The sequence below is a fragment of the Furipterus horrens genome, unplaced genomic scaffold (assembly GCF_987537825.1).
Source record: "Furipterus horrens unplaced genomic scaffold, mFurHor1.1.pri manual_scaffold_10, whole genome shotgun sequence".
NCBI lineage: Eukaryota > Metazoa > Chordata > Mammalia > Chiroptera > Furipteridae > Furipterus > Furipterus horrens.
The window spans coordinates 60,827,659-60,899,747 of NW_028327180.1; the positions used below are offsets into that span (position 1 = coordinate 60,827,659).

General features: G+C 41.7%; 1 protein-coding gene across 1 annotated transcript; it reads right to left on the reverse strand.

Moving 5' to 3' along the window:
- Nucleotides 1-438: 438 nt before the first annotated feature.
- On the reverse strand, nucleotides 439-18,569 carry LOC150000413 (uncharacterized). Its single transcript, XM_090287879.1, has 5 exons — nucleotides 18,403-18,569; nucleotides 17,855-17,938; nucleotides 12,825-12,951; nucleotides 11,551-11,646; nucleotides 439-2,125 (listed from the first exon to the last, which is right to left on the reverse strand). The coding sequence occupies exons 1-5, from the start codon at nucleotides 18,469-18,471 to the stop codon at nucleotides 564-566; spliced, it is 1,938 nt and encodes a 645-aa protein (XP_090144005.1). The 5' UTR covers nucleotides 18,472-18,569; the 3' UTR covers nucleotides 439-563.
- Between the last annotated feature and the right edge of the window lie 53,520 nt (nucleotides 18,570-72,089).

Consider the following 72,089-nt stretch of genomic DNA (forward strand, 5'->3'; position numbering starts at 1 on the left):
AGAAAATGCCCAACTCCCAGCAATTACTATAACAAAGGGAGAAAATGCTTTTATTTCTATTTTTAAATGAAATCCATGCACAAAGCTTGACATCAGGTCAGGAAAAAGGACAAACCCCATAAACTGAGACATAGTTTACAGTTATTTTTACCTTTTATTTGGTCCTTCTCTAGAAATGTATAATTTCTTAGATCACATCTTTTATATGCTATTAAAGTGATATTTTCAGAAGTGTTACCAGTTTTTTTCATGAGAATCCAGCATACACAGGCCCAGATGTTACTGACAATCACATGATACCTAGTGTACATTGCTGTAGAGATAAAACAATTCTTTTATCTTACAACTGCCCAGTCAATGCTCCTGTTGTGAATTCATTTCAAGTTACTTAAAAAGTGACAAATGTGAACACTTTCCACTTTCCTCATTACCTAGCCTTGGAATTTTAATATCTGATGACTGAAATATAGAAAGGTTTTTATGCACCCATTACATTTACTCCATCACTCTCATATATTCTGATAAGCTTTGGTTTAAGGCTTTCACACATGTACATCTACTTTCTAGGAGCGTTCTTCAATATGAATTTTATAATGATTAGTAAGAGATGACCTGTGGTTGAAAAGTTTTCCACATGTACTACATTCATAAGGTTTCTCTCCAGTATGAATTCTCTGATGGGCAATACGTGATGAACTTTGTCTAAAAGTCTTCCCACATGTATTACATTTAAAGGGTTTCTCTCCTGTGTGAATCCTCCGATGCTGAATAAGAGCTGAACTTTGGCCAAAAGATATCCCACATTCCTCACATCGATATGGTTTCTCTCCAGTATGAATCCTCTGATGATTACTAAGGGATGAATTACACCTGAATGTTTTCCCACACTCATTACATTTATAGGGTCGTTCTCCGGTATGCATTCTCTGATGTTGAATGAGAGCTGAACTTTGTCTGAAGGCTTTCCCACACACTTTACATTTACATGGTTTCTCTCCAGTATGAATTCTTTCATGAATAATAAGTGTTGAGTGGGAACTTAGGGCTTTACCACATTCATTACAATTATAAAACTTCTCACCAGTATGAATAATTCGGTGTCTATTAAGTCGTGAAATAGAAGTGAAGCCTTTTCCACATTCACTACATCTATAGGGCTTTTCTCCAGTGTGAATTCTTTCATGTTGAATGAGAGATGCACTCTGACTAAAGGCTCTCCCACATTCACTGCATTTAAAAGGCTTCTCTCCTGTGTGAATTCTCTGATGATAACGAAGGGACGAGCTAGACTTAAAAGTGTTGCCACATTCGTTACATAAATAGGACTTCTTTCTGGAATGAATTCTCTGACACCCAGGAAGAGATGTGCTACAACTAGATGATTTCCTACCTGGATTATATTTATAGGGGTTTTCTCTAGCATGGATTTTTTGATGTATGAAAAGGCCTGACCTTCGACTGAAAGATTTACCACATTCTTTACATCTGTATGATTTCTCCACAGTATGTATTCTTAGATGTTTATAAAGGGATGTACTAAGAGTAAAGGCTTTTCCGCATTCTTTACAAACATAGGGTTTCTCTCCAGTATGGGTTATTTGATGTTGAATAAGAGCTGAACTTTGGTTAAAAGCTTTGGAACATTCTTTACATTTAAATAATTTCTCTCCACTATGGTTTTTCTCATGTTTACGAAGTGATGAGGTGTTTATAAAGGTTTTCTCACAGATACTACATTTATAGCGTTTCTCTGCTGTGTTGCTTTTTGGTTGATTAAGTAAATTTAAATTCTTTTTGAAGCTGTCTCCTTGTATTTCACATTTTGGTGATGTTTTTCCACTGGGAACCATCTGCTGCCTAATAAGGACTGACTTTCGGATGACATCTTGGCCAAAATCAGTATTTTTATGCCTTCTTTCTACAATAAAAATATTTTTCTGGGTGACTGAAAGTATCTGAACATTCTCTTTTTTCTTCTGCTTCCTCTCTAATCTGTTTCCATATATGCAGGGGTTTTCTGATTTGAAGTCCCAGGGTCCATTTCTTTTGGATCTTTTCATTATCAGTTCCTGAAATGAATCTTGCGTTTGAGTTGACTTTGTGGTTTTATGACTGCTCTTCCATCCTGGACGAGGGAAAAAATAACAAGATGTTTCATGTGATACAGCATTGGAAACAGACAAAATGTATAGAATAAGTGAATAAATTATATTTAAATAAGATCTTGGTATCTGTTCAAAAAGTAAGTTTTTAGAAAATTTAAGCAGTATAGAGAAATAATCAATGAGAGTGGAAGTACTAGGGTAGGAAAAAATAATGTAACAATTCCATTTTTTAAAAGGGTGAGTGTAAGTAACCAAGAGAACTGGTCAATACAGAAAAGGAGAGCATGAATTGGGAAAGGCAGTCTGGGATCAGAGTCCAAAGCCCATGACAGACTCCTAAATTATCTTCATGATATCTCTCTTCTTTATGTAATCATTCCGAACCTGCAAAATCTTCTTCCCTTTCCCTCATGCCAAATTCCTTTATATCCTTTAGATTCAGTTTAAAAATTAACTGAGTCTTTTCTTGACTCTGAGTTTCCATAGTTCATTCCACTTACTATAGCACTTATCAGTGTTTTAAAACATTATATTATCTAAATATATCTTATTTTCCTTTTCTCCCATAAGGGTTCTTCACAAGAAATTAGCATGCCCTGTTTACCTCTAGATTTTCCTGGTGGCATCCAAAATACATACAAAATGTTTTGTTGATCTTCTTTAATTACTTATATATTCTTAATTTGAAAAATGTCAAAGAGTCTCAATTATTAATATATTAATTTCACACACACATACACACACACACACACACACACACACACACACACGATTCAAACACTTATATAAACTGCCTTATAGATCAGTGCATTACCCAGTGGTAGGAGGGTTTCAGGGACAGTTCAAACAGGAAGGCATTATTGAATTAATCATGTCACAGGCTGACATGAAACCAAAAGGTATGAGATAGGAAAGCAGACTTGCTCATGCATCAACCATGACAGACTGTGCAAGCAAAGTAGGAAAAAGTCAAAAATCAAGAATAAGGTAGGCATAGCCCCAGCCAGTTTTGCTCAGTTGGTTGTATATTGTCCCACAAACCAAAAGGTAGTTGGTTTGAATCACAGTCAGGGCACATGCCTGGGCTGCAGGTTCAACCCTGAGCTGGGTACCTAGAGAAGGCAGCCAATCAATGTTTCTCTCTTTCTCTTTCTCCCTGCCTTCCCCTCTAAAAAAAATGCTAAAAATAAATTTTGAAAAAGAATAAGGTAGGCATAAAAGTAAAAAAGGACTAAGAAATCATTGATTTCATCCTGACTGGTGTAGCTCAGTAGGTTGGGTGTTGTCCTGCAAACTAAAAGGTCACAAGTTCAATTCCTGATCAGGATACATGCCTGGGTTGTGGGCCAGGTCCCCAGTTGGGGGCATGGGAGAGGCAACCAATCGATGTTTCTCTCTCATGTTGATGTTTCTCTCCCTTTTTCTCCCTCCCTTCCTCTCTCTAAAAATAAATAAATAAAATCTCTAAAAAAATTGATTTCAATAAATATTAAAACTGAACAAGAACACAATACATTGGATAATAAATTTTGCCAGGGGAATGACTGTGCACATAATTTGGCATTTTCTCTTGGGCTAGAGGTAACCATTTAAAGGACTCCTTTGCAGATTTAATCAAGTTAAGGTGAAGTCATTAAGATGGGTCCTAATCCAGTATGTCTAGTGTTTTTATAAAAAGGAAAAATTCGGACACAGGCATACAAAGAAAGGAGACCATGTGAAGACACATGCGAGAAACACCAACTGACAACACAAGCAAAGACTGGAGCGATGCAACTGCAAACCAAGGAAAAAAGACTGCCGGCCACCACCAGAAGCTGGGAACGGACAAGGAAGGATTCTACCCAGAGTCTCAGAGGGAGCATGGTCCTGACAATACCTTGATTTTGGACTTTTAGCCTCCAGAAATTGGAGACAATACATTTCTGTTGTTTTAAACTATACAGTTTGCGGTACTTTATTATAGGAGGATGAGCACATTAATACAAACTCCACATCTCTTCCACTAGAGTATGCTAAAGTAACTCCCAGATATTATACCATTTCATCCACATTTCAGAACACATTTCTAATAACTGTAAATATCAATACATACTCTTATTATACCCAACAAAATCAACAATATTGTTTCAAGTTGTCTGCCTGGGATATTAAATTTCTGCACCCAATTCCAATGTGTGTGTTGGGGATGGGAGGAGCAGTCCTCACACCAACACCAAGCAATTCTCAGACACCAGCTGAGTATCCTAAAATTCCACTCAATTCTGACACTACCTGGAGAGAGCATCAGATACACGGGTTAAGGGTTCAATCCCACAAGACTATACACCCACCCACTTCAGGCACCAGTGAAAAGCCCAATTTATCATCTGACCAACTACTGACTTATAGTACTCAGAGGTTCCCACTACGCCCTCCTTGGATTCAACTAATTTGCTAGAGTAGCTCACAGAACTCAGAAAAACATGTTACTCACTAGATCAACAAATTATTATAAAAGAATATAACTCAGTAACAGCCAGACAGAAGACATGAGTGGGGCAAGGTATGAGAAAATGGTAGAGCTTCCATGTCCTCTCTGAGCACACCACTCTCTAAGAAGCTCCATGTGTTCACAGATCAAAGAAAGGAAGAGCTAGTTCTTCAAAGAGATAAAAAAGATTGGTAAATATTTAATCACTCATGAAGAAAAAGAGGACCCAAATAAAATCAGGAATGAAAGAAAAGCAACACTACAGAAATACAAAGGATTATTAGAAAACATTATGAATAACTATAAGCCAACAAATTGAACAATCTTGATAAAATGGGTAAATTCCTAGAGTATGTGGTATAAAGTGATTTAGTGTCCTTTTCCTGCATTTACATGTCCAGTCTTCCCAGCACCATTTATTGAATAGACTATCCTTACCCCATTATATGTTCTTGCCTCCTTTGTAAAATATTACTTGACCATATAGGTGTGGGTTTATTTCTAAGCTCTCTATTCTGTTCCATTGATCTATGTCTGTTTTGTGCCATTACCATGCTGTTTTGATTACTATAGCTTTGTAGTATAGTCTGATATCAGGAAGTGTGATTCCTCCAACTTTGTTCTCCTTTCTCAAGATTGCTGTGGTTATTCAGTCTTTTCTGATTCCATGTAAACTTTTGGATTATTTGTTCTAGTTCTGTGAAATACACCATTGGTATCTCGATAGGAACTGCATTCAATCTATAGATTGCTTTGGACAGAATGGGCATTTTAACAATGTTAATTCTTCCTATCCATGAGCACAGTATATATTTCCATTTATTTTTATCTTCCTCAGCGTCTTATAATTTTCTGAGAACAGGTATTTGGCTCCTTTGTTAAGTTCATTCCTAGGCATTTTATTCTTTTTGAAGCAACTGTGAATGGAACTGTTTTCTTAATTTCCCTTTCTGGATATTAATTTTGTATCCTGTTACTTTACTGAATGCATTTATCAGTTCTAGTAGTTTTATGGTGGAATTTTTAGGATTCTTTTTTATAAAATTTATTTATTTTTAGAGAGGGGAAAGGAGAAAGAGAGGGAGAGAAACATCACTGTGTGGTTGCTTCTCACTCGCGCCCCCCAACTGGGGACCTGACGTGCAACCTAGTCATGTGCCCTGACTGGGAATCAGGATCCTTCATATACAGTATTATGCCATGTGCAAATAATGAGTTTTACTTTTTTTTCCAATTCATATGCCTTTTATTTCTTCTTGTCTGATTGCTGTGACTAGGACTTCCAATAGTATGTTGAATAAGAGTGGTAAAAGTGGACGTCCTGTCTTGTTCGTGATCTTAAGGGAAATGCTTTTAGTTTGCCTACTGAGTGTGATGTTAGCTGTGGGTTTATCATGTATGGTCTTTATTATATTGAGATATGTTCCCTTTATCTCCACTTCTGTCATGAATGGTCTTTATTGTATTTATATTCCCTTTATTTCCACTTAGCTGAGTTATTATCATAAATGGGTGCTCAACCTCATCAAATGATTTTTCTGCATCCATTGATCATACAAAGGCGGACTCCCCAACAAAACCAAGAATTTATTTATAAAAAATGTGTATTTATTCTTATATGTTTAAATTCAGTCACCTTTAAAGTACTCTCCATTTGATGCAATACCTCCATCAAAATGTTTCTTCCACTACTCAAAACAGTTTCTGAACTCATCAATTTTGATGTCCTTTAGTGCTTCTGACAATTTTTCTTTCACCTCTTCCACATCGGCAAAACGTTTCCCTTTGAGGACTTTTCTCATCCAGGGAAACCAAAAGAAGTTGGGCAGGGTGAGGCTGAGTGAATAGGGAGGGTGAGGCATAGGGGTCATGCTGTTTTTGGTCAAAAATTGCAGAACACTGAGCACAGTATTGGTAGGTACACTAGTGAATCACCCATGATGAAATGAATGGGCAAATGCATTGAAGGAGTCTTCAAAACAACTCACTGAAGCCAAACACAGCATCTCACAACAATGCCAGCTGGTACACTGATACAAATGGGAAGCCTGTCCTACAAAGGGCCCACACTCCAGAAGATAATTCCGTTTTTTTTGTTTTTGTTTCTTGGGTTTTTCTTTTTCTTTATTTTTGTCCACCCTCATACAAGTATAAACTCACAATGAGTTAAAGGCTTAACTCCTAGAAGAAAACACAGGCAGTAAAATCTTGAACATTTCTCTTAGTATTATTTTTCTGATATAGCTTCTTGGGCAAGGAAAACAGCAGAAAAAAATTAACAAATGACACTACATTAAACTAAAAAGTTTTGTACTTCAACAAAATGAAAAAGACAACCAACTGAATGGGAGAACATATTCACTAATACATTCTGATAAGGGGTCAATATCCAAAATTTATAAAGAACCTATAAAACTCAACACACACACACACACACACACACACACACCAACAACAACAACAACGATAAAAAAATGGGCGGCAGACCTTAATAGACATTTCTCCAAGAGGACATGCAGAGGGCCAAGATGTATGAAAAAATGCTCGTCAATAATCATCAGAGAAATGCAAATTAAAACCACAATGAGATATCAACTCATACTTGTCAGAATGGCTATCATTAATAAGTCAGCAAACAAGTGCTGGCAAGGATGTGGAGAAAAGGAAACCCTCATGCACTGCTGGTGGGAATGCAGATGTAGCCACTGTGGAAACCAGTATGGAGCTTACTCAAAAAATTAAAAATGGAACTGCTTTATGACTCAGTGATTCCACTTCTGGGTATATATCCAAAGAAATTCAAAACACTAATTTCAAAGAATATATGCACCCCTATGTTCGTTGCAGAGTTATTTATAATAGCCAGGCTATGGAAGCAACCCAAGTGCCCATCAATAGATGAGTGAATAAAGAAGTTTTGCATATATACAATGCAATATTACTTAGCCAAAAAATCAAAAAAACAAAAAAAAAGGCATTAAATTTTACCATTTGTAACAGCCGTGGATGGACCTCAAGGGTACTATGCTAAGTGAAATAAGTCAGTCAGGGGAAGACAAATACCATATGATTTCATTTATGTGTAGAATCTAAAGAACAAGATAAAACAGAAAGAGACTCGTAGATACAGAGAACATATTAATGGTGGCCAGAGAAGAGGGAGATTGAAGGGTTTGGAGGACTGGTTAAAAATATGAAGGGATTGAGAAGTACACATTGGTAGTTACATAATAGTTATAGGCATGTAAAGCACAGGACATATAGTCAATAATATTATAATAACTTTGTATGGTGTCAGATCATCAAAAAATCAGATGGGACGCTTTGTAAAGTATATGATTGTTAACCACTACACTATACATCTGAAACTAATAGAAAATAATATTGAATATTAAAAAAAATGTTTAATAATTTTTATTTTTAATAAAAAGAATAAGGAGGGCAATGCGCTGTGTTTTTGAACACGAGGGGTTGAGCCATATGGGCTTGTGGCTGTCAGAAAGAATGGTCTGACAGAAGAAAACACCAGTACAGAGGCCCTGAGGTGGGAGCCTGCGTGGCCTGTCCCAAGAACTGCAAGGCAGCCGGAGGCATCAGAGTCATCAAATAAAGTGCAGAGTGGAAGGAAGTGAAGGTGAAGAGGCAGCAAGGGCCAGGCCATGTAGGCCTCTGAAGGCCATGCTGGGGACTGGATGTGCTCCTTGGAGCCACCAGAGCAGTGGTTCTCAACCTTCTTAATGCCACGACCCTTTAATACAGTTCCTCATGTTGTGGTGACCCCCAACCATAAAATTATTTTCGTTGCTACTTCATTACTGTAATTTTGCTACTGTTATGAATTGTAATGTAAATATCTGATATGCAGGATGTATTTTCATTGTTACAAATTGAACATAATTAAAGCAGAGCGACTAATCACAAAAACAATATGTAATTATACATGTGTTTTCCAATGGTCTTAGGTGACCCCTGTGAAAAAGTCGTTTGACCCCCAAAGGGCTCGCGACCCACAGGTTGAGAACCGCTGCACTAGAGGTTTTGAGCATGGGAGTGAGATAACCTTACTTGCTTTTTAAATAAGTCATTCTGGCAGCTACAAGGACAGTGGATGTCAGTGGCAGAAGGGAGGTACAGGGCCCATGCTGGAGTCTTTGTTGGGAAGTCAGGGAACAAGAACAAGACTAACTCAAACATGTTATCACAACTATGGAGTATTTGGGCTCCACTTCCACCTTGTAAGACATTGACTACATAAATAAAACCACTGCATGCTATTTCACTGGGCTGCTCGCCCTAACATCACCTTTGTGCAAAATAGAAAAAGACACCCTACTCTCTGTGCACGGCAGCCCCAGCAAACCTGGGGGAGTGGAAGGCAGCCCACCATGCCCCAAGGTGGCCACCCTGTGCAGGCTCAGTCTGCCTGACATGGCTTCCTGCACTAAGATAACACAGGATGAGAAAAAGATAGGAAAGATACTTATCCATTGTAGGTAATGGTTTACTTACCTAGATCATCCCTGGATTTTTAAATTTCAGATTTCAAGAACATGTCCACACTTGGGTATAAACCAAACTCCTGGGATGCACAAGTTTGTATATAATCACATTCTTATTATAAATCTTCCAGGACGTGTAACCTCAGTGATTAGACTTAGGACACATTTCTTAAGCAAGGAACTCAGCTGAGATGCACAGCCACTGAGCCACCTCCTCCCATCTCTTAGTTTAAAACACACACACCTCAGGATGACACAGTTTTTCTTGTTTGTTTTTTCCTATTGTGAATAGTTTTGAAACAAAAATAATTTTTTTAAAGTACATTTTGAGGAAACTAGGAGTCCCACCCTGGGAGCATAAGCTCTTCCATCACTGGCTGTTCAAAGGGTAGGTTTTTGGTTCTGGTCTAGAGATAACACTGCATTACTTCCAAACTCATGGGGCAGAGAACTCCTCCTGGGAAGGGGCGCTGTTCTAAGGCCACTTCAGTCCAGGCATATGGGGACTAGCCAGAGATGCAGGCCAGACACAACCACACTCCAACACTCCCAGGACGTCCCATCTGACTTGCATCCCTGAGGCACACACATACTGCTCAGATCTGATGTCCTTCCTTCCTTCAGACACTCTGTTTTCCTTCCAGAGGTCTCCTCAAACCCAGGACGCGGCTGAGGACCTGACCCATCACCAGGTGGCCCCGGTGTCTCTCTTCTCTGGACAGCTTTGGATTCCAGCCACACATTCTATTCCGTTTAATCCAAAGAAGGCTCACATCTCTCGAGAAGGGAGACTCCCACGTGGAGGAGAGGTACGGAGGTGTGTGAGAGGAGAGCGATTCCTTCTTCTCTCCTGACAGTTCAGCCAGGCTTAGCCTGCACCCAGTGGCAGGACTGACACCCCTCTCCCTGCTTGCTCCCATCTGCACACCTGGCCTCCTTTCCCTGGATGCTCACACACGCTGTCCTATACCTGGAATAGTTCTTCCTCCCTGTGCTCGGATCCCCCCTTCCTCAGGGAAGCCTTGGCTAATACCACCCCTCCTGGTCTCCATTCTCAGCACTATGTATCATCCCCACAAGGTCCTGGCCGGAATCCATCACTCCACACGTTGTGCGCTCAGTTCACAACACCTATCTCCCACTCGAGGGTAAGCTCCATGAAGGTAGGGCCTGCGTCCTTCTGTCCCCAACCTCCACCACAGCCGCCCCTCTTATCCCTCTCCCAATTCTTTTTTCTTAATCCACCTCGTAAATGCTCAAGTTTCTTGGGATTCTTTCCTTTGCTCTGTTCCCTCGCCTGGTCACTTAAGGGTTCCAATGCTCCCTTAGTACCAATGGCTCCTGACCCTTGAGTTCCAATGCCGTGTACCTTATATAAATGCCCATTGGCAGTCTCTACTGAGTATTTCACTCCCATCTCAAATGAACCCATGCCATACAAAACTCGTCCTATACCCTTAGCAAGGGGCCTCTGCTCTTCCTTGCTGAACCCATTGCACATGCCTTCATCCAGGCCTAGTTACAGCTTACCTACAGTATGCACTAGTCTCCAGAAGCTTCTCGTATCTAGTTTTGCCTCACTTTAAATCTATCCCATACAGTACTTCATAAGTGATCATTCCTATTAACTTCAAATCATTAAGAACTTCATGAATTATTATTTGTGAAAAGTTAAAAGATTACATATAAATGAATCCCCTTCCATCCCACCCATTCTCAATCCCATTCCAAAAGTAACTGCTACCAGCTAAACTGTGCCCCTAACCTTTCTGTACTTATCTGCATGTTATACGTGTAGACAAACACCCACATAATTTTCTTTAAACATCATAACAATGCTCCAGAACTTGCTTTAGTCCTTGGTGTGCCTTAGAGGGAGGTCTGTCCACGCCTGGTGCTCTCTTTATAACCCTATGCCAGAGTAGGGATAAACCACAGCTTCTTCGGCTGTGCCTCTACTGAAGGACATTAAATTTTACTGATTCAGCCCAATTTTCCTAAAATATCAAGGACCATATAATTCTTCTGCTTAAAATCCTCTGCAGTCACCGATCAGAAAGTTCACATCTCTAAGAACAACATCAAAGCACTTTATAACAGGGCCCCCATTCAATTTTCTAAAATTTTTTCCTTCTTCGTTTCCTTCTTCCCCTATGTACATACCCTGAGCCTCAGTCAGAGTTAGCTACTTGCAAGTCCTTAAATACACTATGTTTGCTGAATGAACACATGAGGATGTTGCCCTCCTCTGAAACAGGGAAGAACAAAAAGATCCTGATGGATTCATTTGTGAAATGATTGCCAGGGAAAAAGAGGACACTTGTGTCTGGGATCCTCAGCATCCCCTTCTCCAGCACTTCCTGAGGAATAAGAACCCTGGAGAACTTTCCTGACCATCGTCCACAGGCCACGCCATCTGCTCGTTAACCAGACCGCTGCCTGCAAGATACCCGGGACCCTCAGTCCCACTCACCGATACAGGAGCCTCCGGTGCATTCTTCCTCTGTCTTCCAGGGCTCTTCTCCTTGCTGCAACAGGGAGATCACTTTTGGTTTGGGAAATGGGAGTCCTGCTCACAAACAAAAAGGAAAAGGAAAAGGCTTGGTTTTGTTTTGACACAAAGAGCTATCCCATATCTGAGTGGAAAACTGAGGGGAGGGTCTAAAAAGCCTCAGTGGGTGCTCAAGCTGTGCCCCCATGACATGAGAGGTGTTAGGAAAAAGGAAGGGACTTATAGGACCCTACTACATAATAATTAGTTGTATATTAGGGAAATAGCACAAAACATACTGCCTTGATTAATAGGGCACCATTGGCTTTCTATAGAAGACAGAATGTGTTAAATGTATAGACAATTAAAATTTGTTAACAGGTATCTATGTTTAAAATGAGAAAACACTCTGACTCCCTTTCAAATGTCAGCAGTCAGCAAACTTTGGGTCACAGGTGAAATCTAGATCACTGTCTGTTTGCATATGGTCCTTGAACAGAGTGGTTGAAAAAAGCAGAACATGTTACAGAAACCATATGTGGCCCACAAAACCTAAAATATTTCTTCCTGGTCCCTGGGAAAAACAAGTGAGAAAGGGAAATGGTAGGTCCAGAGATATAACAAAGCCCTCTGTTGAGACGGGCAAAGAAACCAAACAAAAAAATTGTTGCAAGGAAATAATGCCTGAACCATGAAGAAACTTCTAATGTGCAATTATACAGAGGGAAGGGGACGATTATCGATACCACCTCCTTCATTCTCATCCATAAGGCAATTCCATGTGTTTGGGGGGAATACATTTTAAGAATTATTTGTAAAGATCCCATAAGGAGTCTCACAGCAAAACTCAGTGATAATTTATCAGACAACCCACAGCTCTTATCCAGGAAATCAGGTGCCAAGTTACCCCAATTTCTAGACTGGAAGAGAGAACTGGGGAAGGCAAGTGGTATATGTCAATGAAGATGGCTGAGGGGTGCTTTCTGCGGAGGTGAGCAACCAAACACAGAAGAATCATAGTGGGGAAATGATGCCTGAAGTGGGCGGGAATCTCTAATATGTAACTGTGCAGACTGTGCTGTTCCTGGGCAAGTCCATAACGGGGAAAGGTTGTTCATATTTATTTTTCGAGAGCCAACTGTGCAATCCTCGGAAAAAACTCAGCTGAAGCTTCTGACCCTCAGCTTTTATCCAGGGAAATGGGTGCTGAGTCACCCCATTTCTAAATTCTGCATCCACAGGGAAAATGTCCTCACCCAGCGAGACCAGGTTACTGTAGTTCTCCAGCATCACATCTTGGTACAGGCTTCTCTGAGAAGGACGCAGCCTTCTCCATTCATCCCGGGTAAAGAGCAGGGCCACATCCTCGAACGTCACGGACACCTGCCACGACAAGCCATCCTAGCTCACCAGGAACCCATCAGAGGGAAGAAGGCGGCGGTGGGGAGGTAGGTGGGTTACCATGAAACACTTACTCAGAGATTTCCACAACCTACTCCTCAGGTTTGGTTACTGTGCTTCAGCTGCTCACAGAACTCAGAAAAACAAGTTACTTACTAGATTACTGGTTTATTATAAATGAATATAATGCTGCAAGAGCCAGTGAAGAGATGCACAGGGCAGCCTTTGGGAGAGGGGCATGGAGCTTCCACACTTTCTCTGGACCTGCCACTCTCCTTGAACTTATCTATGTTCATTCACCAATCAAGCAACTCTCAGAACCCTGTCCTTGTGTGTTTTTATGAAGGCTTCATTATGAAGGCACAATGGATGAAATCATTGGCATGACCGATTAAATCATTACACAGGAAGGACTGATTCACCCCTCAGACTGAGGCAGGCAGGGAGTGGAAGGCTGAAGGTTCCGACCCTCTCATCAGGGCTGGTTTCTCTGGCAACCAGCCCCAAACCTCAAGTCACCTCATTCATATAAACTCTGGTGTGATCGAAAGGGCTGGTTAGAAGTAACAAAACATGCCATTTCACCTTTATTGCCTTGAAATTATTTCAGATTAAAAAAAAAAAAAAACCCAGCTATTACTAATCACTTAGGGAATTAGAAGTGCTTTGGACTTTAGGCCAAGATGGAGGCATAGACAGACATGCTATGTCTCCCTCCTCAACTAAGAAGGAATACAACTACCTCAAAACTAGAAACAACCAGAAGTTCCAGTAAATCAAACTGCATGGAAGTCTAGCAAACAAAGATATAAAGAAGAAATATTCATCCAGACAGGTAGGAGGGGCGCAGCGTGGGCAGAGAGGACGCGGTGTGGTGGCGACAATAGCGGCAGGCTGGCAGAAAGCAGAGTCACACATTTTAAAAAGTCAGGAGGGACACCTGAAGAGCGCACCCAGCTCCTCACCGGATCTCGCAGCTCACAGTCCCAGCACCAGGTAAAATCAAGCATCATTGCTTCTGACTGTGCAGACCAGTGGGGGCTGGCGCAGAGGAAGAAACTGCCAAACTCTCAGCAGAGTCCGCTTGTTTAAAGGGTCCCCAAAGTCCTAGAATGTCCGCAGACCCACCCACTCTGGGAACGATAGCCAGGGCAGCAGCTAGAGAGGCGCTGGTCCCATATAGAAGTGGAAAAAGTGCCTGGAAAAGGGGCAAGTGCTGGGCAAGCAGCATTGTTCCCTCTCAGACCCCTCCCCCACATACAGTGCCACAATGTGGTGAAATAGGTCGCCAGGTACAGATGAATCCCTAAGGCTCCGCCCCTTACAACGTAACAGGAGCAACAGCTCTACCTGGGATGCTGAGGCAAACAAACACAGGAGCCTGTCAGAATGAAGAGACAGAGAAATATGGCCCAAAAGGGGGACGGGATCAAGGTTCCAGTGGGAGAACTAAGCGACGAACAGATAGCCAACCTAAAAGATGAGACAGACAACGTAACAGACACAGAATTCAATACACTGGTGATAAAGATGCTCACAGGCTTGACAAATATTCTTGAGTATGGCAAATGCATAAGAGAAGAAGTGAAGACTATGCTAAGTGAAACGAAGGAAAAACCCATACAAAACCAATGGTGAAGGGATGGAAACTGGGGTTCAAATCAATGATTTGGAACATAAGGAAGAAAATAACAGTCAACCAGTGTAGAATGAGGAAGCAAGAATTGAAAAAAATGAGGAAAACTTCCCAAATTTTGCAAAGGAGATGGACATACAGGTCCGGAAAGCACAGCGGGTCCTGGGTGAGCTGGACCCAGAGGGAACCCCACCAGGACGCATCATGATTGAGATGCCAAAGGTGAAAGATAAAGACAGAGTCCTGGGAGCAGCAAGAGAGAGGCAGAGAGTTGTCTATAGGGGGGTGCCTATAGGACTATCAGCTGATTTCTCAGAAAACACTTTGCAGGCAGGAACGGACTGGCAAACAGTATTCAAAGTGATGAAAAGCAACCTACAACTGAGATTACTCTATTCAGCAAAGTTATCATTTGAAATGGAAGGACAGATGAAGTGCTCCCCAGACAAGCTGAAGCTAAAGGAGTTCATCATCACCAAGCCATTGTTATATGAAATGTCAAAGGGACTTACTTAAGAAAAAGATCAAAACTATGAACACTAAAATGACAATAAACTCACAACTATTAACAACTGAATCTAAAAAATAAAAACAAAATCCAACTAAGCAAACCAGAATAGGAACAGAATCATAAGTATGGTTTCATTTGGAGAGTTATCAGCTGGGAGGGGGAAGGGGGAGAGATGGGGAAATGGTGCAGGGATTAAGAAGCATAATCGGTTGGTACAAAATAGACAGGGGAAATTAAGAATAATATAGGAAAGGGTGAAGCCAAAGAACTTATATGCATGACCCATGGGCATTAACTAAGTGGGGTGGGACTGCTGAAGGGAAAGGTGGTACTGGGGCAGAGGGGAGCAAAGGGGGAAAAGAATTGGAACTACTGTAACAACATAATCAATAAAATATATTTTTTTTAATAAAAGAAGTGCTTTGGAAGCTATGTACCAAGAACAGAGATGAAGACCAAATATGTATTTTATTCTATAAATCACAATATCACAGCTGTTCAGTGGAAGAGATGGAATTGCAATCCATGAATGCCAAGATTCCATTCAAATCCACTCTGCCAAACCGCCAGTTAGTGCCTACCTCACAGGTTAGGAAATAATGAGATAATCCATTGAATAGAGATGAACAGTGGTGATGGTTACAGAACAATGTGAATGCACTGAATGTCACTGAATCATACACTCAAAAAGGATTGAAGTGATAAATTTTATGTATATTTTGCCACAATAAAATGTTAAAATACATACATACATATATATATACATAAAGATGCATAAAAAAATGATTCTGAGGGACTCATACCAAAGGGGTAACAGTGATTATCGGGCAAGAGTAATTTTAATTTCTTCTTTATATATGTGTTTTTTATTCTCTGAATTTTTAACATGAGTGTGCAATACATATATAATAAGATAACTTATTGGCATATGAGGGAATATGAAAAATGATCTTGTCTTCAAAAGAACTTAAAACCCAATTGTTAGAGAAGAAAAACACATGATAAAATTGAACAATGAAAGACAAAGTGCAGCTGGACAGGACTGTACACTATCTCCTCCTTCAATCCTCACTTATGAGATGAGGAACACGAGGTCCAGGCAGTGAAGGCTCAGGTGACATAATTTACTAGTGACAGAGGTAGGACAATAACTGAAGTTTTTTTTAAAGTCAGTACTCAGTATACTCGCTCTCTGGTCATAAAAGTCCTGAGTTCACAGACAGGCCCACACAGCTCTGACGTCTGAGCAGCAGGCAAGGTTAGGGAGAATGCAGCCCAAGACTCACTCACACACAGGGTGGAGAAGATTCTGGGCAAGAGAGCAACATGGCTCTGTTGGGACAGAATGGCAAATCCTTAGAAAGAAGCAGCCCACATATGCAACGGAGGCCCTAGCCATAGTCTCAGAAGCTCAAACACCACCAAATGTTATGGGTTCAAAACATCACACTGAGGAAGAGCCCTGGTACTACATGGCAGGGTCTGACCTGTACTCTGAAAGACCACCAGAGTAATGGCTGGGCGCTAACAAGCAGGAACTTAGAGCCCACACACACTTGTATTTGAATTCAGGTTATATGACTTCCCTGAGCCTCAGTTTCCTGTCATGCAAAATAGGGACAACAACTGCTGCACTGTTGTGAGAGTGAGAAAAAAGGTAAAGCCTTGAGGACCTTCCCCAGCAACGTAACCTGTGATTGTTAGATGAAGATGAGTAAAGAAAGGACAAGGAACTTCTGGGTCCTAGGAACACTGTATAGCAGTATCTACCAATGCACACCAGTGGTATTATTATTAGAAAAACATCGCTCAGCTACCGTGACGACAACATATTGTACCCATCCTTGATCTAAACACTCTCCAAGCATTAATTCACATGACCATTTTATAGGCGGGGAAACAGAGGCACAGAGAGGTGGAGGTATTTGCCCAAAGCCCATAAAGGGCAGTGGAGGACATGGGTTCAAACCCAGCAATCTGGCTCAGAAGCCACCTCCTCACCACTGTACACTGCCTCTCCACTATGATATCCCAGGAAACCCTCCCTGCCACTTTCTGAGAAATCTTCTCTCTGCCTGGGAGTCAAGAGACCTCTCCAACTGTGTCCGCTGCAATATGGCTATCCTGTGTTCGCACTGGCTCCCAGTGTGGGGTCCCTCCCTCATTCACACACATAAGGATGAAAACTGCAGGTCAAGAGAGTGGGAGAAGCAAAACACATGATCCGCAAAGTTGAGAGGGAGGAAAAAAGCAAACTATGGATTGGAGAAGCCTGGGGAAGGTGTCAGGAGGACTCTCACGTGTGGAAAGGAAAAGGAAAGCATTCTTGCCAAGGGTAGGGAGGGAGGTGTGGGGGAGCCAAGGAGGCAGGGCCAGATGGGAACTCTGCCAAGTGTCACGATTGTTTGTTCTGTCCCCAAGTGATATAAAGCATGCGACACTTACCTGTCAAATTAGTAATCATGCAGTGAATTGAGATTAGTGAATAAAAGTGAGTCTATTAGGGAACGAAAAGGGAAACACAAGACATGGACTCGGGGTAGGAGACAAGCATTCACTGCAGAATCCAACATCCACCAAGGAGGAATAACTCTTCAAAGGGAGAAGGACTCCAAACCCTCGGGAAGATTGCACTGGGTGGAGAACTTCAGTTCGAGGGAAAACGCAAAACAGAAAACAAAGAAAAACAAATCAACAACAGCCCTCTGTCTCTAAAGCCTGAGATAGAGTGGCCTCACCTGAGAGCTCGCTTCCCTCCGCTCAGGAGCCATGTCCCCCCTCAGGCTCTCCCCCTGTGGATGGGCAGTCTCCAGAAGGCCGATCTGGGAGTAGAAAACGAAGCCGGGAGAGAGGAGCCCCTTCCACTTCGCAACCCCAGACCCGACAGCTCTCCAGTCCTCAGGCCACCTGAAAGCGCCCCCCACCCCGAGCCCTCAGGGGGCAGTCAGAGGAGCTAGGGGCAGACGGGACCAGAGGGAGGGCTGGGGCTACCCGGCGCGGGCCCCAGCCTTCCGCTGGCTCCGAGGAGAAGCGGGACCTGGCACCGGGCAGTAGCGGTGGCGGCAGAAGCGGCGAACCAGCGCCTCACCGCCAGCTGGGCCGCGCCTGCATCTTCGGGCCCCGCAGCACCGCGGGCACTGTCAGCGCCCCACCTTCCAGATCAGCTAACTGAGTCCGGAGTGGGAGCAACTCGCGCGCTCACGCAGCCGGTGGGGCCCCGGGGCTCCCACGACGGCTCCAACGCCGCGTGCCCAAAACAGCTTTCTCCATCACCAGCTTTTCTCACCTTTGCCTCCCCCCGCCCAGGGTCAATTTCCAGACGTTTAGAGAAAACTGCTTCAGGAAGGGTCAACATCCGCTTCCCTAGGCCGGGGCGGGGGCTCACTGAGCAGTGGGCACAGAAAACAAAGCCCCGGCTCAAAGTCCAGATTCTGCCACTGAGGGAAGCCAGTAACTCACTCCTCGCGCAGAACACATCGTTCCGCCCGCCACCCGGGAGAGCAGCAGCAACCCGGAGCGGAGAAAGCGCCTTTTCTCTCGTTCACTGACGGCCGATACCCGGCTCAAAAGCCAGCTGCAGCAAGGCGGGTAGTGCGCTGGGACCGGTCCGGAGCAAGCAGGAGCGGGGCTGGGCCCGGGCAACGCAGACGAAGTGCCGCGTTCGCGTTCGAGGAGACGTCTGCGGCGCGGCTCCTGGGGGGTGGGCGGACACAGCCGGGGTGCCTGGTGCTTGGCCCGCTCGCGCCCACAAAGGCCCCCCCCTGGCGCCGATCCGGCCTGCGCCACGCACCCTCCTGAGGTCCCGGTTCTCCGTCCCTTATCCCGCTGGCACTCCGCCGCTCACCTCACCCAGGCCTTGGGGATTCTGGGCGCCGTACCCCCGCGGGCGCCCTCCACGGGAGGGGGTTCCGGAACTTCCCCGGCCGTACGGCGACCTCGTGTCGAGACTCGTGTAGGTCTACTGCCGGGGAAGCCGCTCTCTGGGGCTGCAGATCCGGGAGGGGCGGGGCAGCGGGCGGGGCAGTGACTGCTGCTCAAAGCTCTGGTAAATGTAGCCCAGGCGAGGACCCGAGCATTCTGGGAAGTGTAGTTCTCGGTGCTTGTCTGCGCGCTAGCGAGCCTGCAGGTCCCCAGACCCCACTTCCGGGATTGGCGCCGCCCTGGGTGTTTTGTGGAGCCTTGGTTTCCTGGTTCCTCCGTAAGGAAAGAGAGGGTTGCTGAGGGCGGGATCTTGTTGCTCTGTAGTATCTGCGTAAGTTATGGTAAGGCAAGTAACAGCCTCCAAGATCAAACGAATTTCCTCTCCAGTCGTTCTGCGCAAGTCTATGTGCCAAGCCAGTTGTGCGCAGCTGGAAATATGCCAGCGAACAAAACTAGGATCATTCATTGATCACTGCTCCCGAGAACTTTTGGGGGAGGTAGGGAGCAGACAATAAGCCATGAACGTAGTTATATAACATTTTAGAAGATAAACATCATGGGAAAGACCCAAGTGTAGGATCGCGGGGATCTGGGGCCCGTTTGGGAGAGGCAGCCAGATGCCCTCCACAGGTCACAGGTGAGCCTGGAGGGAGGAGGCCCAGGCAGCGCGGGAGGGGAGGGGCAGTCCATGCACTGAGAAGCCAACTGATAACTTTTTTCAGTTTTCCTAACGTTTAAAAGGTTAATAATGTTTTTTAAGTAAAGGAAAAATTCACTTGATGCCACCACACAGAAATAAGCGATTAATATTTTGGTGAGCATCTTTTAACAGACCTTTGAACGCCATGCGAATCTCTCAGTCGATCACTGCTGCTCTAATTTTACCAAAATGGAATATTGTAACTATTGGGATTTTTCCTCACTTAAGGATGTGCTTTTGTGAGAAACGCTCACAATAAAAACTGGGACACAGGACTTGAGCAGTAAAACGAGGCCTTTATTCACGAGTCTGCAGAGCCGGGCGCACCCCCACAGCCAGGAGAATGTGCGCGCCAAGTAGACAAAGGAAACTGGTTTTATAGTCTTAGCTTCCCCACCCTGAAATTGCCACCCTAAAGTGATTATCTTCTCCACCCTAAAATTGCCACCCTAAAGTGATTATCTTCTCTGCCCTAAAGTGAGAGCGATTAGCTTCCCTGCCCTAACGCAATTAGCTCCCCCTCCCCTCTCCTTCTTCCCCGTTTCTCCATTACTGGTTACTCCGGAGTTACAATCTAACACGGTTATCTAATTGCCCCTTCTGTGGTTTGTAGATATGCCGGTGCTGTCAGCTCCCTTCTCAGAGATCCTCTAATTACATTTGCCCTTTGTTACTAATGACTTTTTACTGGTTTGGGAGTCACTATGTCCTTGTTTCTAACAATTCCCCCCTGTCTCTTTTGGAAAATTGACTACTCAAACCATTCTATTAATCCCTTCAAATCTAAGGAGGATTTCTCGACTTTCTTCCTCATAGTTAGGATTCCCTTGGGTCTCTCGGAGGAGGAGATTATGAAAAGTTGCTGGCATCTGTTTAGTTAGTGCAGTCTCAATTAGCCTTTGAACCAAACCTCTGACGCATGGAATAATACAACAGCCTAAAGCTGTGAGGACACCTGCTACCACTATGAGGGATACCAGAGCTGATGAGATCATTCCTTTCCAGTTGCCAAACCAGTTTTCTAACCATCCTGTTATGGGATTGTCAATACCTGAGTTTTCTGCTAGCTCATTTGCTAAGGTAGTTAGTCCCTGCAGAACCTTAGTGATAGATCCATCAGGGGCAGTATTATTAGGGATAAAGGTGCAACACTACCCCCTGAGCATTACACATACACCTCCCTTTTCTGCCAATATCATATCCAGTGCCATCCTGTTTTCCCAAGCCACTCGACTGGTGGCATCTAATTGTTGAGCGATTCCTTCTATGGCATTCCTACTATAATTGATAAACCTCTGCTGGTTATAATAAATATAGTTTATCCAATCAACATTTTTATTAACGGTTGACCACCAGAAAAGCACTGACTCAAACCCTGCTGCTATCTGGTTTCTAGCTTTAAACTCATTTGGAACTCCTCTGGGAACCCCAATGGCGTCAATATAGATATGAGGATCAAAGGATCCACCAGGCGCCATTGACCTCTTTTTCCTAACAGGGGCAGTCTGGATCGGTTTTGGAAATGCTAGGGTAAATGGGATAGCCAATTGAACCAGGGCACAGGTTCCACTCCACCTGTCAGGTAGGATTTTCCAGAGGCTCCTCTGCCCACAATACCACCAGACATCTGCTCTGGGGATTCGGAGGGGACTATAGTTGCCGGCCCCACTGTGAAGGTGGCTCGCGTTTCTGGTATGAGTGCATGTTAGGAGTTCTCCCACAGGGGTACCCGAATTTGCTTCCCACCTAGAGAGGCAAGAAGAGTAATTCATGGGTCCCACTGAGTATGGAGGGAGGGATTGAGTCCCATTACTCCCTATAGAGGGAAAGAGGAGAGACAAGCTTCTGCAAGTCTCATTTCCCCATGCATTCTCATCCTGGTAGAGAGCGAGCATACAGGCCATTCCCGAGGGGTCAGAGTCCCAACCTAGTGGAAATGGTACGACCTGTGCCTGGGGTCTCCCTGTGGTACAAGCATAACAGTTGCTTTTATTCAAGGATCTAACAGTAAATTTGACCCATTCTACCCAAGCATTTGTGTCCCCATATCCAGTCTCTATCTCTAAGGTCTGTTTGAGATCTAACACCTCAAAAACTTTTTCCTTGGCTGGATTATTCTGGGGTCTTTTCTGAGGTGTTTCTGAGGTCCGGCTGGGGGAAGTTAGATTTTCTAGGGAAGGAGTAGTTGTCACTAAGTAGAGACCTAGCCACCCTACTGGATCTATGCCAGATACATCAGCTCCTAGGCCGTAAACTCTGGTAGCCACATGGGGTTCCTGACTTAAGGACTGTGGCTGGTTCAGTGTCAGAAAAAGAGGGTTGCACTGGAGAGGCTGGCAGTTTGGGGGAGGAGTTCCTTTGCTGAAAGTTATTTTAGGCAGGAGCAGTTTTACTGGCTCAGGGGGAGCGGCCGTTTGCCCACTAGGGTTAGTTGTCCACCAAATATCCTCCCATGTAGGACAAGGGACGTTCCCTAAATATGTAAGAATCCCATTGTTTTCTAGATAGGGACAGAGATACTTCTCCTGAGATGATAGCCAGCGTTGATAAGTAAGGTCCCCACAAGACAAAACTTGGCATGCATCAAACTTCAGGGTTTGGGGATTTGTACTTTCAGTTACATTAATAATTAGGGTTATCGGCCTGACCCAGCTCAGAGTGCCCTGGAAGGAGACGGTTATCCAGCAGAGCATTATAAAGGGCCCACACCCCCACTTGGGGAACATGACTTTTTCCTGAGAGTTAACTTCAGAGGGTCCCTTCCCTGCTCTGAGGTTACTTCCCACTCAGCCTCTGCCTTTTCTTCTAGGGGTCCCTTCACCCTAGTATAATGAGTCCACCCCTTTTCAGCAGTTCTCACGGCAGTCTCAGTGGTCAGGAGCACCTGGAACAGTCCTTCCCACTTGGGCTGAAGTTTCTCTTCTCTCCAGGACTTGATCAGGACCTTGTCGCCAGGCTGGAAGCGGTGAACCGGGAACTCGAGTGGTGGGGTCTGAGCAAGGAGGCCTTTCACCTTGAGAGAGGCAAGGGTAGATGTAATAGCCAATATATATGTTTCTTTAAAAACTGATCCTTGGTCTCCAGGGTGGGTATCTCAGTCCTCCCCCCCCAGGTAAGGGAGTCCATATAGGAACTCGTAGGGTGATATCCCAGTATCCTTCCTAGGAGCTGTCCTGATCCTGAGGAGAGCCAATGGAAGACACTTAGTCCATGGTAACTTGGTTTCCAAGATCAGTTTAGCCAATTGTTTCTTTAGGGTCTGGTTCATGCGTTCTACTCTGCCCGAGGAAGGAGGGTGCCAGGGGGTATGATATTCCCATTTGATGTCCAGACACCTCATAACACCCTTTAGCACTTGGGAGGAAAAATGATTCCCATTGTCTGAGTCAATATTTTTGACTAAGCCGAATCTGGGGATAATTTGTTCAAGGATTATTTTAACCACCTTGCTTGCTGTGGCTGATGGAAGCGGAAAGGCTTCCACCCACCCAGAGAAATGATCTACTATAACTAAGAGAAATTTTTGATGGCCCACCTTTGGCATTTCAGTAAAATCAACCTGAATGCTCTGGAAGGGCCTGAGTCCCGGTGGCCTTCCCCCAGCTGGCATCTTTCGTACTGCCTGTTTGTTCACCTTCTGGCATATGAGGCATCCATGACAGATCTGCTTAGCTATTGTATAAATTCCAAATCCCCCATATTGCCTGAGGACTGTGTCACAGAGAGCCTGAGGTCCCCAATGGCTGCCTTGATGCAGTGTTATCATAATCTCCCTGAGGACCTGCTTATTCAGCATCTCTCTCCCATCTGGGAGTTTCCACTTACCAGTTGCATCCTTCGAGGCTCCTATCTGAGTTAATCTCCTTATTTCCTCCAAGGAAAAGGTAGGAACCATTGACACAGGGGGGAGGCACGGAACCAGGTAGAGGACTTTACTTTCTCCCTCTAACGCAGCCTGCTTTGCTGTATTATCAGCCAGCCTATTTCCTCTAGCTTCATATGAGCCCCCGGTCTGATGCCCATTGATGTGGACTATAGCGACTTCTGCAGGGAGTAGGAGGCCATCCAGGACTGACTTGACTAGTTTTTCATGTACTAGTTCTTTCCCCCTGCTATTTATTAGTCCTCGTTCTAGCCAAATTTTTCCAAAGGTATGGGCTACCCCATAGGCATACTTAGAGTCCGTATAGATGGTTCCTTCCTGGTCCTTTAGTAGTTTTAATGCCTGCCCTAAAGCATAAAGTTCACAAGTCTGTGCAGACCAATTATTAGGCAGCCTCCCTCCCTCAGAAAGCGCTTGAGAGTCCCCATCAATAATGGCATATCCATTATGCCTTTTCCCATTGATTACTCGGGAAGAGCCATCGATGAAGAGGGACTGTCCACCCTGTAAGGGCTTTTCTCTCAAATCCGGTCTGACCTTAGTCTGGTATTCTATGACATCAAGGCAGTTATGCTCTAAAACCTCTTGAGTCCCCTCTCCTCCTGCCCAAAGGAAGCTAGCAGGGTTCAAATTTGGGCTTTGAGAGAGAGAAAAATCATCCTTTTCTAGGAGGACAGCCTCATACTTAAGAATCCTGGAGTCAGTTAACCACCGTCCTGCCCTCTGGTTTAGAATTGTTCTGACTTGATGAGGGGAGGTTACAGTGAGAGGCCCCCCAAAGGTCAATTTCCTGCTTTCTTCTACTAACAAAGCTGTAGCGGCCACCGTCTGGATACATTCTGGCCACCCCCGAGAAACTGGATCAAGGAGTTTGGAGAGATAGGCAACAGGTTGTTTCTTTCCAGCCCACTCCTGAGCCAGAACCCCGAGTGCCGTGCCCTGATCCACCGTGACAAAGAGGTGGAAAGGTTTCTCTAAGGAAGGAAGGGCTAAAACTGGGGCAGTTACTAGAGCTTGTTTTAGCTCATTGACGGTATTTATCCCCTCAGTCGTCCACTGAAGAGGATCTGGTTCTTGTTCTAACAGTTTTGAATATAATAGTCTGGTTTTCTGAGCATATGACTCTATCCAGAGCCTGCAATACCCTGTTAGCCCCCAAAATTTTCTCAATTCTCGCTTAGTCCGAGGTAAGGGAAGGGTAGTAATAGCGGCTATCCTCTCAGGGCTGATTTTTCTCTTCCCTGCACTTATTAGATGGCCTAAGTATTTTAACTCTTGTTCTACAAACTGCAGTTTTTCCTTAGACACACGCAAGCCCTTCTGACCCAAGAAGTTTAGGAGAGAAATAGTAGAGAGTCTCACTTCCTCTTGGTCAGGACCAGAGAGGAGTAAGTCATCCACATATTGCAGTAATTGAGTGTGTCCCACGGGAAGGAATTCTGTAAGGATTTCTTCAAGAGCTTGGCCAAACAGATTTGGAGCTTCTGTAAAGCCCTGGGGCAGGACTGTCCAGCGATATTGCTGTTTCCTTCCAGTAGTTAAGTCCTCCCATTCAAAGGCAAACAAGTCTCTGCTTTTTAGAGCAAGGGGGCAAGCCCAAAATGCATCTTTGAGATCTATTACACTAAACCACTTATGTTCAAAGGGGATTTTGCTAAGGAGAGTGTAGGGGTTAGGGACAACAGGATGGCGAGTCCGGAGGAGTTGGTTTATGGCTCTTAGGTCCTGGACCAGCCGGTAGTTGCCATCAGATTTCTTGATGGGGAGGATGGGGGTATTATAGGGGTACATACATGGCTCCAGAAGCCCATCCTGCAGGAGTTTATGAATAACAGGCTGTAAGCTCTTTTTTCCCTCATTGGAAATGGGGGTACTGGCGTCTGCAGACAGTTTCCCCTGGTTTTTGTAGTTCAATTTCAAATGGAGCAATCTTCAGCCCCCCTCCCCCCCATTTCCTTCATTAGCCCCCACTATAGAATCAATTTGCTGTTCTTCTGCTTCAGTTAGGAGATTCAGCTTGACCTTAATTTGTCCCTCTTCTACCCCGAGGTCTAAGCCTAGCCTGACAATTAAGTCTCGACCTAATAAATTTACTCCAGCCTCAGGGACGTATAGAAGAGACTCCTCAATTAGTTCTTCTCCTAGTTGTAGTTGCATTTGCTGGAAAACTGGCACTTGAAATCCCTCCCCTTTTACCCCTGACACTAATATCTTTTCCTTAGAGAAGTCTGTTCCTTGGGGTTGAAAAGTTAAAGATGATCTGGCTGCCCCTGTATCTATTAAAAATGTAGTTTCTTCTTTATGGGGTCCCACCTTTAAATTTATCAAGGGCTCTTGGTGGGATCTACTTAAAAGGAGCCCCTGACATGCCTACTCCTCATCAAAGGTCATGAGGTTTGTAAGATCTCTCTCTTTCTGGAGGTCAGGACACTCCCACCTAATATGGCCAGGTTTCCCGCACTTGTAACATACCCCAGGCCTTAAAGACTTTCTTTCCCCGTTGCCCCCTCGTCTGGGCCCCTGGCGACCCCTTCTGTTTGGTGTTTCTAGCCCTTGCTTCCCCTGGATGACTTTCTCAACGGTTGAGACCATGATCCGGGCCTTCTGCTTCTGCTTCTCCTCCTCCCTCCTAACGTACACTTTCTGAGCTTCCCTGAGGAGTTCCTCAACCGTTCTTTCATTCCACCCATCTACCTTCTGTAATTTCTTACTAATATCTGGCCAACTTTTTGTTACAAAGGTGACCTTTAGGAGTCCCTGCCCCACAGCGTCCTCTGGATCTAGACCTGAATACTTCCTCATCTGGTCCCTGAGCCTCTGTAGGAACACAGACAGAGCCTCATCTCTTTCTTGGTGTATCTCAAATGCCTTTGAGATGTTTTGTGTTCTAGGGACAGACTCTTTAATTCCCCTGATGATGAGACTCCTAAGGTCTCTCATCTGAGTCCTATCTTCTGGCCTGTTATGATTCCACTCAGGATCTACGTTGGGGAATTTCTGTTCAGCCAGGATAACTCCCGGACCAGGAGGGTGTTCTCTTTCCCATTTCCTCATAGCAGCCCGTCTGATCATTCCCCTCTCTTCTCCACTAAAAAGGATGTCTAGAATAGACATTAATTCTGTCCACGTGTATGTGCATGGTCCAAGAAACTGGTCTAGCTGTTCCGCCAGTCCAAGGGGGTCCTCTATCAAGCACTTCATCTCACGCTTGAAATTTCTGACTTCAGTGCTTGTTAGAGGAGCATTAACATATCCAATTTGCCCCGGACCTATAGGGACCTCTCTGAGAGGAAACATCGGCTGCTCTGAGGGAATGGGGAAGTTCCTTAGGTCTTTCTTACATTGTTCTAATTCCTTTCTTAATCTAGGATAGATTCCCACCGGCGCTGTAGGTGTCGTGGGGGCACATACTGGTGGGGTATCTGCTAGGCGTTCCTGGCCTCTTCCGTCTGTACTGTCTGTCCGTGCTGCCTCCGCCCAGTTGGCTGCCGGCTGGCCAGGGCCATAAGGTGGCGGAAGACATGACAGAGGGTCCCAGGCTTTATCCTCTTTTTTTTCCTTTTCGTTTATGGGGAAGAGGCCCGTAGACCAGCTGGTACATTGCAACCAGCAGAGAGCATATTCTTTCTCTTCCCTAGAAGCTGATGCCCGATCATTCACATAAAAAACCAGGGCTTGACAAACCCAACATTCATCAGACCCAAATTGGGGCCAGAAAACAGATCTCCCCTTAATGGGTTCCTTTGGCCAAAGGAGACAACAGTATTTTACCATTGTCTGTTTTTCCTTACTTTTGGTCCGGGGATCCTCTTCCCAACGCTCTAACATTCTCCCTAATGGACTGTTTGATGGGATGTTTGTGGGGCCTTCCTTGGCCCCACGCCTAGGCCTAGAATTTCTATTTCCCATCCTCAGCTGATTCCCGTGGCTGAATCCGGTTGTGTTCTCAATCTAACAGACCCAGTGGAGGGGCACTCCACACTCGCTTACTTGCACACAGACCGAGATGCTTCGTGCGTCTCCGGCCGCTTCCCTTACAGGACAATGGACCCAGCGGAGGGGCACTCCGGCCGTCTCCCTAATGGGAGAACGGACCCAGCGGAGGTGGCACTCCGGCCATTTCCTCACAGGACAACGGACCCAGCGGACGGGCACTCCGGCCGCTTCCCTTCACGGGACAACGGACCCAGGTGAGGTGGCACTCCGGCCGTTTCCTTCACGGGAGAATGGACCCAGCGGAGGTGGCACTCCGGCCGTTTCCCTCACGGGAGGACGGACCCAGCGGAGGTGCACTCCGGCCGTTTCCCTCACGGGACAATGGACCCAGCGGAGGGGCACTCCGGCCGTCTCCCTCACGGGACAGCGGACCCAGCGGAGAGGCACTCCACAACTCGTACCAGCCACACACACAACTCGTACCAGCCACACGCACAACTCGTACCAGCCACACGCACAATCAGCTTCCCGAGGATGCCCAACCACCAAGGCGGTACTTAAGTCCAATTTTCCTACCTTGGCCCGTGCACGAGGTTGCCTAGTTGCCGCGGTGTTTGCTTTTGTTTCCCCCTGCGTCGATCCACTGCTGTCCCAACAAGAAGTCTCGGGTCGTTTCCGGACACTGGGGCGGGTGGGCCCTGGGTCAAGCGGGCCACCCAAAAGCGGGTAGGACGCGTCTCCCCACCTTGGCTCAGAGCCCTTCCCGCACACAGGCGGAGGATCCCGGACAAGCCCCCAAATTGTGAGAAACGCTCACAATAAAAACTGGGACACAGGACTTGAGCAGTAAAACGAGGCCTTTATTCACGAGTCTGCAGAGCCGGGCGCACCCCCACAGCCAGGAGAATGTGCGCGCCAAGTAGACAAAGGAAACTGGTTTTATAGTCTTAGCTTCCCCACCCTGAAATTGCCACCCTAAAGTGATTATCTTCTCCACCCTAAAATTGCCACCCTAAAGTGATTATCTTCTCTGCCCTAAAGTGAGAGCGATTAGCTTCCCTGCCCTAACGCAATTAGCTCCCCCTCCCCTCTCCTTCTTCCCCGTTTCTCCATTACTGGTTACTCCGGAGTTACAATCTAACACGGTTATCTAATTGCCCCTTCTGTGGTTTGTAGATATGCCGGTGCTGTCAGCTCCCTTCTCAGAGATCCTCTAATTACATTTGCCCTTTGTTACTAATGACTTTTTACTGGTTTGGGAGTCACTATGTCCTTGTTTCTAACACTTTGAACATTTGAACGTGCCAAAAAATATTGTCTCAGTAGTGTTTTTAACACTTTCAGTGCATTAATATTTGGGGTTAAATATTTTTAAACTAAGCTTATATATTTAAATATATTTAACTAAACCCCTATTGTTTGTTATATTATTTTCGATTATTGCTCCATTACTATTCTTGTAACTATATCTTTGAAATTATTTTCCCTTTTTTTGTATTTAAGTGCTCCTATGTTGTGTATCCTCTTGTTGGGTTTGTAACAGAATCCCTGGGCTGCTCCAATTGAAACAGAACCCACGGGCTATTTAGTTAGGGGCCCGATTGCCCGCTGCCAGAATTATAACTCTCAATACCAGAGTTTAATGAAAAGAAAAAGAACTGTTTATTTAACAGATATATAGATTTAGGTTATTTGCGGATTTTTGCCGTTAAGTCTTATGTTCTTTAAAACACCCACAAACACATAGTTCTGCCTCCCCCTACTAAACCAGGCTAGTTTTAGAAAAGTTAGAGATACCGTTTCCCTACTTCCTAGACACAGTTCAGCTTTACTGGTAGCTTCCAATCATTCAATTCTGATTGGGGAGGTCTTTCTGTGTTGTGGTGTCCACCAGCTTTCAATCCAAAACCGCGTGGATTCTCAGCCTCCTTGTAAACTGCCTTCTCAAAGCCACATGGTGTTTTCCTCTCAAAACAGCATGGAGAACCTACTCAAAACCACATGGAGAACCTCTTCACCAAGCCGCGTGGAGAGAGTCCTTCTTAAAGCAGCATGGAGTGCCTCGTTAAAATGTCTGCAGCTGCTTTTTAAATTCCCGACTGTGTCCTCTGGCACAGTGGGTGTGGTGACCAGTTCTGACCATTCACAGAACCTTACACAGGCTCTGTAAGCTCTTTCAATACCATCCCATGGTTCAAGACCCCTCCCATCTTCCTGGGCCCTGGAAGCATCAAGGTCATGTGCGCAACAAAGTTACCAGCCACTAGCCCCAGGCATGCAAAGGCATCCTAAAAGCTGCTTCCTTTTCCCCATCCTCCAGCCGTAAGCTCTGGGGTATTTTTTGGACACCCCCATTTTGTAACAGATTGATTCCTTTATCATTATGTAGTGTCCTTCTTTGTCTCTTATTTTGTGTGGGTTATGTGAGCCCTCCTGTTGTAGTTGAGTTTTGTTTTGTTTTTTGTTTTTTAGCTTTTCTATTACAGTTGTCTCACTTTTGCTCTTATTGCTCCCCGCCAATCCAGCCCACCCTTTCTCCTACAGTCAATCCCCACCCCATTGTCCATGTCCATGGGTTATTTATACTAGTTTTTTTACTAAACCTTTCCCCTATTATCTCCCTTATCTCCCTCTCCCTTTCCCCCTTAATAACTGTTACTCTGTTCTTTGTTTACATGTCTTTGGTTCAATTTTTTTCTTTTGTTTAAGTCGTTTATTAATCTTCTGTAATGGGTGATGTCATATGGTATTTTTCATTCATTTCCTGGCTTATTTCGCTAAGCATAATTCTCTCTAGTTCCATCCATGTTGTTGCAAATGACAGGAGTTCCCTCTTTCTTTCTGCTGCATAGTATTCCACTGTGTAAATGTACCACAGTTTTTTAATCAACTCATCTACAGAGGGGAACTTAGACTGTTCCAAGCACTTGGCTATTGTAAATAGCACTGCTATGAACTTAGGGGTGCATAAGTTCTTTTGAATTGGGGTTTCAGGATTCTTTGGGTATAATCCTAGCAGTAGAATCGCTGGTTCAAAAGTCAGTTCCATTTTTAGTTTTTTGAGGTACAATAATTCCTTACTGTTTTCCATAGTGACTGCACCAGTCTGCATTCCCACCAACAATGCACTAGGGTTCCCGTTTCTCCACATCTTCTCCAGCTTGTTGTTTGTTGATTTGTTGATGATAGCCATTCTGACTGGTGTAAAGTGGCATCTCATTGTGGTTTTGATTCGCATCTCTGATAGCTAGTGATGTTGAGCATCCTTTCATATGCCTATGGACTCTCTGCATATCCTCCTTGGAGAAGTGTTTGTTCAGGTCCTTTGCCCATTTTTTAATTGGGCTGTATGTCTTCTTGGTGTTGAGCCATGTAAGTTCTTTATATATTTTAGAGATCAATCCCTTGTCTGAGGTATCATTAGCAAATATGTTCTCCCATGTGGTTGGTTCCCTTTTCATCTTGCTGATGTTTTCTTTTGCTATTTTGATGTTCCATTTATTTATTAATTCCTTTATTTCCCTTGCCTTAAGAGACGTATCAGTGAAAATATTTCCATGTGGGACATCTGAAATTTTCTTGCCTATGTTTTACTCTAGGACTTTTATGATGTCACGACTTACATTTAAGTCTTTGATCCGTTGTGAGTTTATTCTGGTGTGTGGTGTAAGTTGGTGGTCTAGTTTCATTTTTTTTGCACATCCCTGTCCAGTTCTCCCAGCGCCATTTGTTAAAGAGGCTCTTCTCACTCCATTTTATGTTCTTTGCCCCTTTGTCAAGTATTAGTTGACCATATAGACCTGGGTTTATTTTTGGGCTCTCTATTCTGTCCATTGATCTATATTTCTGTTCTTATGCCAGTAGCAGGCTGTTTTGATTACAGTGGCTTTATAGTATAGTTTGATGTCAAGTATTGTGATTCCTCCTACTGTGTTCTTCTGTCTCAAGATTGCTGTGACTATTCCAGGTCTTTTTTGGTTCCATATAAATTTTTGAAGTATTTGTTCAAGGTCTGTGAAATATGTCACTGGTATTTTAATGGGGATTGCATTGAATCTATAAATTGCTTTGGGTAGTATGGACATTTTAATGATGTTGATTCTTCCTATCCATAAACATGGTATTTGCTTCCATTTATTTGTATCTTCCCTAATGTCTTTCCTTTTTATTTTATTTTATTTTTTAACATGCTTTATTGATTATGATGTTACAGTTGTTCCAATTTCTTTTCCCTTTGTTCCCCTCCACCCAGTGACACCCCCTCCCTCCCGTTGTCCCCCCCCCACTTCGTCCATGCCCATTGGTGCATATAGTTCTTCTCAAGATCTTCCTATCTACTTCACTCCCCCCCTATTATGCTTCTTTCCTTTCCTTTCCCCCTTCCCTCTCCCTGCTGACCTCCCCACAATATGTTCCCTGTACCTATAATTCTTTTTCAACCCTCGTTGCCTATTTAGTTTGCATTTCTTTTGATTCCCTAGCTTCTCTCGCTGGTTGTTGTGATACAGTTTTCATTTCAATGTTCATAGTTTTGATCCTTTTTCTCCTAAACAAGTCCCTTTAACATTTTATTTAACAGTGGTTGGGATCTGATGAACTCCTTCAGTTTTACTTTGTCCTAGGAGCACTTTCTCTGCCCTTCTATTCTGAATGACATCTTCATGGTTGTAGGTTTTTGCTTTTCATTTCTTTGAATATTTCTTGTCAGTCCCTTCTTGCCTGCAGAGGTTTTTTTTTTTTTTTTTTTGAGAAATCAGTTGAGAGTCTTATTGGGACCCCTTTGTATGTAATTCTCTTCTCTCTTGCTGCTTTTAAGATTTTCTCTTTATCCTTAATTTTTGACATTTTAATTATAATGTGTCTTGGAGTGGTTCTCCCTGGGTCCAGTTTTTCTGGAACTCCCTGTGCTTCCTGGACCTGAAAGCATATTTCCTTCCCCAAGTTAGGAAAGTTATTTTGTCACATAATTTTTCAATTTCTAGTTCTTCTTCTTCACCTTCCGGCAAACCCTGTGATTTGGATGTTGGCCTGCTTATAGCTGTCCCATAGGTTTCTGAGCCTCTCCTCAGTTCCCTCACTTTTTGTTTCCTCTTTCTGCACTGGTTGACTGTTTGTACCTTCCCTATGTTCCAATTTGTTCATTTTTTGGGGTGAAAAGTTCTGTATATATCAATGTAGTCCATTTGATATAGAGTTTTGTTCAATGCCTCAATATCCTTGGTATTTCTTTGCTTCTAAGATCTGTCCATTTTGGGCAATAGGGTGTTAAAGTCCCCCACTATGAGTGTGTTGCTGTTGATATACTTCTTGTAGCCTTCAAATATTTTCCTTATATATTTGGGTGCTCCTATGTTGGGTGCATATATGTTTACCAGGGTTGTATCTTCTTGATGGATTGTTCCCTAAAGTATTCGGAAATGTCCTTCTTTGTCTCTTTTTATGGCCTTTGCTGTGAAATCTGTTTTGTCTGACATAAGTATTGCTACCCCAGCTCTTTTTTCAGTCCATTTGCTTGGAATACTTTTTTCATTACATTTCAGTCCGTGTAAATCTTTTGTTTTGAGGTGGGTCTCTTGTAGACAGCATATAAGTGGGTCATGTTTTAGTATCTATTCAGCTACTCTAAGTCTTTTCATTGGAGCATTTAATCAATTTGCATTGAATGTTATTATTGACAAGTATTTATTCATTCCCCTTTATACCTGTGTTCCTCTCCCTCTCTTCTCTTTCTTAAAGCATTCCCTTTAGCATCTCTTGCAATGCTGGTTTGGTGGAGATGTATTTTTTTTTAGTATATTTTATTAATTATGTTGTTACAGTAGTTCCACTTTTTCCCCTTTGCTCCCCTCCACCCAGTACCCACCTTCCCTCCAGTAATCCCAACTCCCGTAGTTCATGTCCATGGGTCGTGCATATAAGTTCTTTGGCTTTACTCTTTCCTATAGTTTTCTTAACTTCCCCCTGTTTATTTTGTACCAACCAATTATGCTTCTTAATACCCGCACCATATCCCCATTTCTCCCCCTCCCCCTCACAGCTGATAACCCTCCAGATGATCTCCATACATAAGATTCTGTTCCTATTCTGGTTTGCTAAGATTTTGTTTTTATTTTTTAGATTTAGTTGTTGATAGTTGTGAGTTTGTTGTCATTTTAGTGTTCATAGTTTTGACCTTCTTTTTCTTAAGTAAGTTCCCTTGAAATTTCATATAATAATGGCTTGGTGATGATGAACTCCTTTGCCTTTACCTTGTCTGGGAAGCACTTCATCTGCCCTTCCATTCTAAATGATAGCTTTGCTGGATAGAGTAGTCCTGGTTGCAGGTTGCCTTTCATCACATTGAATACTGCTTGCCAGTCCTTTCCTGCCTGCAAAGTGTTTTCTGAGAAATCAGCTGATAGTCCTATAGGCACCCCCCTGTAGGCAACTCTCTGCCTCTCTCTTGTTGCCCCCAGGACTCTGTCTTTATCTTTCACCTTTGGCATCTCAGTCATGATGTGTCCTGGTGTGGTCCTCTCTGGGTTCAGCTCGCTGGGGACCCTCCATGCTTCCTGGACCTGTATGTCAATCTCCTTCGCAAAAATTTGGGAAGTTTTCCTCATTTTTTTCAATTCTTGCTTCCTCATTCTGCACTGGTTGACTGTGTTTTTCTTCCTTATGTTCCAAATCATTGATTTGAACCCCAGTTCCCTTCCCTTCACCATTGGTTTTGTGTGAATTTTCCTTCGTTTCACTCAGCATAGCCTTCACTTTTTCTCTTGTGCGTCTGCCGTACTCAAGGGTATCTGTCAAGCCTGTGAGCATCTTTATCACCAGTGTATTGAATTCTGTGTCTGTTAGGTTGTCTATATCCTCATCTGTTAGATTGGCTATCTCTTCATCGCTTAGTTCTCCCACTGGAACCTTGACTTGTTTCCCCTTTTGGGCCATACTTCTCTGTCTTCTCATTCTGAGAGGCTCCTGTGTTTGTTTGCCTCCATGTCCCAGGTAGACCTGTTGCTCCTGTTACATTGTAAGGGGTGGTGCCTTAGGGATTCATCAGTACAGGGCGACCTATTTCACCATGTTGTGGCACTGTATATGGGGGAGGGGCCTGATCGGGAACAATGCCACCAGCCCAGCACTCGCGCCTTTTCCAGGCACCTCTCCCACTTGCACACTGGACTGGCGCCCCTCTAGCTGCTGCCCTGGCCGATGTTCTGGGACTGTGGGGGGTCTTTTAAACAAGTGGACCCTGCTGAAAGATGGGCTATTTCTGCATCCGCTTCAACCCTCACTGGTCTGCACAGTCAGAAGCAATGAGGCTTAATTTTCCCCAGTGCTGGGACCGTAAACTGCGAGGTCTGGTGAGGAGCTGGGAACACTCCCTAGGTGTTCCTCCTGACTTTTTATAACATGTGACTGTGCTTTCCACTGGCCTGCTGCTGCCGCCACCACACCGCGTCCTCTCTGCACCGGCTCTGCCCCTCCTATCTTTCTGGATGAGTATTTCTACTTTATTTCTTTGCTGGATTTCCATGCAGTTTGATTTTCTGGAACTTCTGGTTGTTTTTAGTTTTGAGGTAGTTGTATTCCTTCTTAGTTGTGGAGGGAGACGCAGCGTGTCCGTCTATGCCTCCATCTTGGATGGAAGTCGATATGTATTCTTTTAGTCTTCCTTTGTCTGGGACACTCCTTATTTCACCTTCTATTTTAAAAGAGAGTCTTGCTGGGTAGAGTAGTCTTGGTTGTAGGCCTTTGTTCTTCATTGCTTGAAATATTTTTTGCCATTCCCTTCTGGGTTGTAGTGTTTCTGTTGAGAAATCAGTTGCTAGTCTTATCGGAGCTCCCTTGTATGTTATTTGCTGTTTTTCTCTTGCTGCCTTTAGGATTCTCTTTGTCTTTCAATGTTGCCATTTTAATTATGTTGTGCCTTGGAGTGGGCCTTTTGGGTTCATCTTCATTGGGATCCTCTGTGCTTCCTGGACTTGCATGACTTTTTCTCTCATCAAGTTAGGAAATTTTTCTGTCATTACTATTTCAATCAGATTTTCTGTCCCATGCTCCTCTTCTTCTCTTTCTTGTATCCCTATGATATGAATATTGTCCTGCAGTTCTCTTAAACCCCCTTCATTCTTTTTCAGTCTTTTTTCATTGTGTTGCATTGTCTGGAAATTTTTTTCTCTGTCGTCCTTTAACTCACTGATCTGATCCTCTGCTTCATTTAGCCTGCTTTTGATTGCTTCTACTGTGTTCTTCAGTTCAGAAATTGTACTCTTCATTTGTTCCTGGTTCTTATTGATAGTTTCCATATCCTTTTTTTATGTTGGTATAGTTCTCAGTAAGTTCCTTGTAGCTTCCCCGGAGTTCTTTGTAGTTTCCCTGGAGTTCTTTATAGTTCCCCTTGTTTGTTGTAGTTTTCTTTGAGTTTGTTAAGTTCATTGAGCTTCCTCGTTTCTGTTGTTTTGAATTCCATGTCTGATAGTTTGCTTGCCTCTATTCCATCTATCCCTCCTTCTGGAAAGTCCTCCTTTCCTTTTGGTGGAGTATTGTTCCTCTTTGATGTGGTGTTATTCCGCCTCCCATTTTGGGGGGGCTGGTTTTGTTTGTTTCTGCTTCTTAGACTGCTCTGCTTTTATTTTCTGCCTTTGTGGTGTGACCTTCTGTGATAGGTATCTGTGTGAGCCAGTGTTGCAGACTCCTTGATCTCCTCAACTTGATGCTCTTGGGATGCCCTTTATGCCTTTTATTTGGACTCTAGTAGTATTTTGGTTTTGTTTGTTGTGTTGTTCTTTGGTGGCTCCTTCCTCTAAATTAGCTGAGAGTCACTATGCCCACTTCTGACAGTTGTTGAGCTGCCTCTGACTGATGACTCTTGGAGAAGAGTAGTCTACGTATGAGATTTCTCCCATAGCACTGAAGTTGAGTCTGCCCTGAGATCTGGTCTGCTGCTCTTCCAGTTTTTTCTCCAGAACCAGCACCCAAAGTTTTCCAAAGCTCCTCTAGTTCATTTCATCTTCTTTCAGCTGTAGCCCAGGTTGATCGTGGCAAGAGCGCTTATTTTCTGCCAGCCAGCAGGGGGGTCAGGGCGGTGGGCGGGCCTGAAGATTATTTTCTTAATTTAACTTTCTTGAAATTGAATTATTAGATCAAGGACAGTTCAAATTTTAAACACATTGCCTAGTTTTTACCAGTCCTAAATTCATGAGCCTAACACTTCCCAAGGTCAAAACTCAAAACATCAGAATTTTAAATCACGAAATATTTATTGATTCAGGAGGGACCAACTGAGAAGATAGGAGTCCTAATCTTCAAATCCATCTTAAGAAGTAACAGAGCTCAGGCTTTTATGTCAAGGGAAGAGAAAATGGAAGGGGCTATTTTATAAAAACTCAAGCCCCAAGCAGAATTTCTGTAATAATTAGCATGTCTGAAGCTGGCGCTATTAGCCTGAATGCCATGGGAGCAATGCAGTGTTCAACACAGGATGGAGTCAGAGACTGACCATTTCACTCTGGTACATGGTTGCTTTCCTGGAAGATGGTACAATTTATATTTCCATAAGCACTTCCTGACGATATGTGGCTGGCATCCATGCCCATTTTGGTATTTTTTAAATGCCTTTTTAAAAAATCCTTCTTTATAAATAGAGCAATACTTAATATCTAATTTTATTTGTGAATTAAATATAATGTCTTGTATTTGTTGAACCATTTAGACCTTTTTTATTGTTGACACTATTACAGGTGGTCCCCCATTTATCCCTCTTTGCCACCCTCCACCCAGCCCCCGCCCCCACTATCTCCTCTGACCTTGACCACACTATTGTGTGTGTTCATGCGTTATGCATACATGTTCTTTGGCTCATTTATTCACCTTTTTTATTGAGTCTCCAGTATTCTGCTACCTCTCAGATCTGTCAGTCTGTTCCATGTACTCATGCCTCTGGTTTTATTTTGTTAGCTTATTTTGTTCATTAGATTCCACATATAAGTGAGGTCATGTTATTTGTCTTTCTCTGACTGGCTAATTTCACTTAGCATAATAATCTCCATGTCCATCTATGCTGTTGCAAAGAGTAAGAATTCCTTTTTACAGCTCGTAGTATTCCATTGTATAAATGTACCACAGCTTTTATATCCATTCATCCACTGATGGGCACTTGGACTGTTTCCAGATCTTAGCTATTGTGAATAATGATGCTGTGAACATAGGGGAGCATATATTCTATCTGACTGGTGTTTTAGGATTCTTAGGATATATTCCCACAAGTGGGGTCATGGGTCAAAAGGCAGTTCCATACTGCTGCATTCCCACCAACAATGCAATAGGATTCCCTTCCTCCACATACTTGCCAGCACTTGTTTGTTGATTTATTGATGGTAGCCATTCTGACAGGTGTGAGTTGATATCTCATCTCTCATCTCTTTTGATTTACATCTCTGTAATGATTAGTGATGTTGAGCATTTTTTTCATATGTTTGTTGGCCATCTGTATGTCCTCTTTGGAGAAGTGCCTATTCAGATCCTTTGCCCATTTTTTAAATTGGACTGTATGTCTATTTTGAAAATAAACCCATTATCAGATGTATCATTGGCAAATATGTTATCTTATACAGTGGCTTCCTTTTTTATTTTGATGATGGTTTCCTCTGCTATACAGAAGTTTTTAAAATTTAATCTTGACTGTATTTTTTCCCATCACCCTTTAGTTCCCTTATACCCTCCTCCCCCAGAATTTACACTGTTGTCCAGTCCATGAGTTCTTTTTTCTTTTTGCTCCATCCCTCCACTCCCTAACCTATCCTCTCACTAGCTGTCATCCTGCTCTTCACCTATGAGTCTGTCCCCATTTTCCTTGTTAGTTTAGTTTGTTCATTTGATTCAACATATGAGTGAAATCATATAGTATTTATCTCTCTCTGGCTGGCTTATTTCACTTAGCATAATGTTCCCCAAGGCCATCCATGCTGTCGCAAAGTGCAAAACTTTCTTCTTTTTTATGGTTGTGTAGGTATTCTGTAGTGTAAATGTCCCATAGTTGTTTTATCCATTCACCTACTGATGGACACTTGGGCTGCTTCCATATTTTGGCAATTGTAAATAACATTGCAATGAACAGAGGGGAGCTTATGTTCTTTTGAATTAGTATTTTGGGTTCCTTCAGAAATATTCCCAGAAGTGGGATTACTGGGTCAAAAGACAGATCCATTTTTAATTATTTTTTTAATTTCAACTGTAATCTTTATTAAGTATTTAGCTTTATTTAAGACAGTGTTAGTATTTGAATATAGGTCTATAAAGCACATATGTTATTCTTCCAATCTAATTTTATTCCAAAGTTAGGGCAGATATTATCCAAAATTTTTCTTCTCTTCTCCTGCCCCTCCCCCTCATCTTCCGCCTCCTCTCTCTCCTCCTCTTCCTCCACCCCTTCCTTCTTCTTCTTTTGTATTCTTGTTTTTAAAGTATATTTTATTGATTATGTTGTTACAGTAGTTCCACTTTTTCCCCTTTGCTCCCCTCCACCCAGTACCCACCTTCCCTCCAGTAATCCCAACTCCCGTAGTTCATGTCCATGGGTCGTGCATATAAGTTCTTTGGCTTTACCCTTTCCTATAGTTTTCTTAACTTCCCCCTGTTTATTTTGTACCAACCAATTATGCTTCTTAATACCCGCACCATATCCCCATTTCTCCCCCTCCCCCTCACAGCTGATAACCCTCCAGATGATCTCCATACATAAGATTCTGTTCCTATTCTGGTTTGCTAAGATTTTGTTTTTATTTTTTAGATTTAGTTGTTGATAGTTGTGAGTTTGTTGTCATTTTAGTGTTCATAGTTTTGACCTTCTTTTTCTTAAGTAAGTTCCCTTGAAATTTCATATAATAATGGCTTGGTGATGATGAACTCCTTTGCCTTTACCTTGTCTGGGAAGCACTTCATCTGCCCTTCCATTCTAAATGATAGCTTTGCTGGATAGAGTAGTCCTGGTTGCAGGTTGCCTTTCATCACATTGAATACTGCTTGCCAGTCCTTTCCTGCCTGCAAAGTGTTTTCTGAGAAATCAGCTGATAGTCCTATAGGCACCCCCCTGTAGGCAACTCTCTGCCTCTCTCTTGTTGCCCCCAGGACTCTGTCTTTATCTTTCACCTTTGGCATCTCAGTCATGATGTGTCCTGGTGTGGTCCTCTCTGGGTTCAGCTCGCTGGGGACCCTCCATGCTTCCTGGACCTGTATGTCAATCTCCTTCGCAAAAATTTGGGAAGTTTTCCTCATTTTTTTCAATTCTTGCTTCCTCATTCTGCACTGGTTGACTGTGTTTTTCTTCCTTATGTTCCAAATCATTGATTTGAACCCCAGTTCCCTTCCCTTCACCATTGGTTTTGTGTGAATTTTCCTTCGTTTCACTCAGCATAGCCTTCACTTTTTCTCTTGTGCGTCTGCCGTACTCAAGGGTATCTGTCAAGCCTGTGAGCATCTTTATCACCAGTGTATTGAATTCTGTGTCTGTTAGGTTGTCTATATCCTCATCTGTTAGATTGGCTATCTCTTCATCGCTTAGTTCTCCCACTGGAACCTTGACTTGTTTCCCCTTTTGGGCCATACTTCTCTGTCTTCTCATTCTGAGAGGCTCCTGTGTTTGTTTGCCTCCATGTCCCAGGTAGACCTGTTGCTCCTGTTATGCTGTAAGGGGTGGAGCCTTAGGGATTCATCAGTACACGGCAACCTGCATCACCACGCTGTGGCGCTGCATGTGGGGGAGGGGTCCAAGAAGGAACAATGCTGCCTGCTCAGCATCTGCCTCCCTCCAGGCACCCCATCCCACCTCCGCACCAGCCTGGAGCCCCTCTGGCTGCTGCCCTGGCTGTCGTTCCCAGAGTTGGTGGATCTGCGGGCCTTCAAGGATCATGGGGTCCCTTTAAACAAGCAGACTCTTCTGAGAGACCAGCAGTTTCTGCCTCCATCCCAACCTCCACTTTTCTGCACAGTCAGAAGCAATGAATCTTGAATTTGCCCAGTTCTGGGACAGTGAGCTGCGCGGTCTGGTGAGGAGCTGGGAACACTCCCTAGGTGTCCCTCCTGACTTTTAAAAACATGAAACAGTGCTGTCTGCTGGCCTGCCGCTGCCATCATTGCTGCTGCCATCACTACTGCCGCCATCACACCACGTCCTCTCTGCCCCGGCTCTGCCCCTCCTCCCTGTCTGGATGAGTATTTCTTCTTTATATCTTTGTTTGCTGGATTTCCATGCAGTTTGATTTTCTGGAACTTCTGGTTGTTTCTAGTTTTGAGGTAGTTGTATTCCTTTGTTGTGGAGGGAGACGCAGCGTGTCTGTCTACGCCTCCATCTTGGCTGGAAGTCATCCAATTTTAATTTTTTGAGGTATCCCAATCCTGCTTTCCACAGTGGCTGCACCAGTCTGCATTCCCACCAACAGTGCAAAAAATGTTGTCTTTTCTCCACATCATGCTATGTTGCTGAATTCATTTATCAGTACTTGTAGTTTCTTAGTGTAATCTTTGGAATTTTCTATGTACAGTATCATGCCATCTGCAAATAAAGGCAGCTTTATTTCTTCTTTTCCAATTTGGATGCCTTTTTTTCTTCTTCTTGACTGATTGCTATGGCTAGGACTTCCAGTACTATGTTGAATAAACGTGGTGAGAGTGCATGTCCCTGTCTTGTTCTGGATCTTAGGGAGAACACATGTAGTTTTTGCCCATGAGTATGATGCTGGCAGTGGGTTTGTCATATTTGACCTTTATTACATTTAGGTATGTTCCTTGTAATCCCCCTTTGCTGAGAGTTGTTGTTGTGGTGGTCTTAATCATAAAGGGGTGCTGGATTTTATCAAATGCTTTTTATTCATCTATGGATTTGATGATGTGGTTTTTATCCTTCATTTTGTTTATGTGGTTTATCACATGTATTGTATTGTGAATGGTGTACCACTCTTGAATTCCCAGAATAAATCTCACTTGATCATTGTGTATGATTTTTTTATTTATTGCTGTATTCCTTTTGTTAATATTTTCTTGAGGATACTAGCATCTGTGTTAATCAGGGATATTGACCTCTGATTTTCCTTCTTTGTATTGTCTTTATCTGGTTTTGGAATTAGGATAATGCTGGCCTCATAAAATGAGTTTGGGAGCCTTCCCTGCACTTGAATTTTATGAAATAGTTTTAGAAGGAGAAGTGTTAGTTCTTTGAATGTTCAGTAAAATCCACCTGTGAGCCATCCAGTCCAGGGCTTTTGTTTGTTGGGAGTTTTTTAATTCCTACTTCAATTTCACTGGATGTAACCTGTCTATTCAGATTCTCTGATTCTTCTTGATTTATTTTTGGAAGATTGTGTGTTTCTAGAAATTTATCTATTTTGTCCAGGCTCTCTAGTTTGTTAGCATATAGTTGTTCATATTTTCTTACAATTCTTTGTATTTCTTTGGTGTCACTTGTTATTTCTCCTCTTTCATTTCTGATTGTATTTATTTGGTACTTTTCTGTTTTTCTTGATGAGTCTCGTTAAAGGTCTGTCAATCTTGTTTATCTTTTCAAAGAACCAGCTCTTGGACTCATCAATCTTTTGTATCATTTTATATACTCTATTTTGATTATTTCTCCACTGATCGTTATTATTTTCTTCTTTCTACTCACTTTGGTCTTATTTTGTTGTTCTTTTTTAGTTACTTTAAGTGTGAAATTAGATTGTTTATTTGAGCTTTTTCTGTGTTTTGAGATAGGCCTGCAATGCTATGAATTTCCCACTTAAGATTGCTTTCCCAGTGTCCCACAGATTTTGGATTGTTCAGTCCTCATTTTCATTTGCTTCAAGGTATCTTTTGCTTTCTTCCTTGATCTGGTCATTGACCCATTCATTATTTACTAACATCTTATTTATCTTTCATGTCTGTGCATGTTTTACAGTGTTCTTGTGATTGCTTTCTAGTTTCATAGCTTTGTGGTCAGAGAAGATGTTGATATAATGTCAATATTCTTCAACTTATTGAGACTTGTTTTGTGTCCTAATATGTGATCTATCCTAGAAAATGTTCCATGTACACTTGAAAAGTGAGTATATGCTGCTGCTTTGGGATAAAATGCTCTGAAGATATCAATTAAATCTATTTGATCTAATGTGTCATTTAAGGTTGCTGTCTCCTACTTGATTTTCTATTTGGAAGATCGAACCATTGAAGTCAATGGGGTGTTAAATCCCCAACTGTGACTGTATTTCTGTTGATCTCTCCTTTTATGTTCATCGAGATTTGCTTTACATATTTAGGTAATCCTATGTGGGGTGTGTGAATGTTTACTAGGGTTATCTCCTCTTGTTGGAATGTTGTCTTTATCATTATGTAATGTCCTTCTTTGTCTCTAACTGTAGCCTCGGTTTTAAAGTCTTATTGTGTTGGATATAAGTACTGCTACCCCAGCTTTTGTTCCTTTCCATTTGCATGAAATATCTTTTTTCATTCCTTTATTTTTAGTCTGTGTGTATCTTTCAACTGATGGGTCCCTTGGAGGCAGCATGTATATGGTTCTTGTTTTTTTTTTTTCTTCCTTTTTCTAAAGTATATTTTATGGATTATGTTCTTATAGTTGTCCCAATATTTTTTCCATTTGCTTTCCTCTGCCCAGTACTACCCCCCACCCCACCAGCAATACCACCATCCTTAGTTCATGTCCATGGGTCCTGCATATAAGTTCTTTGGCTTCGCCCTTTCCTATATTATTCTTACCTTCCCCCTGTATATTTTGTACCCACCAATTATGCTTCTTAATCCCTGTACCATTTCCCCATTTCTCCCCTTCCCCCTCCCTGCTGATAACACTCAGATGATTCCCATACCTATGATTCTGTCCCTATTCTGGTTTGCTTAGTTGGATTTTGTCTTTATTTTTTAGATTCAGTTGTTGATAGTTGTAAGTTTGTTGTCATTTTAATGTAAATAATTTTGATCTTTTTCTTAAATAAGTCCCTTTAACATTCCATATAATAAGGGCTTGGTGATGATGAACTCCTTTAGCTTCACCTTGTCTGGGAAGCACTTTAACTGCCTGTCCATTCTAAATGATAGCTTTGCTGGATAAAGTAGTCTTGGTTGTAGTTCCTTGCTTTTCATCATATTGAATATTGCTTGCCAGTCCCTTCTTGCCTGAAAAGTTTCTTTTGAGAAATCAGCTGAGAGTCTTATAGGCACCCCTTTGTAGGTAACTCTCTGCTTTTCTCTTGCTGCTTTTAAGATTCTCTCTTTAGCTTTCACCTTTGGCATTTTAATGATGATGTGTTGGTGTGGTCCTTTCTGAGTCTAGCTTGTTTGGGACACTCTGTGCTTCCTGGATTTGTGTGTCTTTTTCCTTCCCTAAATTTGGGAAGTTTTCCTTCATTATTTTTTCACATAAGTTTTCAATTTCTTGCTCTTTCATTTCTCCTCTGGCACCGCTATGATTCAGATGTTGGCAGGTTTAAAGTCAGCCCAAAGGTTCCTAAGCCTCTCCTCTTTTTTTTTTTCAATTCTTGTTTCCTCATTCTGTACTGGTTGACTTTTTCTCTTCCTTATGTTCCAAGTCATTGATTTGAACCCTGGTATCCTTCCCTTCACCATTGGTTTTATGTGGATTTTCCTTCATTTCACTTAGCATAGCCTTCACTTCTTCCCTTTGTGATTGCCATACTTAAGGATATCTGTCAAGTATGTGAGCATCTTTGAGGCGGATGTGCCTCACACACCCTGGGCTTGGTTGGAAGTTGCTCTGTCCAGCAAAGGCTTTATGACCACGGCAGAACAAACTTCACCCAGGACAATTCATTATGTCTGGGGGAAGGAAGGTGGCTGCCTTCCTAGTGGAGAACAGCAGCTAAACCTTTGTCTCTCATGCCTTTTATTGAGGAGGATACACGCGAGAGATACAAGGTCAAGATTCATGAATCATCGATAGTTTGGAGGCATTAGGATTACAGTTGACAGTAATAGATTACATGTACTAGTACAGGGGGCACAGTGACCAGCCTGTGTCAGGGTCTATTAATCATCTTGACGCCACACTGGCATTAGGTGCAAGGTTTCATACATTCCTTGCTAGAGATTGTTTATGTTATATTATAGATAAAGAAAGCAGAGCAAGTTCTAAAGCATAATAAGCATAATAAGAATTTTTCAAATCTAATTCCCATGGCAACGCTCTGAGTGGTCTTCAGTTATGTTCCACACAGAGCCTAATGTTGAGACTTAAAGACAAGCACAGCCGGAATGCTGGTGGCAGTCATGCTCAGGCCAGGGCTACAATTCCGTAAACCATGAGCAGTTCCCTACCCATCTTTATTTTTAGTGTTTTGAACTCTGCATCTGTTAGGTTGGCTATCTCCTCATCACTTAGTTCTTCCACTGGAACGTTGGTCCATTTCCCCTTTTGGGCCATACTTCTCTGTTTCTTCATCTTGACAGGCTCCTGTGTTTGTTTGCTTTTGTTTCTTAGGTAGAGCTGTTGCTCCTGTTACACTGTAAGGGGTGAAGCCTTAGGTATACATCAGTATGGGCAACCCATTTCACCTCGTTGTGGTGCTGTATGTAGAGGGGACTGAGAGGGAACAATGCTGCTTGCTCAGCACTTGCCCCTTTTCCAGGCACTTCCCCCACTTTCATATGGGATCAGCGCCTCTCTCACTGTTGCCCTTGCTGTCATTTCCAATGTGGGTGGGTCTGCAGACATTCTAGGACTGTGGGGGCCCTTTAAACAATCAGAGTCTGCTGAGAGACTGGCAGTTCCTTCCTCTGTCCCTACCCCAACTGGTTTGCACTGTCAGAAGCAATGAGGCTGGAACTGTGAGCTTCACAATCTGGTCTGGTGCTGAGAGCGCTCCCCAGGTGTCCCTCCCTATGTTTTTAAAACGTGTGACTGTGCTTTCCACTCTCCTGCCACTGCCACTGCTGCTGCCACCACCACACCGCGTTCTCTCTGTCCCGGCTCTGCCCCTCTTACCTGTCTGGATGAGTATTTCTTCTTTATATCTTTATTTGCTTGGGCTTCCATGTAGCTCAATTTTTTGGAACTTCTGGTTGTCTCTAGTTTTGAGGTAGTTGTATTCCTTCTTAACTGTAAAGGGAGATGCAGCATGTCTATCTAGGCCTCCATCTTGCCCAGAAGTTCTGGTTCTTGTTTCCTTATCCATTCAGTCACCCTATGTATTTGGTTGGAGTATTTAAGCCATTTACATTTAAGGTGATCATTGATAGATATGTATTTACTGGCATTTTATTTTTAGACTATTTTCCTCTGTTTTTCTTTTTTTCTTCTTCTTAAAGCAAGCCCTTTAACATTTGTTGCAGTACTGGTTTGGTATTAACAAACTCCTATAGCTTTTTCTTGTCTGGGAAACTTCTTATTTCTCCTTTGATTTTAAATGATAGTCTTGCTAGGTAAAGTAGCCTTGGTGGCAGGTCCTTACTTTTTATCACCTTAAATATTGCATGCCACTCTTTTCTGGCCTGAAATATTTCTGTTGAGAAATCAGACTCTCTGAGCTTCCTGGACTTGTGTGTCTTTTTCCTCCACCAGACTTCAAACAGGGAAGTTTTGGTCATTATTTCCTCAAATAGGCTTTTGATCCCTTGCTCGCTGTCTTCTCCATTTGGCATCCTGTGATGCTGATATTTTTATGCTTCATGTTGTACAAAATGTTTCTTAAGCTCTCCTTATTAAAAAAAATTTTTTTCCTACTCTGTGTGTTTTTTTTTTTACCTTGTCTTCCAAATCGCTGATTTGATCTCCTGCTTCATCTAACCTTCTGTTTATTCCTTCTTTATTTCAATATTGCATTATTTATTTCTGCCTTGTCCTTTTTCATGGTTTCTATGTCTTTTTTCATGCTATTGAATATTCTTATAATCAATACTCCAAACTCTGGTATATTGCTTGCCTCCATTTCATTTAGTTCTGAAAAATTCTCTTATTCTTTTGCTACAGAGAGATCTAATAAGATCACTGGGGAGAAGGGAGTGAATGTGGGAAGAGGTTGTATGAGGCCATGGTAAACAGTCTAGTACAGGATTGGCTGAGAAGCTGAATGACTCCGGAGCGCTTGGAATTATGGGCTAGAAGATCTGAAATAAAAGAAGAGCTCTTGGGCTCTTGCTGCCTCTCAGGCTTCTCTTCCTTGAGGATGCCTAGAGGATTATGCTGCAGCTGCCTGGGTTTCCAAATGGATGGCAGTTTGGGTGGGAAGGCACTCTGTTTGTAGCCTAGGATCAGGCTGGCCTAGCAGAGGGTGGCAGGTTTATTCCTTGGGTTCTAGAGAGGACGATCTTCAAGGCAGTAGCCTGACATTCTTCCAAAATTGTGTAGCTTTTGTATTCTATATTGTTTTAGTTTGTAAACTAGCCCTATAGATATAAGATAATTATAAACTAACCTGAGGAATTATAGAACTGAGGTGTTTAGCCTTAACTGATAGGCTTAAGTGATTAAAGCTGTAACTAAAGTATTTTAAAGTTTAGCCTTAATTGATAGGCTTAAGTGACTAATGCACATGGAAAGGCGTTGTTCCAAAATTGTGAAGCTTTGGAATAAAGAGTCCTTTCCTTTATCACCAAAACTTTGTGTCTGCAATTTTGCCTAGAGGGTGGCAGCAGGTAGCAGGACCCCAATTGCTGTTCAGTAACACTTTCATTTGGGGTCCATTTCTTTGTCTTCCTATTTGGCTGCTTCTTTGCATTTTCCACCTTAGTTGTTAAACTGATCAGTGACATACCCTCAAGCTGTAATCAGAAGCCCTGCTAAAGCACCAGTAATTCCTGCAGGTGGGGCTATTGCTTCCCCTCAGGCTGATGCCCTAGGAGGGGACTGCTCTGCCTGAGAAAGATGGCTTCTGAAGTCTGGGGAATGACTGAACACAGGGATCCTGGCAGCTGTCCTTTAGTTCTCTCCCCAAAGCCAGCATCCCCAAATTCTCTTCAAGCATCTCTAGTCCACTCTGTCCTCCCTCTGCCAAAGCCCAGGGTAAGTGGCTTCAAATGAAATTTTGTGTGTTGGCCCTTTAACAGGCTCTATGTGTCTCCAACTGTCTCTGCCTGTCAGACAGTAACCCTGCTTTTTTTCACAGCTGGATGTTATCTGGACTCCTTTCCAGCTCTGGTGGTGCTGGCTGGGGAGCCCAGCTTGGGGTTTAGACCCCACACTTCTCAGGGGGATCCTCCTGGCCGCTGAAATAACCCTCTGGCACTTCAGCTGCCTCCCATGGGAGCCCAGACAGCCCTTTTGTGCCTCCTCCACACTCCCTACCAGTCTCCTTGTTGTGAAGCAGTTTCTTCTCTCTGTCCATAGTTATAAGGCTTCTCTCCAGCTAGTTTTCATTTGCTTTTCAGGATGATTTCTCTACAATTTAGTTGTAGTTCTGGATTGGTCCTGGGAGGTTAGTGTAGCTTCCACTTACTCCTCCGACCTCTTGGATCCTCATTATAACAGTTTTAAAGATCTCCGAAATGATTTATTTGGTAGCAAAGAATACAAGCAGGTTGAAGAAAGTGAGAAATTGCAGCCTTGTGGGATGCCCTCGATTAGACTGTTTTTCTTATTCTCCCAGGCATAAACTAAATTTCATCAAACCTCTAGATCTTAAATAAACTTAAATTTTCCCTTAGCCTTTTGGACACCTTAACTTAACTTCTTTTAGACATTTCCTGGCAAAATTTCTTGTCTCAAACAGTTCTTCTGCAGGTGGGGAATGCCTCTGAGATTTTATCAAACTGAATTTTATCAAACTTAAATTGATAGATATCAAAACTGATATCAAACTCAGTTCAGTTACTTATGTTGTTAAGAACTTTTATCTCAAAATATTTCACCTGAGCAGAGACTTTGCATTCTCATGATATATGTTGTGCTTATCTTTGTTCAGCTTTATCCCTGAGCTGTGGCAGAGATTTCTGTCTTTAGACAACTCCTCTTGGAAGCAATCTGCCTGCACCAGTGATCTCAGGCATCACATTCCACATCATCTGCATAGTTCCGATCCTTATTGTATAATAACATAACAAATAATAACCCATATCTATAAGTACTGTGTGTCATTTTACTTATACCAATTTATTACATTAATTAAAATCCAAATCTAAACTTGTTCTATAAGACTAAAATTATTGGCTAGGTTTAAGGTTCACATATTTTGAAACAATTACAACTGATCCAGTTCCACCAAGTAATCCATACTTATTCTATTCTCATTCTGTTGTTGATGACATTATGTTAATACTTTCCATTGCTCGGTTCTGCAATAACTAGTCTGAAAAATATGACTTGATGCTAATGCCAGCACACCATTTGAGCCTTAGTCATTTCTAATACAGAATCCTATGGGTGGAAGCATTTCAATTTTAGATATTTCTGTTTAATACAAGGGTATTTTAAAGGGAAAAAATTCATGAGTCTTAAGAGCTCCCTTCATTAAAAAAAATCAAGTAGCAATAACTTGTTTAGCAAACATCAAGTAGCAACAAATTGTGGTATATTAATCTCTAGCTACCATGAGAAAATGTTTCCCAAAAATTTCAAGGTATGCCTTAAAGATTTTCTCTTATGCTCAGTAGCATATCCAAAAAGCATGTGATTTTTTGCGAGAGGTGATTCTGTGTGTTCTCAAAGTCTGCAGATGCCAGCTAGTGATGGCCCACACAGAAGGATGGATCTGAGGAATAGTATTTAGGTTGAAGTAAGTGTTTCATGTCCAACAAAGGAAAAAAATAAAATCATAAATTTCAGTTAAAAAATTGCAATTAATCCAAAAGAAGGAGAAAAAGGAAGGGAAGAGGAAACAAAGAAAAAATAAATATCACAATAATAAATGGAAAGCTAATCTGATAATTACAAAAAAATTTAAATAATCTAAACATCCAATAGAAAGAGATTTGTGTAAAAAGTGAGATCCCAATATATGCTGGTATAGAATACAAAAGATAAAATCATAAAAAATAACTGAAAACTTAATGGGTACACAATATAAAAAAAGTATAATTTGTGACATAGATAACATGAAGTGGAGGACATAGAAGCAGGGCTTTTGTATGCAATTGAAGTTAAATCATTAGCAGCTTAAAAAGATTGTTGTAACTATAAGATATTTTATGCAATTCCCAGAGTAACCACAAAGAAAATACGTATAGTAGATATGTATACACAAAAAAGGAACATGATAGAGGTCAAAACTGTGGACTGACATAGTGAAGATGAAAAGCATTAGAAATGTAAGGTAAATATGTACATTTTTTTTCCTGTTTTTACTTGCTCTGATAGATAACTGGCTGTTTAAAGCAATAATGGCAATGATGTATTGAGTATTTATAGCATATATTAAAGTGGAATGCATAACAAGAACAGGAGGGAAGAACTGGGAATATGCTGTTATAAACCCCTTACACCAGTGATATAATATTACTGAAAAGGAGACTAAGATTACCATAATGTATAATGTAAACTCTAGAGCAATCACTAAATTTTTTAAAAAGTGATATATAAACAATAAGTCAATAGAGAAGATAAAGTAATTTTAAAAGGCTTACTCCAAGATATAGCAGGAAAAAAAGGCAGATTAGCAAATAAATGGCACAAGTGAAAAAATAGTAAGTAGTAGAATTTAATCCAATTTTGTAACTAACCACTTTAAATTTAAATGATCTAAAGACACTAGTTAAAAGACAGGTTTTTAGATCACATTTTAATAGTGAAACCCAAGTATATGCTTTCTGTGACAAATTCACTTTAAATACATAGGTAAGTTAAAATTAAGAGTATGAATAAAGATGTGCCATGTGAGCACTAATCAAAATAAAGCTAGAGTATAAATATTAAATCCAGACAATGTAGATGTGTCAGGAAGGAATAATAGCAGGTATAAAGAAGAACATTACATAAGGAGAAAGGGATGAGTTCTCCAGGAGGATGTAGCAATCCTATGAGTGTATGCACAAATAACAGAGTTGCAAAATATATGAGGCAATAACTGATAGATCTGAAGAAAGAAATAGAAATATTTAGCAAAGTGCTGAGCTAGGAATCAATTCCCTAAATATTTGGAAATTAAGATATTGCTAACTAACCCTTGAGTCAATGAGGAAGTCTCAAGGGGAATTTAAAGCTATTTTGAAATAAATGAAAGTGAAAAGACAACATACCAAAATTTGTCAAATGCAACTGAAGCAATGTTTAGAGGGAAATTTCTAGCATTGCATAATCGTAGTTTTTAAAAATTAAAATAAATAATCTAATCTTCCACCTGAATATTGTAGGCAAAGAAGTGCAAGCAGAAAAAAAGCAAATAATAAAGACAGGAGCAGAAATCAATTAATTAGGAAATAGTTGAAATTTGCTAAGTGATGGATGTATTAACTAACTAGATGGGAGAACTCCTTTTATAATTGTACATGTATCAAATCATCACAGTGTATGCTTGAAATATCTTAAAATTTTATTTGTCAGTTATACTTCAATAAACATGAAAAAATTAAAAGAAACCCAAAACACTAATTTGGAAAAATATATGCATCCCTATGTCTATTGTAGCATACTTTACAATAGCCAAGATATGAAAGGGGGTACATATATACCTGGAGTATGACTCAGACATAAAGAGGAATGAAATTTTGCCATCTGCAACAACATGGATGGGCCTAATGGGTATTATGCTAAGTTAAATGGCTCTGACAGGGAAAGACAAATGCCATGTGATTTCACTTATATGCGGAATCTAAAAACAAAATAAATGAACAAACAAAACAGGAACAGACTCATAAAATACAGAGAACATTTTGACAGTTCCCAGATGGGAGGGGGCTGGAGGGATGGGTGATAAGTGGGAGGGATTAAGATGTGCAAATTGCCAGGTATAAAACCAGTCACAGGGATGTAAGTTATAACATGGGGAATTGGGGAATAATATCATCAGTAATATTGTACTAATTATATGTATCAAACAGGGTGACCACTTCCAAAGCTATATAAATGTCTAATCATTATGTTGTATGCCAGAAACTAATATAATATTGTATGTCAAGTGAAATTGAAAAAATTTTAAATATATTTAGAAAAGAAAAAAATTAAAATATATTTGCATGTAATAAGTATTAATTTGCGAGAGCTACCATACTACAAACTAGGTGGCTTACACAACAGAAATTTATTTTCTGACAGTTCTGGAAACTAGAAGTCCAAGATCAATAACATACGTTCTGTGGATTTTTGACAAAAGCATAGTTATGTCTTTAAACCATTTTCAAGTAATTTTTGTGTATGTTATAAGGATTCAACTTCACTTTTTATCATGTAGATATACAGTCATCAGTTGTTGAAAAGACTGTTCTTTCCTTGTTCAATGACCTTGGAACCCTGTTCAATATCAATTGACTACAGGCAGGCTCTGAAAGAAAGCCTTTTTTTGGTGCTGCCTCACAGCATCCGGTGTGGGCCTAATGGGGGTGGAGAGTCTGGTGGGAGATTTGCAAGATAGTGAAGGGGTGGCAGTCCAGGAGAGAGAGCAGGAGAGGAACTGGGTTCCAGAGTCAAGAAAAGTTTTTTAATCAATTGACTATATATACAAGAGGGTCTATTTCTGGGTACTCTATTCTGTTCCATTGATCTATATGTCTGTCCTTCAGCCAGTACCACACAGTTTGTATTACCATGGCAACTTTGAAATTAGGAAGTATGTGTCCTCTAAGTTTCTCTTTCGAGATTGTTTTGTCTCTTATAATTGTGTATGAATTTGAGGATTAGCTTTTATACTTATGCAAAAATAAAGGTTATTGAATTTTGATAAGTAATGCAGCAAATCTGTGGCTCACTTTGGGTAGTGTTTTCTTAACAGTATTAAGTATTCTGATTCATGAATACTGTATATCTTTTAATTTATTCAAATCTTTAATTTTTCAGCAATATTTTGTAGTTTTCAGTGTACAAGTCTTTCACCACCTTGGTGAAAATTATTCCTAAGCATTTAATTCTTTGCGATAGTCTTGGAAATATTGATAAAATGGTTTTCTTAATTTTCTTTTTGAATTGTTCATTGCTGGTATATGGAAATACAACTGATTTTTGAGTGTTGATTTTGTATCCTGAAACTGCTGAATCATTTATTATCTCTACAGTGTTTCTGAATTCATTAGAGATATTTACATATCAAAACATGTTATCTCAACAAAGATAACACTGGGGAACACAATTTTCATTAAGTTAGATCTGATGATTGTTTTTGACTAACTTTTGGCATCTAGATCCAAAAATGACCCCCATTTGTCTCTATCACGTCAACTTTTTAAGGTACAGGATACCCTCCCTTTGTCCCAAAAATCATACAAATAAAAATAAAAAATTACCTGAATATACTGTTTATTTAGAGTTATTTTATTCATATAAAGGCTATATATTGTTACTATAAGTCAAATTGTGTACAAGTAGTAAAGTTCTGCTACCAAACATACATACTAAGGTATTTTATCTTTTCAAATGACAGGCTAGGAAATGTCAAAATGAGATACTTGAAACAGTCTCCTTCAGTTTGCAAAGCTTTAACAAAATGTTTCATGAGACCCAGTTTTATGAGCAGAGGTGGGAATATAATCTTCTTTCTGTCAACAAGTAGCTGATGTAGAATGTTTGGATCACCAGGTTTGAGGTCAGATGTTGGAGGCCAATTCGACTCCACCTAATGCTTCTCAGGAGCTCTGCTGTCCCACATACACAGAAAACAGGGATAGTTGGTTTATCCGTGTTGCTGACTAAGAAGGAAGCAGACCATTTTAAGGTCAACACAGATGATCCAATTGTGCTTGTGATATTGCAACAGATCAATGACTCTCTTTATGTCTTTACATTCTTCATGAAAACAAACTGAATGGCCAATTGGTACTACACCAAATAAATTGCCATTGTGGAAGAGGACATACTTCAAGCTCTGCTTTGAGCTATCAATGAATAGTCACCATTCAGTTGTGTTATAGGTTGGAATTCCCAATTCCTCCATTAAACCATGTATGTTATGGAAATACGCAAAGCCACTGTCACTTCAAAACTACTGCAGAAATGCACTTTCTCTTGATTGAAAGTAGGATGCCTTTGCTCCTTTTTCAAGCAAGTTTTTCTCATGCAGTCTTGATGCTAGGAGTTCTGAAGACTTTTTAGATAGTCCCAAATCTTGTGCCAGATCATTGAACTCATGTTGATCATATCCCTTACGAACTGAGTCATCTTCAATTTCAAAATCTTCATCATTGCTGTCACTTAGTTCTTCATCATACTCCTGTTTTTTGAAAGAGGGTCGTTCAATGAAAACTGGCACTGGGATTTTAGCTGAATGAGGCACTGGGTGTATAGCTGATGGTAGACTAGGATACTCTATTTTACATTTATTTTTCTTGTTATATCCTGACGTTTTCACTATACAAAAGTAACAGTCACTTGAATGATCTCTGGGCTCTCGCCAAACCATAGGTATACCAAATGGCAATTTATCACATGTTCCCTTCATCCACATCCATAAACTCTCAACACACTGCTTGCACACCTTGTGAGGGGCCCAAGACTTATCTTGATCACCAACTTTTACTTTAAAATATGCAAAGTAGGCTTGCCTGACAAATGCGCTGATATAATTGTTCTTTGGGAATGGTGAAACTGCCACAGATATAACAAAACAAACCAGAGTTATTTAGGCACTTACAATGAGAAATGGAAGAGGCAGGCATGATCTGAAGGAAAGGAAATAAGTACATATGTAAATAAAAAAATAAATTCTGCTAACTCCTTGTATACAGACAAGAAGTCAGACTACAATTCGGAATATGATTCATTATATAGAGCGGCACACAACTTCTCACCATGCTGTCCTGTGTGTAACTGAATAGCCTAGACAACTATGAACCTGTCACTGGTCTCCAAGGTCATCGCCCACCCCACCCCACTCGAGGGAGGTTTGCACTCAGCCAATAGAAGAGCACTAGTGCTTTCCTCAATCCAGCCTAGAGTGGTCGCATTAAGATAAGCTGTAGAGAAAAACTTGACGTGATAGAGGAAAACTAACTGCAGTTTTTAAATCAACATGCCTATTTAAGTTTAAAATAGCTGAAAAATTGAACTCAACAGGAATTATGTTAAAAACCATTCCCCTTTGGAGACTTCTGGCCAAGATGGAGGTGTAGACAGACACGCTGCATCTCCCTCCACAACTAAGAAAAAATACAACTACCTCAAAACTAGAAACAATCAGAAGTTCCAGAAAATCAAACTACATGGAAGTCCAGCAAACAAAGATATAAAGAAGAAATACTCATCCACACAGGTAGGCGGGCGGAGCTGGGGCAGAGAGGACACGGTGTGGTGGTGACAGCGGTGGAAGCAGAGGTGGGCCAGTAGAAACCGCAGTCACCCATTTAAAAAGGTCAGGAGGGACACCTGGGGAGCATTCCCAGCTCCTCACCCGACCTTGCAGCTCACAGTCCCAGCACCAGGAAAAATCAAGCCTCATTGCTTCTGATTGTGCAGACCAATGGGGGTTGAGGTGGAGGCAGAAACTACTGGTCTCTAGCAGAGTCCGCTTCTTTAAAGGGTCCCCACAGTCCCAGAACATGAGCCAGGGCAACAGCTAGAGGGGCACCAGTCCAGTGCAGAAGTGAGAGAGGTGCCTGGAAAAGAAGCAAGTGCTGGGCTGGTGGCATTGTTCCCTCTCAAGCCCCTCCCCCACATAGAGCACCACAACATGGTGAAATAGGTTGCCCTATACTGACAAATCCCTAAGGCTCTGTCCCTTACAACGTAACAGGAGCAACAGCTCTACCTAGGATGCTGAGGCAAACAAACACGAGCCTGTCAGAATGAGGAGACAGAGAAGTATGGCCCAAAAGGGGAAACAAGTCAAGGTTCCAGTGGGAGAACTAAGTGATGAGGAGATAGCCAACCTAACAGATGAGAAGATAGACAATCTAACAGACGCAGAATTTAAGACACTGGTGATAAAGATGCTCACAGGCTTGACAGATACCCTTGCATATGACAGACACATAAGAGAAGTGAAGGCTATGCTAAGTGAAACGAAGGAAAATTCACACAAAACCAATGGTGAAGGGAAGGGAACTGGGGTTCAAATCAATGATTTGGAACATAAGGAAGAAAAGAACAGTGAACCAGTGCAGAATGAGGAAGCAAGAATTGAAAAAAATGAGGAAAACTTCCCAAATTTTGTGAACGAGATGGACATACAGGTCCAGGAAGCATGGAGGGTCCCCAGCGAGCTGAACCCAGAGGGGACCACACCAGGACACATCATGACTGAGATGCCAAAGGCGAAAGATAAAGAGAGTCCTGGGGGCAGCAAGAGAGAGGTGGAGAGTTGCCTACAGGGGGAGGTGGGTGCCTATAAGACTATCAGCTGATTTCTCAGAGGACATTTTGCAGGCAGGAAGGGACTGGCAAGCAGTATTCAATGTGATGAAAGGCAACCTGCAACCAGGACTACTCTATCCAGCAAAGCTGTCATTTGGAATGGAAGGGCAGATGAAGTGCTTCCCAGACAAGGTGAAGCAAAAGAAGCTCATCATCACCAAGCCATTATTATATGAAATGTCAAAGGGACTTACTTAAGAAAAAGAAGATCAAAACTATGAACACTAAAATGACAACAAACTCACAACTATTAACAACTGAATCTAAAAAATAAAAACAAAACCCAACTAAGCAAAATGGAATAGGAACTGAATCATAGGTATGGGAATCATTTGGAGGATTATCAGCTCGGAGTGGGGAGGGGGAGAAGTGGGGAAATGGTGCAGGAACTGAGAAGTATAATCAGCTGGTACAAAATAAGACAGGAGGATGTTAAAAATAATAAAGGAAAGCATGAAGCCAAAGAACTTAAATGCATGACCCATGGATATGAACTAAGGAGGGTGGGATTGCTGGAGGGAAGGAGGGTACTGAGCAGAGGGGAGCAAAGGGAAAAAAATTGGGACTGCTGTAACAACATAATCAATAAAATATACTTTAAACAATTGTTCCCCTTTGTAGTCAATATATTGTAAGGACTGTATATGATGTCAGGTGAATACTAGGTTTATCAGGGTGATAAATGCAGAAATTATATAAATGTCTGATTAATCATGAGATTATAAACCTGAAAATAAAATATTATACATCAACTATAACTGAAAAATAAAAAATTATTTTTAAAAATCCACACTTCCTATTATGAAACAGAAACATCATCACAAAATTCACAACTTTCTTTGCACTAGCTGAGCTATAAGGGGGAAGACCTGTAAGAGTGAGTAAAGCAGGGAAAAAGAACTATGGGGAGTAGAATGCTCCATTCAGCAGCATAGCAGCAGTCTTCATGTTGAATCAGGGCATTTGTCTGCACCCAGAATTTAAGTTACCATGTGAATAGGGTATACCTCTGCCTCAGTTTTGTGACTCTTAGTAGAAGACACTTAACAAAATCCCCTAAAGGAGAGCAGATGTTATATGCTCTCTGCAGAAGGCTGCACTCATGTACACCAACACCAATTATATTCTCTCTCTTTATTGAGTGAATGACAATTATTAGCTACCCACCTTGCTGCTCAGAATAAAGATTATATTTCCCAGCTTCCCTTGAATCTTTGTGTGGCCTTATTATTAAGTTCTAGCCAATGAGACTGATGAGAAAGTATTGTGTGGGAATTCTGGGAAGCCTCCCAAAGGGAGTAAACTTGTTTTGAGGAACCTTGTTTTTGTTCTTCTGCTTTCCTTCTTTCTCTGTCTGCAGTGTGCAATTGATGACTATACCTCCAGCTATCATTTTAAACCATAATGTGAGGATGTAAACCTTGCACTAGGATAGTGGAATAGAAATATCAGAGCCTATAAATGTGATAACAACTTAGATCCACTGTACCAGCCTTGGAATGCCTGCTTCTGAACTTTGTGTGTGACAGAAAAACTTCTATCTTGTTGAAGCCACATCTTTTGCTGTCATAGGCAGTAGAACCTAATCTTAACTGACACACACCCATCAGTTCTGAATGTCTCTAGCCCCACACTACCATTTTCAAGCTATCTTAATGGAAATGAATAAGCAATACACAATTTGCAAACTTTGAGCTTTAAGAAAAGCCATCAGGTCTCAGACACCTTGAGAATGGAGTCAAGAAGAATTCCTTCATACTATATTTAGGATGAATAGATGGTCTAGATTCAAGAGTTCTAAAAATGAAAGTTAATAAAAACAAAAAAGAGTGTAAACTATGGAAAAATAATACAACTCTTCCTCCTTCACCAGACACACAGAACAACAGAAAGAAATGATAGCACCACTGCAGGAAAAATAAATAACATATCCAGAGCAAGTACATTATGCTTTTGAGGATTGCAAGAATAGGAAGCCAATAAGAAAGGAAATCTAAGGCAAAAGAATGTGATAAAATGGAGAATGCAAAGCTGCAGAAACAAATGGAGAAGCAAAACAATACAATTATATGACTATTAATACATTCACAAGAATAAGGAACTAGAGGGTAAAAACAGAATTAGTGACTTAGAGAAAAAAAATCTAGATAACTTCATTGAATACAATGGAAAGACACACACACAAACACAAACACAAACAAAAACAAAAACAAAAAAACAGAGAAAAGATAAGAAGCAAAAAGGATAATCTTTGTCCCTGAGGTAGACAATTCAAGAAATAGAATGAGAAATGCAGCCCAATAAGAAAAACTTCTCCTGCATAAAATGAATAATTCAATTCTCTTGAATTATTTTTAGAAATTGTGGTAAAATACCATAAAATATACCATCTTAACCATTTCTAAGTTTATGGTCCAGTGTCATTAAGCTCATTCACATTTTTGTGCAACCATCACCACCAGTACTTCTTTCACCTTCACAAACTGAAATCTGTCCCCATTAAACATGAGCTCCCAATTTTCCATTCTCCCAGGCCTTGGCAACCACCATCTACTTTCTATCTGTATGAATCTGGCTACTTTAGGTACCTTATGTAAGTGGAAATACACACATGCACAGTATTTAGGTGTGTGTGACTAGCTTATTTCACTTAGCATATTTTCAAAGTTCATCCGTATTTATTTATTTGTTAATGAACATTTGAGTTGTTTCCACTTTGGGGTTATTTGTAAAAAATGCTTCCATGAACACTGGTGTACAAATACCTGCTCGAGTCTCCTTCAGTTTTTGCAGGTATATAACTAGAAGTGGAACTGCTGGATCATTTGGCAATTATGTGCTTAGTTTTTAGAGGAACTATCATATTGTTCTCCATAATAGCTGCACCACTTTACATTCCCACCAGGGATGCACAGGGTTCCAATTCCTCGATATTCTCACCAATACCTGTTATTTTCTGTGTTTTTAAAAAATAAACAATAGCCATCTTATTTTTTTTAATTTTTTTTTTCTTTTATTTTTTGGTTTTTCTTTTTTTTTTCCCTGCTCACCTCTAAATCCACAGGGAGCCTTTCTATTTTTTGGTTTTTCAATTACAGTTGTCCCATTTTTTTCCCATTGCTCCCCCCACCACCCAGCCCATCCCTTCTCCCGCAATCAGATCCCTCCCCGTTGTCCATGTCCATGAGTCCTTTATACACATTCCTTGACTAGACCCTTCCCTTACTTATCCCCCTTCTCTCCCTCCCCCCTCCCCCCTATCGACTGCTATTCTGCTCTTTGTTCTATTTAGTTCTTTTGTTTGTGTTGTTCTTTAGTTTCCTGTATTAGGTGATATCATACGGTATTTTTCTTTCTTTGCCTGGCTTATTTCACTAAGCATAATTCTCTCTAGTTCCATCCATGTTGTCGCAAAAGGCAGGAGTTCTTTCTTTCTTTCTGCTACATAGTATTCCATTGTATAAATGTACCACAGTTTTTTGATCCACTCATCTACAGATGGGCACTTAGACTGTTTCCAGGACTTAGCTATTGTAAACAGGGCTGCTATGAACATAGGGGTGCATAAGTTCTTTTGAATTAGGGTTTTAGGATTTTTTGGGTATAATCCTAGCAGTGGAATAGCTGGTTCAAAAGACAGTTCCATTTTTAGTTTTTTGAGGTAATTCCATACTGTTTTCCATAGTGGCTGCACCAGTCTGCATTCCCACCAACAGTGCACTAGGGTTCCCATTTCTCCACATACTCGCCAGCATTTGTTGTTTGTTGATTTGTTGATGATGGCCATACTGACAGGTGTAAAGTGGTATCTCATTTTGGTTTTTACTTGCATCTCTCTGATGGCTAATGATGTTGAGCATTTTTTCATGTGTCTATGAACCTTCTGTATGTCCTCTTCGGAGAAGTGTTTGTTCAGGTCCTTTGCCCATTTTTTAATTGGGTTGTTTGTTTTCTTGATGTTGAGTCGTATCAGCTCTTTATATATTTTGGAAATCAGTCCCCTGTCTGTGATGTCATTGGCAAATATGTTTTCCCATATGGTTGGTTTCCTTTTCATCTTGCTGATGTTTTCTTTTGCTGAGCAGAAACTCTTCAGTTTGATGTAATCCCATTTATTTATTTTTTCCTTTATTTCTCTTGCTTTAGGAGATGTATCCGTGAAGAGATTGTTACGTGAGATATCTGATATTTTCTTGCCTATGTTTTCCTCTAGGACTTTTATGGTGTCACGGCTTACATTTAAGTCTTTGATCCATCTTGAGTTTATTCTTGTGTGTGGTGTAAGTTGGTGGTCTAGTTTCATTTTTTTGCAGGTCCCTATCCAGTTCTCCCAGCACCACTTGTTAAAGAGGCTCTTCTCACTCCATTTTATGTTCCTTCCTCCTTTATCAAAGATTAGTTGACCATAGAGGCCTGGGTTTATTTCTGGACTCTCTATTCTGTTCCATTGATCTATATGTCTGTTCTTATGCCAGTACCATACTGTTTTGATTACAGTGACTTTGTAGTATTGTTTGATATCTGGTGTTGTGATTCCTCCTGCTGTGTTCTTCTGTCTCAAGATTGCTTTTGCTATTCGGGGTCTTTTTTGGTTCCATATGAATTTATGGAGTATTTGTTCTAGGTCTGTGAAATATGTCATTGGTATTTTAATAAGGATTGCATTGAATCTGTAAATTGCTTTGGGTAGTATGGCCATTTTGATGATGTTGATTCTTCCCATCCAAGAACATGGTATTTGCTTCCATTTATTTGTTTCTTCCTTAATTTCTTTCTTCAATGTTATGTAATTTTCAGAGTACAGGTCTTTTATCTCTTTGGTTAAGTTTATTCCAAGGTACTTTATTTTTCTTGTTGCTATAGTAAATGGTATTTTCTTTTTTGTCTCTGTCTCTGCTATTTTATTGTTGGTGTACAGAAATGCCTTAGATTTCTGTATATTTTGTACCCTGCGATTTTGCCAAATTCACTTATTATATCGAGTAGTCTTTTAGTGGAGCTTATAGGATTTTCTAGGTATACTATCATGTCATCTGCATATAATGAAAGTTTTACTTCCTCTTTCCCAATTTGGATGCCTTTTATTTCTTTTTCTTGTCTGATTGCTGTGGCTAGGACTTCCAACACTATGTTGAATAGGAGTGGAGAGAGTGGACAACCTTGTCTAGTTCCTGAGTTCAGGGGGAATGCTTTTAGTTTTTGTCCATTGAGTATGATGTTGGCCTCAGGCTTCTCATATATAGCCTTAATTATGTTAAGATATGCTCCCTTTATTCCCATTTTGTTGAGTGTTTTCATCATAAATGGGTGTTGTACTTTATCAAATGCTTTTTCTTCATCTATTGATATGATCATGTGATTTTTGTCTTTCATTCTGTTTAGGTGATGTATTATATTTATTGATTTGCGAATATTAAACCATCCTTGCATCCCTGGAATGAAGCCCACTTGATCATGATGTATGATCTTTTTGATGTATTTCTGGATCCTGTTTGCCAAAATTTTATTGAGGATTTTAGCATCAATGTTCATCAGTGATATTGGCCTGTAGTTTTCTTTCTTTGTTGTGTCTTGACCTGGTTTGGGGATTAGGAGAATACTGGCTTCATAGAAAGTTTGGGATTTTCCCCTCTTCTTGGATTTTTTGGAACAGTTTGAGGAGGATAGGAGTTAGTTCTTCCCTGAATGTTTTGTAGAATTTGCCTGTGAAGCCATCCGGTCCAGGGCTTTTGTGTGCCGGGAGATTTTGGATTACTGTTTCAATTTCCTTTTTTGTTATTGGTTTGTTGAGACTTTCCACTTCTTCTTGATTCAGTTTTGGAAGGTTATATGTTTCTAGAAATTTGTCCATTTCTTCTAGATTGTCAAATTTCTTGTCATACAGTTGTTTGTAGTAATTTCTTACAATTGTTTGTATTTCTGTGGTATCAATCGTGAATTCTCCTCTTTCATTTCTGATTTTGTTTATTTGGGTCTTCTCTCTTATTTTCTTGGTGAGCCTGGCTAGAGGCTTGTCGATTTTGTTTATTTTTTCGAAGAACCAGCTCCTAGTTTTGTTGGCTTTTTGGATTGTTTGTTTAGTCTCTATGTCATTTAATTCTGCTTTGATCTTGATGATTTCGTTCCTTCTTCTTGCCCTAGGCTTTGTTTGTTGTTCTTGTTCTAGGTCTTGTAGCTTTAGAATTAGATTTTTTATTTGAGATTTCTCTATCCTTTTCAGATATGCCTATACTGCTATGAACTTCCCTCTTAGGACTGCTTTTGCAGTCCTATAGATTTTGGGCTGTTGTCCCATAGATTTTGGGCTCTTGTGTGTTCATTGTTATTAGTTTCTAGAAATTTCTTGATTTTCTCTTTGATGTCATTGTTAACCCATTCATTATTTAATAGCGTGTTATTCATTCTCCATGAGTTTGGGTGTCTTTGATTTTTTTCCCTGAGGTTGATTTTTAGTTTCAAGGCATTGTGGTCTGAAAAGATGCTTGATACGATTTCAATTTCCTTGAATTTGTTGAGGCTTGTTTTGTGTCCTATCATGTGGTCTATCTTTGAAAATGTCCCATGTGCCTTTGAAAAGAATGTATATTTTGCTTCTTTGGGGTGAAAAGTTCTATATATATCAGTTAAGTCCATGTGGTTTAGTGTGTTGTTCAATGCCTGTATATCCTTGGTGTTTTTTTGCTTGGATGATCTGTCTATTGTTGATAATGGAGTGTTGAAGTTCCCTACTATGAGTGTGTTGTTGTTAATATCCTTCTTGTGGTCTTCTAGTATTTGCTTTGTGTATTTGGGCGCTCCTATGTTGGGTGCATATATGTTTATCAGTGTTATATCTTCTTGAAGGATTGTTCCTTTAAGTATTATGAAATGTCCTTCTTTGTCTCTTTTTATTGCCCTTGCTTTGAAATCCGTTTTGTCTGATATGAGGACTGCTACTCCAGCTTTTTATTCACGTCTGTTTACTTGGAATTTTTTTTTATATTCCTTTACTTTCAGTCTCTGTAAATCTTTTGTTTTGAAGTGTGTTTCTTGTAGACAGCAAATATGTGGGTCCTATTTTCTTATCCATTCCGTTACCCTATGTCTTTTAATTGGAGCATTTAATCCATTTACATTTGAGGTTATAATTGACATATATTTATTCATTTCCCTTTGTACCTCTGTTCCTCTACTCTTTTTTTGTTTTTTCTCTTCCTTTTTCTTCGAATATTCCTTTTAGCATCTCTTGCAATGCTGGTTTGGTGGAGATGTATTCTTTTAGTCTTCCTTTGTCTGAGAAACTCCTTATTTCACCTTCTATTTTGAATGAGAGCCTTGCTGTGTAGAGTATTCTTGGTTGTAGGCCTTTGTTTTTCATTGCTTGAAATATTTTTGACCATTCCCTTCTGGCTTGTAATGTTTCTGTTGAGAAATCGGTCGATAGCCTTATTGGAGCTCCCTTGTAAGTTATTTGCTGTTTTTCTCTTGCTGCTTTTAGAATTCTCTCTTTGTCTTGGAATGTTGCCATTTTAACTATGATGTGCCTTGGAGTGGGTTTTTGGGGATTCCTTTTTCTTGGAACTCTCAGTGCTTCTTGGACTTGCATAACTTTTTCTCTCATCAGGTTGGGAAAATTTTCTGTCACTATTTCTCCTATCAGTTTATCTATTCCTTGTTCTTCTGATCCCTCTTTGATTCCAATTACTCTTATATTGTTCTTCCTTATGTTATTCTGTAATTCCCTTACCTCTTCTTCATACTTTTTCAACCTTTTTTCATTTTGCTGTATCGCCTGAGAATTTTTTTCTACATTATCTTCTAACTCACTAATCCGATCCTCTGCTTCGTTTAGTCTGCTTTTGACTGATTCTACTGTGTTTTTCAGTTCAGAGATTGCATTCTTCATTTCTTCCTCGTTCTTGTTGATAGTTTCTATGTCTTTTTTATGCTGGTGTAGTTCTCTGCAAGTTCCCTGTAATTTTCTTGGAGCTGCTGGTAACTTCCTTGGAGGTTATCATAGTTGTTTTTAAGGTTGTCGAGTATATTGAGCTTCTTCACCACCAATGTTTTGAATTCCGTGTCTGACATTTGAGCTATCTATTCCATCTACCTCTCTTTTTGGGGATTTCTCTTTTCTTTTCATTGAGAGGTTATTTCTGCATCTTACCATGTTAGATTCTTCTTGTTTGTTTTTGTTATTTGGATTTGTCTGCTTTGCCTTCTCACCTTTGTGGTATGAGATTCTTTATGGGAGATCTGGGGGTTTCAGTGATGCAGTCTCTTTGATCTCCTGAGCCTGATGTTCTTGGGGTACCCTTTATGTCGTTCGTTTATGCTGTCTGGTTGTATTTCAGATGCTCTTTGTTAGGATCTTCCTTCTGGCTAGTTGATTGAGAGTCACTCTATCCACTTTGTCTTGAGTTCTTTTGTGGAGATGTCAGTTCAGCCTTTGTGTGTTGTCTTGTTTTTCTGTATGCACAGCTGGTCTAGCGAATCCTGTTCCTTGCAACAGTGTTGTGCCCCCTCACGGCACATTTCTTTGGTGCCTGTTGGAGCTAGCCAAGGTGCCCTTGCACGCATGCCTGTGAGTGCTTAAGGCAGCCTGAGAGCTTGCCTCAGGTTTGCGGCGCCAAGCTCCGGGAAAGCCAGGGAGGTGCTTTTGCACTCGTGCGCCAGTGTGCGCCAAAGGCATCCAGGGAGCTAGCCTTAGGCCTGCTGCACAGCGTTCCGGGAGTTGGTCTTTTGCCTCTTAGGGCGGGGCCCCGGACACTTGTGCTCAGTAGAAGTGAGTGTCTGTGAGTAGCTGCTGCTCGCTGTTCCAGCACCACAGCTGCCCACCTTTCCCTGCACCTGCCTGGGTAGGCATGAACAGAGCCTGAACAAGTGCTTTTCACTCCTGCCTGGCGCTCCAGCCTGGCGCCCACTGGAGCTGGCCAGGGGTGACTGCGCACAGTCTTCTGCGTGTCCAGTGGACCCTCCCTGGGCCTGTTGGGGCACTAATCTTATGTCTGTTGGGGTGTATCTGAGGGGCACCTGGGTGCGCAGCCCTGCGCACCTGGGCCAGTAAATGAGGGCACTTCCCTATGCGCCCCGCAAGACCCAAGGGGAGGGTAGGGTAGTGGCGAGTGCACTTCTGCACCTGCGCGCCTCAAGAATGTCCTATCACCCCCAAACTCCCCCCCACCACAGTTCACAAGAGAAAAATATAAAGGAAAAATTACGATTTCACTTACTCAGCAGCACGCTGTCTCCCGTCTTCCAGCGCCAATGCCACCTGGTTGAGTCCTGTCTCTGCCAGCGGGCAGAGATCCGCTTTCCTCCTGACTCCCCTCTGGGGAAGCCTGTCATCACCAAAAAGCCTTTGTGTCCTTCCAGCCGCAGCTTGGGCAACCGCCCCAGTCAGGAATCCCATTTTGTCCCTTTTTCCTCCACTATCCTCACTAAACAGGTTGTTCCCAGATGGTTTTTCTCTAATCCAGCAGTGCCAAGGCTTGACTCCTGCCAGTGTCCAGCTGCTCACTGAGATGTTCTGTCTGCAATTGGTCCAAACTGCAGATGGGTCTCAGGAGCCTGAGAGCACAGCCTCCCCTCACTCCTCTGCCATCTTCCCTCTCCACAATAGCCATCTTAATGGGTGTATATGGTATCTTGTGGTTTTGATTTGTTTTTCTCTAACAACTAATGATGTTGCACATCTTTCCATGTGGTATTGGCCATTTGTATAACTTTGTTGGAGAAATGTCTAAGTCCTTTGCCCATTTTTTAAGTTGGTTTACTTATTTATTTTTTGGTTGTTGAGTTTTAGTTGTTTATATATTCTGGATATTAAACTCTTATCAGAAAATGATTTGTAAATATTTTCTCCCATTCTGAGAGTTGTCTTTTCACTCTCTTGTTGCACAAAAGGTTTTCATTTTGATAAAGTCCAGTTTATCTGTTTTTTTCTTTTCTTGCTTGTGCTTTTAGGGTTATATTTAAGAAGTCATTGCCAAATCCAAGATAATGGCATTTTCTCTTATATTTCCTCTACATTTTATAGTTTTAACTCATTTTTTAAGAGCCCAAGAGGTTTATTAGCCCATGGCAAGATACAAAATGATTAATGACAATAGAAGCATATTCTATCAACCAGATGCCAATCTATACATATGACAGTAACCTGCAGGATATTGTGGGTTTACATTTCTTAATGGACCCAAACACAAAGGAGTTCCAGAGACTATTGGGGAAAAATACTAGGTAGGAAACTGTTATCAATGTGGGGTGGAGCTGGGGGAGGAAACTGCAGAACAATTTGAATTTCCAAACTAGGTAAGAGGGAAACAAATGTACAAGCAGGGTCTCCTGGGTCTGGGGCCAGAAGTGGGGGACAGGAGAGGCAAAATGGCAGTGGTTAGGATCTGACATCAGGTTTCTCTGTTCTACTTCTTCCCCCAGCCACTCTCCTGGAGGACCAGGTGATGGCGGCAGGTGCAGTAAGTCAGCGAGCTGGAATCTGTGATGAAGATGCCCTCAGACTACAGCTTCTGTTTCCCTGCAGCCATGCCCCTGGCTTCAAGATTTTCCTCATGACAACAGAGACCTGGTCTGTGACTGGCAGGGTGAAGACTAGCTCCTGTCTGTTTAGTTTCCATTCTGTCTCATCCTGCATGTTGGACGTGGATGGACACTGAACCCTTGTTTCTGCAAAAGGACTTCTCCTTGGGCATGAGGCTGTGGCTGGAGCTGGGATGGGTGCTGCAAGTGGAGGCTCAGGAAGGCTGTTGATACCACCCTGGGGGGCAGGTGGGGTGCCATTATAGGTGGGTCTGAGGCTTTCAAGGGCACCATGCTGATTGCTGATTGCTGATCAGGGCGAGCGGGTGACAGGCTGCATTGGAGCAACCACCGAGTCTGGGGCAGCGGGACCACTGAAGTCATCGGGTGGGCCTGGCTGGTGCTGCAGGGACACTGGTAGGACAGAAGGCGGTCCTCCGGGTGGCCAGGGCACCAAGATATACTTTCAACTCTTAAATTTAGGTCTACAATCCATATTTAATTATTTTTTGTATATCACGTAAGGTATGGATACACTTCATTTTTTTGCATGTAAATATTCAGTTTTCCAAGGACCATTTGTTTAAAAACTGTCCTTTCCCCATAGAATGGTCTTGGCACCATTCTGAAAATCATTTGACCCTACATGTGAGAATTTATTTCTGGGCTATCTATGCTGTTTAATTGGTTTACATGCCAGTACCACAGTTTTGATTACTGTAATTTTTAATAAGTTTTGAAACCAGAAAGTATGAATCCTCCATCTTAAATAATTTTAAATATATATATTTGTGCATCACTGGGTGTCTTTTTTTCTTGTTGTTATGTGAGTCTGATGGAGGGATGTGGGGAGGGGGTGCATTATCTTTGCATAGTTGCCATTCTTTTCCTTTACCATTACTTTCATTTTAAGAAGGGCCTTTGGATGTAGACAATATTTGCATTTCAGTATAGTGTGAGGAATCAGTAGATCAAATTTCAGGGGAAAGTTATGCAGAAATTGGACCCTGGATGTAGGTTGATTAATTACTGGACTTTAAGAAAAAAGAAAACAATCTTCAGGAAGATAGAAAATCCAGGTATTTATAGGCCAAAAATCAAGATGACCACAAAAACATTTCAAAACAGAAGAAACATTTCTGAAGGAAAGTATGGTCCAAAGGTTATTTACTTGACATTTTTAAATATGAAGGCAGAAGATTAAAAAACTCTCCTGTAGTCCTTGTGTTTGCTAATGAACTCTGAAACAACCTGCTATTCAAAGCCTGCCCAAACACAAGGCCTTTTTCCTGCACCATTAGATTCAACCTATTTGGTAATAAACAAACACTTATTTAAAATATATATATATTTCTTTAGCACATTGAGTCAATGTAATGCCAATCAAAATCCCAGCATATTTTTATGGAGTTCAGCAAGCTGGTAATAAAATCCATTTGGAAATGCAGAGGGCCAAGAATAATCAAGATACCCATGACAAAGGAAAACAAAGTGAAAGACTTGCTCTACCTGATATGAAAACTTATAAAGTTATAGTGACTAAGACAAGTGGTTTTGGTGCAAGCATAAACAGAAAAAATAATGGAACAGAAAAGAGAACTCAAAGAGAGATCTGTGCCTAAATCTGTAATTTACAACAAAAGCAACTCTGCAGAGCAGTAAGGAAATAAATGTCACTCAGACAATTCTATCTCACCTCAGACTCAAGGTAAAGAGGATAGTTGACTATATATTTTCTAGAAGATTTATTTATTTATTTTTATTATTTGTCTATTACAGTTGTCCCATTTTTCCCCCATGGCTCCCCTCTATCTTGCCCACTCCCCTCCCACATTCAATCCTTCCCTGTTGTCCATGTCCATGGGTCATTCATACTAGTTTCTTGACTAGACTCTTCCCCTTCTTTCCCTCCTTTGCTCCCCTCCCCTACCCCCTGTCATTGTCAATCTGTTCCTTGTTTATATGCCTTTGGTTTTATTTTGCTCATTTGTTTGTTTTGTTTATTAGTTTCCTGTATTAGGTGAGATCATATGGTATTTGTATTTCTCTGCCTGGCTTATTTCGCTAAGCATAATACTCCCCAGTTCCATCCATGTTGTCTCAAATGGCAGAAGTTCCTTCTTTCTTTCTGCTGCATAGTACTCCATTGTGTAAATGTACCACAGTTTTTTGATCCGCTCTTCCACTGATGGGCACTTAGGCTGTTATCAGCACTTGCTATTGTAAATAGCACTGCTATGAACATAGGGGTGCATAAGTTCATTTGAATTGGTGTTTCAGGATTCTTCAGATATAGTCCTCACATTGGAATTGCTGGATCAAAAGGCAGTTCCATTTTTAGTTTTTTCGAGGAAATTCCGTACTGTTTTCTACAGTGGCTGCACCAGTCTGCATTCCCACCAACAGTGCACTAGGGTTCCCTTTTCTCCACATCCTCGCCAAAACTTGTTGTTTGTTGATTTGTTTATGATGGCCATGCTAACCAGTGTGATGTGGTATCTCATTGTGGTTTTTATTTGTATCTCTCTGATGGCTAGTGATGTTGAGCATTCTTTCATATGTCTATGGACCCTCTGTGTGTCTTCCTTGGAGAAGTGTTTGTTCAGGTCCTATGCCCAATTTTTTATTGGATTGTCTGCCTTTTTGGTGTTGAGCCATATAAGTTCTTTATATATTTTGGAGATCAAACTCTTGTCTTAGGTATCATTAGCAAATATGTTTTCCCATACAGTTGGTTCCCTTTTCATCTTGCTGATGTTTTCTTTTGCTGAACAGAAACTTTAGTTTGATGTAGTCCCATTTGTTTATTCATAAAAGATTTATTAAAGGATGAGCCATCTTGACCCATCTCCACATAGCCCCAAATCCACTTTGTACTCTAGAATATCAATACAAAGATTCCAAGTTCAAAGGTCTCAACATTAAGTTAGACTGACTTCTGGCCCCAGTCTTGAGATCAGATCTATTTATTATCCTGTATCCAGAGACCAAGCCCTCACCTGAACTGGACATGTGTTGTTTGTCCCAGCCCAGAACACAGAAGGGATGTTCTAGTATTCATTTTACAAATGAGGAAGGTGAAGCTTAAAGTAATTTAAAACTTGCTCATGGTCACAATGCAAGTGTTGGTTCCAGAATTTGAACTCAGACTATCAACTCAGAGTGTTCTAGGATCAGAGCATCCTTAAGGGCTGGAAGTTATTGGGTGTTCAGTATGTTTTGTACAATCAATGTTTTATGTGAGGTCACAGTGGACCCAGCAGGCAGGGAGTCCTTATGGGGGGGGGGCCATCATAAGGTACCAGATATATTGTGGGGGCGGGGGTCAGTAACTTTGGATGGCTAGAATGCCCTGGGAGTCAGAGTGTCTTGGGACATTAAGATGGGCCTCCCTCTATGGCTGAATAACCCAGAAGGCAGGTTGTTCATATGCTCAGAGTAAACTAGTGTTTATGTAATACAGGGGAATTTGTGTGTCCTTATAGGAATCTTATTATCTAGGACCTCAGGGAGTCCTTGAATAATCAGAGTGCTATCCTGTAGGCTCACTTGCTCTCAGGATGGTAAGCATGCCTGTGTAGTTCCCAATTGTTTGGTAGGATAAGACATCCTAAATAGAATAGCCTGAAGGAGAAGAGGGGGGTGTTTAGAGGATTCTGAGATATCATATAGGATCAAATGTCTGAAAGGTAAAAGTCACAGAGTCTGGGAGACTTGGAGAGTCTTGGGAAGGCAGAGATTATGAAGACACAGAACATCATGGGAGGCAGCGTGTTCTGGCCTCAGGATTTTTATCATATCAGAACATTCTTTAAGTGTTCCTACAACAACACTAACTTTGAGCTCAGTGTCCTGGAAGATCAAAGTGTTTTCTCAGAATCAGGATGTCTTGGGGGTTGGGCTAACTGGTGATTGAGAGACTCCTGAAAATTCTGGGAGTCCAGAGATGGCAGAGTTTTCAGCTAGGTCAGCATATCCTGTTGGTATCTGCATGTGTTAAGATTGGGTATTCTCAGGAGATCAAAGTTATGCAGAGACCTGGTGGTCCTGAGGGGTTTGAAGAGACTTGACTGGACCTGTCATGGAGTAGAGCATCAAGTGTCCTTATACAGTCAGAGTATTCTCAGGAATCACAGGGTCTTGGAGGAGCAGAGGACACCTGGCAGGAGGGACAGTGTCTAGGAAGTCAAGATGTTTGGGCGGTTCAGGGAACACTGTGGAATCAGTGTCTGGCAGGGGATGGTTTCCTTGAATGCCCAGGATTTCTTGGGATCAGAATAATCACCTTAAAGATTTAGGAGGTCCTGGTTGGTCAAAGCTTTTCTGGGCTGTCTGTGTTGGGGGCAGGGGGAGATGGCAGTGATTAGGGTGCCTGCTCAGTCAGAGGGCACTAAAATGTTCAGGTGTCCTAGCAACAGAAGTCCTGATGTGCCAGGGCACATCAAATGGTCAGGGTGCCCTGGGGAAGCAAGATATGTCTTTCCCTGGTCTGAATGTCTTATGGGTCAGGTCTGAATGATCAGAGTATCTCCTGGGTTGGGTTCACGGGGTTGAGTGGTTTTTCAATGTCACCACATTCTTTCCAAGTTTAGAACCAACCAGGGGCTCTGAATGGACTAAAAGGCAGGATGCTCTTGAGTCTCTGCATCCTTGTAGATCAGAAAATTCTGTATAGCATCGGAGTTTCTCAAATCTCTATGGGTCTGGATGTCCTGGCGGGCCATAGAGGCATTGTGAGTTCAGGCTACCATGCTGATTATAAGGTAATGATATCAAAATTTGTTGGAGGGAAATTGAAACAGTAATCAAAAAACTCCAAGCACATAAAAGCCCTGGACAGGCTGGCTTCACAGGTGAATTTTACAAAACATTTAGAAAAGAACAAACTCCTGTCCTTCTCAGACTATTACAAAATATCCAAGAAGAGGGAAGACTCCCAAACTCTGCCTATGAAGCCAGTATTACTTTAGTTCCAAAACCAGATCAAGACACAACAAAGAAAGAAAACTACAGGCCAATACCGCTGATGAACATAGATGCTAAAATCCTCAACAAAATATTGGCAAACTGGAGCCAGCAACACATTAAAAAGATCATACACCACGATCAAGTGGGATTCATCCCAGGGATGCAAGGATGGTTTAATATTCACAAATCAATAAATGTAATACACCACATAAACAAAATGAAAGACAAAAACCACATGATCATATCAATAGATGCAGAAAAAGCATTTGGTAAAGTATAACACCCATTTATGATGAAAACTCAAAACAAAATGGGAAAGGAGGGAACATACCTCAATATAATAAAGGCTATATATGAGAAACCTGAACCCAACATCATACTCAATGACAAAAACTGAAAGCATTTCCCCTGAGATCAGGACAAAAAAAGGATGTCCACTCTCTCCACTCCTTTTCAACATAGTGTTGGAAATCTTAGCCACAGCAATAAGACAAGAAAAAGGAATAGAAGACATCCAAATTGGAAAAAAAGAGGAAGTAAAACTGTCATTATTTGCAGATGACACGATAGTGTACATAGAAAACCCTATAGAATCCATGAAAAAGCTACTCGATACAATAAGTAAATCTGGCAAAATAGCAG

Bases quoted from the DNA above. Each gene is read 5' to 3' on its own strand.
- LOC150000413 (XM_090287879.1), bottom strand. From the start codon at position 18,471: ATGTTGACCCTTCCTGAAGCAGTTTTCTCTAAACGTCTGGAAATTGAC. The intron at 17,939-18,402 runs GTGAGAAAAGCT...TTCTACTCCCAG, and splicing joins CTGGGCGGGGGGAGGCAAAG to ATCGGCCTTCTGGAGACTGC. The intron at 2,126-11,550 runs GTGAGTGGGACT...TCCCTCGTCCAG, and splicing joins CACCGGAGGCTCCTGTATCG to GATGGAAGAGCAGTCATAAA.